At 47.1% G+C, this 72,089-nt stretch overlaps 1 long non-coding RNA gene across 1 annotated transcript; it reads right to left on the reverse strand.

The window, feature by feature from the left end:
* Positions 1-16,136: 16,136 nt before the first annotated feature.
* On the reverse strand, positions 16,137-35,386 carry LOC130852665 (uncharacterized). The gene is made up of 4 exons (XR_009053398.1): positions 35,327-35,386; positions 20,472-20,645; positions 17,692-17,858; positions 16,137-16,267 (listed from the first exon to the last, which is right to left on the reverse strand). It is a non-coding gene; the product is annotated as an uncharacterized LOC130852665 (long non-coding RNA).
* Positions 35,387-72,089: the final 36,703 nt, after the last annotated feature.

Raw genomic sequence — 72,089 nt, forward strand, 5'->3', positions numbered from 1 at the left:
ACCCACCTGGGAAGTCCAGCTCGAGAACGGAGGGTGCGTGGAGGGGCCTCTGTACTGTGTGCTCAAGGCCAGTCTCGCCCACTGACCCACTGTGGGCCCCTGGACAAGCCATTCCCCTCTCAGAGCCTCAGTGTCCCCTTGGGGGGCCCCTCCAGTGGTCCTTCCCACCGTATCCGTGAATGACACACATGCTCACGGACGTGTCAGTGATCATTCAACCCGGCATCGTGGACATCACGAAGCCCAGGGTCTGTGGGAGCTCACAGTGAGGCACCACCCACTGGACGGGCTGGGAGGACCTCTCAGATGAGGCTGACTGAGGGCTGAAGACTAGCAAGTTTTCCAGGAAGAGGAAAGCCCAGGGGAGCCCAGACAGAGTGACAAGGATGGCAAAACACGGCACATCCACTGACCACACCTGTTTTGGTAACCGCTGGATTCCAATGTTTGTTGTTGTTTGTTCTTTGGTATATCTAATCCAAGTCATGAAGACTTACTCCTATGTTGCGACCCGTGCCCTGAAGCCCCCGCCTGGGTGTCTGTGGGACTGCATGGGTTCAGCCAGCAGTGCATCAGGGGTAGAGCACCACAGGCCAAGGGATGCTCCGTCCACCCCGCCCCTGCTCCTCCCACCCCTCCCAGAATCTCCATGGGGTGTCCCCGAAGGCGGGCAGGCTCACAGGGGACTCACTCAGGGAGGGTGAGAGGATGTCCCACCCTAGTCTTTAAAAGCATCTGAGAGTCCCCCACCTGTGTTTCTCTCTGGCTATTTTATAAGTTTCTGGTGTCCCAACCCCTGGCTCTTTCACTCCTGCACTGTCTTAGTCAACTCAGGCTGCCGTAGCAAAATACCATCAACTGGGTGCTTGAACAACAGACATTATCCCTCATAGTTCTGGAGACTGAAAGTCCAAGATCAAGGTGCCAGCAGTTATGGAGTCTGGGGAGAGATCTCTTCCTGGATTGTAGACAGCTGCCTGGGTGGTGAGGAGGATGGGAAATCTCTCACATCTCTCCTTATTCCAGCACTAATCCCATCATGAGGACTCCACCCGATGACCTCATCTAATCCTAATTACCTCCCAAGGGCCTCATCTCCAAACATTGTCACACTGGGGATTCGGGTTCAACCTAGGAGCTTTGCAAGGATGGGAACATTCACCTCCGTAGGACGCACAAACCTTGTCCAGGTCCTGCCTCCGCCTGGATTCCCTTTGCTTTTTGCTCCTTTACTTCAGTTTATGTTAAAGAGCCATCTTGCCTATACCCAAAGAAAACCATAATCCCAAAAGAAACTTGTACCATAATGTTTATTGCAGCACTATTTACAATAGCCAGGACATGGAAGCAACCTAAATGCCCATCAACAAATGAATGGATAAAGAAGATGTGGCATATATACACAATGGAATATTACTCAGCTATAAAAAGGGATGAGATGGAACTATATGTAATGAGGTGGATAGAACTACAATCTGTCATACAGAGTGAAGTAAGTCAGAAAGAGAAGGACAAATATTGTATGCTAACTCACATATACGGAATCTAAAAATGGTACTGATGAACTCAGTGACAAGAACAAGGATGCAGATACAGAGAATGGACTGGAGAACTCGAGGTATGGGAGGGGGCGGGGGGTGAAAGGGAAACTGAGACGAAGCGAGAGAGTAGCACAGACATATATATACTACCAACTGTAAAATAGATGCCAGTGGGAAGTTGTTGTATAACAAAGGGAGTCCAACTCGAGGATGGAGGATGCCTTAGAGGACTGGGGCGGGGAGGGTGGGGGGGACTCGAGGAGGGGGGAGTCAAGGAAGGGAGGGAATACGGGGATATGTGTATAAAAACAGATGATTGAACTTGGTGTACCCCCCCCCCAAAAAAAAAAAAAAAAAAGAGCCATCTTGCCTATTGCCACTGGGAAAGCCGTGTGTCCTCTAAGAGTTTCTTGTTGGGAGAAATTCCAAACACCATGTTATCCAGGAATGGAGGGAACCAGTGAAAGCAGACAGAGAAATCGCAGTGAGACCTTGCTGGGTTTATGTCTCAGAGATGTTTTTCTCATCCCCATACAGTGACTGGGGGCTGAGTACATTCAGAGTCCTGTGCAGGTCCCCAGGATACAGAAATGAGCAAGGTGAATGAGACCCAGGCGTTGGCCTCAGGGAGCTCAGATGTAGTGGGGACACACCCAGGAACCAAGCACGACAGAGCAGGTGAGAGACAGTGGGATGGAGGCTTGGCTGAACATCACCCAGATCCAGGCAGCAGGCCCTGCTCCAAGAGCTCACCTGAGCCGGTCCTGGCTAGCAGAGGATGTTTACCGAAGCGAAGCAGCATTTCACTCAGCGGCCAGACCCAGCACGCAGGTATACTGCATTCGGCTTAGAGTGTTTAAAATTTTTCAGATGTCATAGAAAGCAAACTTATGGCTACCAAAGGGGAAAGGGTGGGGGCACAAATTAGGACTTAGGGATCAACAAACACACACTACTATGCATAAAATAGATCAACAACAACGACCTACTGTATAGCACAGGGAACTATATTCAATATCTTGAAATAACCTATAATGGAAAAGAATCTGAAAAAGAATACATACACACACACACACACATATAACGGAATCACTTTGCTGTATACCTGAAACTATCCCAACCTTGTAAATCAACTAGACTTAAAAAATTTTTCTTTCAGATATCACTCGCCAAAAATCAGACTTTACCTAAGATCTGACAGCACAGGACCTTCCCAGCTACGTGTCCTCAGTCAACTGGAGCTAAACAGTAGCCACCCTACCTAAGACATGTCCCCTCCAATTTGGCAGAGTCCCCACCCTACCCACTCTAGCCGGCTTATTCTTCCTGCCTGGGCTCCTATAGACGTTTGAGTTGGCAGCCCCTGGTAACGCAGCTTTCAACAACGCTGTTAACCAATTTCTGTTTGTTTTATTTGTTTCATTAACCATGTCACCATGTAAGCGTTCTGCTGGGAAACACCCCAGAGGCCCCAGGATCGACTTCCCTTTGTACAGAATGAAACACAGTGGCCAGAAGGGCATGGGGACTGGGCCTGCTTCCCATGTCCCCTCTGCATTTCATTGAACTGCACAGCAACTCATCAAAGTAGGTGCTGGTCTCCTGTCACAGTAGTCAAAGCACAGTTTGGAGCAGTGGGAAGATTTGCCCAAGGTCATCGGTCAGGAGGACTCAGCTTGGACAGGATGCAGGAGTTCTGACTCTGTGTCCGGCGCTTTTCCAACACATCACAAAGGCTGCCTCTATGTAGAAAGGGGAGCCTGCGACCTGAGGATGTCCCAGACCACGGAGGGTCCAGGGTCACCCAAATGTCCCCAGCAGAGAGTTCAGCTGATGTTCAAATGATTTTCATCTGTTCCACAAATATCTCTCTGAAACCCCAACAGTTTAAAGTATAGTATGTAAGAAAGACTTCTCTTTCATGTGCGTGCGCATACACACACACACACACACACACACACACACACACACACACACACACACACACACTGTCTTGTTAAAATACACGCAAGCATCATCACCCCCTCCTGCCTGGAGACGGCCCGGCAAACATCAGCCCCAGCTGCCAAAGGAACTTGTGTTTCATATTAAGCCAATCTCGTCTAGATTAGAGATAAGACTGGGATAATGTCTCCAAATGAGAAAGCACAATCTTTGAACAGAACGTCGCAATCAACAGTCATCAGGGGCCAGGGCCTGGGGGTCTGAGGTCATGACATGTGCGGCATCCTGCCACAGCAGGGAGAAGAGAAGATAGGGGGGAAATGATGATCTTTTGTGATGACCTCAGATTTGGAGAACACTTCTCCTCTCATTCAACCCTCGGCCCAGTACAGGGTGTGAGAGATGACAAAGGCCCAGTCCCTTCCTACAGGAAGTGCTAGTCTGTTAGGGAGAGAAAGGCACAGAAATGAGGTATGACAAAAGACTATTCCTCCCAAATGTGTCCTCCCTTTCTGTGCCTTTAAACAGCCACCATCGGCAACGCAAATTGGTGCAGCCACTGTGGAAAACACAGTGGTTCTTCAAACACTAAACATACAGCTACCATATGATCCAGAAATCCCACTCCTGGGCATTCATATGGAGAAAACCATTATGTGGAAAGATACATGTACCCAAATGTTCACAGCAGCACTCTTTACAATAGCCATGACATGGAAGCAAACTAAATGTCCATCAACAGAGGAATAGATAAAGAAGATGTAGTACATATATGTACAATGGAATATTACTCAGCCACAAAAAAAGAATGAAATAATGCCATCTGCAGTAACATAGATGGACCTAGAAATTATTAAACTAAGTGAAGTAAGTCAGACAAAGTCAGATATCATGATATCTCATATACGGAATCTAAAAAATGATACAAATGAACTTATTTACAAAATAGACATAAGAAAACAAACTTATGGTTACCAAAGGGGAAAGCGGGTTGGAAGGGATAAATCTGGAGTTTGGAATTAGCAGATACTATGTATAAAATAAACAACAAGGTCCTACTGTATAGCACAGGGAACTATATTCGATACCTTATAATAACCTGTAATGGAAAGGATCTGTATTTTGCTGTACACCAGAAACACACTACATTGTAAATCAGCTATACTTCAATTTAAAAAATAACTAAACAGCCACCACCCACCCAGGTGGCAAGTCCAGCACCGGTGTCATTCCTGAATCTTCTGTCTCTAGCACTGTCCACTTCCAAGCCAGGAGGTCCTCATTCAGCTAAACTCTGGAACAGCTGCCTCTCACCTTCTCCACCTCCTGGCCCAAACCTTCATCAGCACCATCTCTCACCTTGGCACCTGCTCGCATTCCCCACACCAGCCTCCAAGAAATCTATCAGAGTCTGAAGTCAGATCCCTTCCAGCCTCTGACCCTTCACTGACTTCCCAACACTCATGGAATAACATGGAAACCCCCCTGCACACATGATCAGACCCTACACCCCCACACACACCCAACTCATGGTGCCTCGCATTCACAAGCCTCAGTCGTCCACACCCCTCAACTGTGCTGGTGCTGAGTCTTCTCGCCCATGACCTCCACCCTTCCCGGTCCCCCAACCTGGGTACCTTTCCTGGGCTCTTGAATCTGCCTGATCCTCCATCAATGGGCTGCTCCTAGAAGAAGGCTCCCTGCCCACCCTTTGTGAAGGAAATATTTATCTTAGCATCTTTTTCATGTTGTCATGACCTTTATCACACTTTGGGGGCAGGGGGTTGGGGTGTGTGTGTGTGTCTGTGTGTGTGTGTGTGTGTGTGTGTGTATGTTCCACATTAGACTAGAAGCTCTGTGAGGGCAGGAACAAGGTCTGATTTTATAGACCAGCGGTGTTAAGAAAGGTAATAGTAACAGAATCCTGGAGCTGAGAGGAAACTAACTGAGTCCAGGACCCCATGAGCTACCTGAACCCCTATGAAGCTCCTTAGAGGCTGCTGAACATCATCTGCTTGGTTGCCTCCCATGATGGGGAACTCATGCTCTCTCAAGACAGCCAACCCCATCCTTGAATGACTTTGATTATTGAGAAGGTTGTCCTCATCTGGAGCCAAAATTTATCGTCCTGCAACTTCTGCTCCCTGGTACTCAGCCTGTCCTTTAGTGCATCCCAGAACAAGCTGCTCCTCTACCCTCTTCAATGGCATGCCAGGTGTTTGAAGACAGTGATGTAGTTCCTCTTGAGTTTTCTCAAAGGTGATATATCTGGTCCTCTGACTCTTCCTCACATAACTTCTTCTGGAATTCTTGAACAACCTTGGCTGCATTCCCCAGGACCTGTTTATGTTTTCTTACAATGTTCTAATCAACATCTTGATTGACCAAAGCCAACAGTCCAGTCATGGTCTGAGTAACATACAGTAGAATTTTCGCCTCCCTCATCCTCAATACTAATACTCCTGTTATTGCAACCAAACCATACACTGCTTTGGTGAATGTCTGCAGTCAGGTTTCCGAGAATTGACCCTAAGGTGAAGATTCATGGGCTAGGGATTTGCTACAGGAATCTCCCAGGAGAAACGAGCAAGAGAGTAAGGGAAGGAACACAGAAAGGCTGGAAAGCCCCAAGAAGGGCAGTTCCAGACTGACCCTGAAGGGGGTTCTCCACTCTGACACCAGTCTGTCATTGGCTAAAGAAACCCCAGCATGTTGTAACCTCCCCAGGCTGTTCCTATTCTCTTCCTCAGATGTCAAGGCAGCTCTGGTAGCCTGAAGGCAGTCCCCAAAGAGAGTTATAGGAGCAGCAGGTGAGAAGCCAAAGCATATAGAAGCCAAGGGAAGGGTGGGTTCAAAGGATGCAAGCAGGGCATCAACAAAATCCACCCTGAAGTCTTGCCCAGCTCAAATCTCCCAACTGTCCACCTAACCCCCTCAGTCTTTTTCTCACAAATTCTCCCTAAGCCCCACCTCTTCAATCTGTTCTTGTGCTGTTTTCATTTTAGACACAAGTACAAGACCACGTTTTGGTCCTTGCATCTTTTAACTTTCAGTGCCTGCTTTAATGAGTCAAGATAACATTGGACCTTGTTTCTATCATCTGGTACATTCATTATCTGCCCAGTTTTGTCCCATCTTCAAATCTGATTCAGATTCAACTACCTTGTATTGAATGTCTACTATTTGCACAGCACTACATTTAGCCTTTCTTTCATGTGTGTACATCTTTATTTGAGATGTTACCCTCCTGTTCTCCCTCTAAGTCTGTGAAGGAACATTGCCCGTTGTGACTTAGAACCTACTTTTGACCACAGCAGATCCAAGGTCAGGCATCCAGGAGAGGAACCCACCCAGGACCAGAATACACCGCAAAGAAAGCATGAGGAATTGTTAAAAGATTTAAAGATCCAGCACAGAGACTTCCCTAGTGGTTAAGACTCTGCACTCTCAATGCAGGGGGCGCGGGTTCGATCCCTGGTTGGGGAACTAAGATTCCACATGCTGCATGGTGCATCCAAAACTTAATAATAATAATAATAGTAATAATAATAATAAAGATCCATAATGATCTGTAAGATAAAGATGGTACTCAATCCAATAGGAAGCATAGCATAGGTACTAGAGACTGTAGGAAGTGGTGGGACCCTTCTCCAAGGCAGAATGGCCTTCTAGAAAGCCTGTGATGATGGAATTTTAACAGTGATGCAAACTAGTTGCATGGAAGATAGGCAACCTCTTTGCCATCTCTCCGACATAGTTTTTCCATCCATAAAGTGAGGATAATATTAGCTGCACCTACTTTAGAGGGTTGGCCTGAGGATTAGATGAGACAATTGCTTTGTGAAAGATTCTGCAAAGACCCTGAAATGCTCTATATGCACAGCAGGCAATGATAACAACGTAATTGACATTTCCTACTTCTACCTGAGTCACAGGCTCTCTTACTCTGATTTTACATTTCCTTTCCTGAGGCCCATTTTTTTAAATGTCCCCTTAATAATTGGTTTAGAATTCAGATAAGAGAAAGGAAACAAGTGGATAAATTTAGACCAAAAAAGAATTGTTTAACCCTGGATTACAATCATGAAATTGTCAAACAAATCCCATGTCGTAGAGTCTGACAGACCCCATGTTAATTTTTAAGGTCAGTGTCGAAAACAACAACCTTCTAATGAGGTTAAAAACATGGAATAATTCTCCAGGCAATTAAATGAATATCATCTGCTTTACCTCACCCTGAATTTGTCATTTTCAACATTTCTTCTAAAGGGTAGAATAGCTCTGTCGGATCTGATGATATTTTCCCCCAATTGGATGGTATCTCAAAAGTCACAGGACCAGAGAATCTCAGTGAGGACAGAAGATGTCATCTAGTCTGAATCTCTCATTTCAGCCTGGAGTATCTCAGATGCAAAGAGAGAAAAGGGACTGTCCGTGGCCACAGTGGCAGAACCAGGGCTAGAACCTACACATGCAGTGTAGATCTTTTACGATCTGGAAAGGCAGTGACCTGGATAAGTGCAGGGTTTAAAGCTCCTTCAAGACAATTCAGCAGCTCTCTGGGCAAGATTCAGCCCTCTAACAGCCTATGGCCTTCACTTGTGAATCAAAAGGAAATAGATGCCAAAGAACAAAGTTAAAGGGCTCACACTTCCTGATTTCAAAACTTACTACAGCGTTACAGTAATCAAGACAGCGTGGTACTGGCATAGGGATAAGCATATATATATATATATATATATAGCAATGGAACAGAAATGAGAATCCTAAAATAAAGCCTTTCATTTTTGGGCAATTGATTCTTTACAATCAAATTGAGAAAAAAAGTCTTTTCACCAAATAATGCTAGGACAACTGTATATCCACATGCAAAAGAGTGAGGTTGGACACCTACCTTACACATATACAAAAATTAACTCCAAAAAGGATCAAAAGCCTAAATATAAGGGCTATAATGTAAAACTTTCTAAAGTTTTACAATTAAAAAATAATATAAAATTTTATAAAGTTTTAAAACTTTCAGAAGGAAATGTCAGAGTAGATCTTTGTGAGCTTAGGTTAAGCAATGTTTTCTTAGATATGACAACAAAACCACAAGCAACAACAGAAATAAAAAGTGAACTTCACCCAAATTTACAACTTTTCTGTTCATAGGATATGGTGAAGAAATTGAAAAAGCAGCCCACAGAATGGGAAACATTATTTACAAATCGTATATTTGATAAAGGATTTGTATCCAGAATAAACAACTCACTCTTACAACTCTATAATAAAAACATACATAACCTAATTCAAAAATAAGCAAAGGATCTAGGGCCTCCCTGGTGGTGCAGTGGTTAAGAATCTGCCTGCCAATGCAGGGGACACATGTTCAATCCCCGGTCCTGGTCCAGGAAGATTCCACATGCCAGGGAGCAACTAAGCCCATGTGCCACAACTACTGAGCCAGTGCTTAGAGCCCACGAGTCACAACTATTGAGCCCATGTGCCACAACTACTGAAGCCCACATGCCTAGAGCCCATGCTTTGCAACAAGAGAAGCCACGGCAATGAGAAGCCCACACACAGCAACGAAGAGTAGCCCCCACTCGCCACAGCTAGAGAAAGCTTATGCACAGCAACGAAGACCCAATGCAGCCGATAAATAAATAAATTGTTTTAAAAAATGAGCAAAGGGGGCTTCCTAGGTGGCGCAGTGGTTGAGAATCCACCCGCCAATGCAGGGGACATGAGTTCCATCCCTGCTCCAGGAAGATCCCACATGCCACGGAGCAACTAAGCCCATGTTCCACAACTATTGAGCCCATGTGCTGCAACTACTGAAGCCCACGTGCCTACAGCCCGTGCTCTGCAGCAAGAGAAGCCACAGCAATGAGGAGCCTGCACACCACAACAAAGAGTAGCCCCCACTCACCGCAACTAAAAAGAAAGCCCACGCACAGCAAAAAAGACCCAACACAGTCAATAAAATAAATAAATAAATAAAAATAAGCAAAGGATCTAAACAGACATTTCTGCACAGAAAATATACAGATGGCCAGTAAGAACATGAAAAGATGCTCAATATCATTAGTTCTCAGGGAATTCAGAGCAGCACCACAATGCAACACCATGTCACTCCCACTAGGATGGCTGGAAACAAACGGATGGACAAAAACAATTGTTGATGAGGATACAGAGAACTCCCAGCATGGGTGCAAACATAAAGCTAAGAAGCCCCTTTGGAAAAGAGTTTGATGCTCCATCAGAGTATTAAACATGGAGTTACCGTAGGACCCACCAATTCTACTCCTAGGTATACACCCAAGAGAAATGAAAACACACATCCTCACAAAGCTCGTACGTGAGTGTTCATAACAGCATTATTCATTGCCTGTATTTCAAAAGTGGAGACGATTCAAATGTCCATCACCTGCTGAATGGATGAATAAAATGTGGTGTAGCCACAAAACGGGATATTATTTAACATAATAAAAGGAATGAAGTTCTGACACATCCTACAACACGGATGAACCTAAAACATGATGCTAAGTGAAAGAAGCCAGTCACATAAGGCCTCATATTGTATGATTCCATTTTTTGGAAATGGCCAAAACAGGCAAATGCATACAGACAGAAGGAGATTAATAGTTGCCTAGGGTTGGGGACAGGAGGTGAGAGCTGTTAACAGAATAAGGTTTCTTTTAGGAGCAGTAAAAGTGTTCTAAATTGAGACTACAATGATGGTTGTACAACCTTTCAAATATGCTAAAAATCATTGAACTGTACACCTCAAATGAGTGAACTTTATGTGACTTATATCTCAATAAAGTTACTTTTAAAAAGGAAACGGATAAAAATCTAAACATTCGTTTATTCTTGATTCAACTTTCATTGAATGGCTAGGTTCTAGGTTCTGGGATACAGTAACGAATGCACCCTATATTCTGTTGGATGATAGAGACAAGAAGTAGTAAGCAAACTAAAGTCTGTGGGCCAAATCTTGCCCGCTGTCTGTTTCTATAAATACAGTTTTATTGACACACAGCCATGTTCATCCATCTATGTATTGTTTGTGGAGCTTTTCCCACCACAATGGCAGGGATGAGTAGTTGCAGCAGAGACCATATAGCGCTCAAAGCTGAAAATATTTGCAGGCAGACTTCCTTTTATTGCACTTCACAGACACTGCCTTTGCTGTAAATCGAAGGTTTGTGGCAACCCTGCGCCTAGCAAGTCTATCACCGCCATTTTTCCAACAGCACTTGCTCACTTGATGTCTCTGTGTTGTGTTTCCGTAATTCTTGCCATATTTCAAATGTTTGCATCATTATTATTATATTTGTTACTGTGATCCGTGATCAGTGAACATTGCTGTTACTATCGTAACTGCAGATGTGGTGGAAATAGCAAGAGAACTAGAATTAGAAGTGGAGTCTGAAGATGTGGCTGAATTGCTGTAATCTCTTGATAAAACTTTAATGGATGAGGAGTTGCTTCTTGTAGATGAGCAGAGAGAGTGATTTCTTGAGATGGAAACTACTCCTGGTGAAGATGCTGTGAAGATTGTTGACATGACAACAAAGGATTTAGATTATTCCATAACTTAGTTGATAAAGCAGAGGCGGGGTTCGAGAGGACTGACTCCAATTTTGAAAGACGTTCTACTGTGGGTAAAATGCTATCATACAGCATCACCTGCAGCAGAGAAATCGTTCATGGAACAAAGAGTCAAACAATGCTGCAAACTTCACCATTGTCTTATTTTAAGAAATTGTCACAGCCACCCCAACCTTCAGCAACCACCACCCTGATCAGTCAGCAGCAGTCGACGTGGAAGCCAGACCCTCCATCAGCAAAAAGATTATGACTCACTGAAGGCTCAGGTGTTGGTCAGCATGTTTTAGCAATCAAGTATTTTTAATTAAGGTATATACGTTGTTTACTTAGACATAACGCTGTTGCCCACATGACAGACTACAGTATAATATAAACATGACTTTTAATGCACTGGGGAACCAAACTATACTTGTGACTTGCTTTTTTATAATATTCACTTTGTTGTGGCCGTCTGGTACCAAACCTGCAGTACCTCCGAGGTCTGCCTGAACCATCTGCCCCTTTATAGAAAGTTTGCCAACCCTTGTGGTAGCGTGTCAGGTGAAGATACGTTTTACAAGTTCACATAAAACAGGGTAAATGATAGGAAGTGGCTGGAGCTGCTATTTTAGGTAGGGGAAGAGAGAAGCCTTTCTGAGAAGGCGGCATCGGAGACCCTAATGAGGGGATGAAGCATATCATGTGACCCTCAAGGTGAAAAATGTTCCAGGAAGAGGGAACAGAAAGTGAAACCATTGGGGGGCCAGCATGGCAAGACTGTGTCCCTGGAGACAAAGGAGCTACAGGAGCCAAATGGGGTTGAGTCACAGCAAGGAGCAGCCTCCCTCAGATGGACAAGCCCATGACACCACCCAACCCAGGAGATAGCAGTGGCTGAGATAATTTCAGAAACTCTTTGGAAAGCAGACACCAGAAACCATTTCACTTTGAGATGAGAGAGACTCTGAACCAAAGAATCACCAAAGGTCATGGAGGAGAAGTCTGTTGGATAAAGCTATGCTTTAAAAAAGAAACATCTAGATCAACCCCACTAGTCAGTCAGGACCATGGAAGTTACCGAGGGCAGAGTGCTGCAGGGCGAGGCACTGCAATGGCCATGGAGAACCTAGGTTAGAAGCGTACCTTTGTCACTTAACTGGCTGTGTGAAGCAGGATGGACTTATTTATTTACGTTCTTATAATAGGGACTTGCTATCTTATCTCAGGTAAGGCACCTGGCCTTTCTGAGTCCCAACTTTCCTCCAACACGAATGATAATATTCACTTCCCAATATATACAATTGCCCATCTTGAGACCCAGCACGAATGACTCCTCTGTGCTGTTGAAGCTGAAAAGGACTGATTGTCAGGGTAGCTGACAGTTTACACTCTTGAAGGTCAACAACTCTTGAGTCCCACAAGTCTCCGAGGTCAACTGACAAATAAACACCCCACAAGAAGAGTCATGGGTGCGCTCTACTGCCTAATCTAGGATAAGAAAAACACAAATATCACCACTTCACATCTGCAAGCCTCAAAAAATAAAATAAATTAACACTCTGTAGAACACACTGAAAACTCCAACTGCATTTGTTTTCAAGGTCACTTTGGAGACAAAATCCAGAATGTTTTGGAAAAACATCTGGATCCCTGTGTCATTTCAAGGTATGGCCAGGCACTCCTTCCTATTCATCTAATACAGATTTAGGAGGATGAGAAAGCCATCCTGCAGGCATTGCACCCACCTAAATGGACCTGGTGGCATTACAGCACAGGAGATATGTGTGGTGGCACTTGCACCGGTGAGTGAGCAAAAGGCTTGCCTCTTGTTGGGCAATTGGCATTTCTGAAAAGCGCACCCTGCAGTTATTTAATAGCAGTGAAGTTCACTGCTGCTGAGATGAAGAGGCTAGAGGGAATTGCTCTGTCCACTCTGCCTTGAGGGACTCTTCGGCACCAAGGTCCCCAGAGATTAACCCAACCCCAACCCCCACCCCACCCCCAGCGAATGACATCAGGACAAAATCCAATCTGACTCTGAAGGCCTCCTTCCTGCTCCAACAGAGAACAGCTGTGTTCATTATTGGACCTTCTCCACAACCTAGATGATCCTGTCTCTTCCTTCTAACTTGCCTCCCACAAATACACGATCCACTGTGAGATTCAGAACGTACCCAGCTCATTCTTGTCCCCAAGCCCAAAACACTTTCTAAAGTGAAGAGATTCTTTGCCCAAAGGAAACCTAGAGGAGAATGTGTCCGATCAGGGGACACAAGACAAATACGAATGGAGATGCTGTGGATAAATTGGTGGGTGTGTGGTATCATCCCCCCCACCAAGTCTATGTTCCTCCCACTTCACTCCATGGTCTATTGAGGCTACTCCTCTTCAGGGATCCAGAAAGCACAATTTGAAAACCACAGTCAAACCTAATTCTTTCATTTTACATATGGGAAAACTGAGACCCAGGAAGGAAAATATCTTGCTCAAAGGCCATGGCAATATCTGGTCCAGTCCCTGGTTCCATTCGTTGAGGAGTTGGCAGATATTTTCTGTAAAGGAACAGATGATGAATATTCTCAGCTTTGAGGGCATGTGGTCTCCACTACTGTAGCGCAAAAGAATTTGCCAGCAATATATAAACTAACAGTCATGATTGTGTTCCAACCAAACTCTATAAAAACAAGTGGTAATTCCTATACCCACATTTATAGCAACCTTATTCACAATAGCCATAGGTGGAAGCAACCCAAGTGTCCCTAGTAGGAAGAATGGATAAACAAGATGTGGTCTATGCATAAAATGGAATAGTATTCAGCCTTAAAAAGAAAGGAAATTCTATCTGCTACATAATGGATGAACTTTGAGGATATCATGCTAAGTGAAATAAACTAGACACAAAAGGACAAATACCATAGGATGCCACTTATAAGAGGTACTTAGAGCAGCAAGTTTGTAAAGAGAGAAAGTAGAATGGTGGTTACAGGGGCTGGGGGAGGGGGAATGAGGATTTAAAGCTTAATCAGTACAGAGTTTCAGCTTGGAAAGGTGAAAAGTTCTGGAGGTGGATGGTGATAACGGTCGCACAATGTAAATGTAACTACACCACTGAACTGTACATCTGAAAATGGTTAAGATGGTAAATCTCATGTATTTTATCACAATAAAAAAACAATTAAAAAAAGGTACTTGAATTCTATGCTTAATATTTGAGACTCAATTCTGTAGATAGTAGGAAATCATTAATGCTTTATGTTTGTTTTGTAAATAAGAAGATAAGGTCTGAAAAGGGATCTCATCTATTAACTTTGTACTATCCCAAACATTTATCATCACAGGGTCTCTGCCTTATATGTGAAAATAAATAATTTAAGTGGAACGTGAAAAAAAAAAGAGATGAGCCAGATTTGCCCCATGAACTGCAGTGTACCAATCCCTGTGACAGTTCAGGCTGCTCGTCTCAGGACAGAAAGGTGATCAGACATCAGATAACACAACGGGTCATGGCTCTTCTAGCATGGTGGGGAGGGGAGGATAGCCACTGACCTCTAAAGTAGCTGCCATCCATTGAATCAAGGAGCCAACTGTGGGTCGAATAAAGTTAGACAGTGACTAGAACCATCCACTTTCACCCACTCTGGCCACAGCCAGACTAAAGCCAGCAGTTTCCATGGCGTGGCAGAATGGTCAGAACTCGGGCTTCTCATCAGGCTAAGTGAGATTTGCATTTTGCATCCAAGACCCACTATTCAATGGCAGTGTGCAATTGGGCAAGGATCTAGCACTCTGAGCCTCAGTTTCTCCACCTACAAAATGAATTTCTTGCACCATATGATCTCTTAAATTAGATAATAAACCTACTGTGCCAAGATATTTATGTTACAAGAAATATGTGCAAAGAAACTGCTGTATGATAAAAGCACAATAAGTGTTATCTAATTTCTTTCTGTTTGGGAGCCTTAAATTATCAATACCTAAAGAGTAAAGGACTTCCTGAAGTGAAAAGAAAAACAATTAAAAAAAAAATGGCAGGAGAATCACCAAGGAGCTGCCACAGCTGCTGAGATGGAGCTATTCCTAGCTCTATAGTGAAAGATGGTGAATATTGAATGTCATGCAGAGATACTGGTTGTTATTACCAGTGAAAGCACCTGAAATTTTATTTCTGAGAACAAAACACTCTTTTTCAGTTCAGAAAAGGTGGTCAGTCAAAGGAGAGAGAAGTTCAAGCATCTGCCTGCTTCCTTTTTGTTATGGACTAAATGTCTATTTCCCTAAATTCATAAGTTGACGTCCTAACTCCCAAAGTGCTGGTATTTGGAGGTGGGTCTTCTTTGGGGAGATAATTAGGATTAGATGAGGTGCTGAGGGTGGGGCATTCATGATAGGATTAGTGGCCTTATAGGAAGAGGAAGAAAGAGATAGCTCTCTCTCTTTCTACCATATGAGGACACATTGAGAAGGCAGCTGTCTGCAAGCCAGGAAGAGCACCCTCACCAGCACCCAACCATGCTGGCAACGTGATCTCAAACACTCTGCCTCCAGAAATGTAAGAAAATAAATTTTTGTTGTTTAAGCTACCCGGTCTATGGTATTTTATGTCAGTCTGAGCAGACTAAGGCACTTTCCCCGCCCAGAGTTTTAAAAAAAGGAAAATATTTCAATAGCCAATTCCAGGGTCCTTGAAGTTTATTCAATTCCCCTTCAGCTATAGAGACTTAGAGGTACCAAACAAGCAAACATGGAATTCGGGAGGTTTCAGCATCTCTGCCATGAGCCAGGCTGTCAGAGAGAGGGCAGCTCCTAGGACAGGAGTATCTCAGGTTGGGTTGTCCCAGGAGCAGACCCAGTAGGAGAGAGAGGAAAATGAGGCAGGGAAGCAAAGATATTTATGAAAAAGTTTGTTATTAAGTCAGTTACCACCGTGGACAACTAGCACTTAATCCTACTGGGCAACTGGCACTTAATTCCACTGGGAAACTGTGGGATTGAATGTAGAACATGTGCCTCAGAGCTATCCCAGGTGCAGTGAGAGAGCTGGGGTATTTATACCCCCATGATGTCAGTTATTGTGGAAGTGGGTGGGTACCAAATGCATCACTGCAATGAAACAATTGCCTTCTGTTCATTTTATTTTTATACTTATTTCTTTTTAATACATCACATGGGGAAGATCCTCTCTTCAAGCTGATGAGGCCAGATTCCTAAGGAAAAGACAGGACAAGCAGTGAAATAGTAAATAATCAATTAACTAATTATTAATTCATTTCAAGGATTACATTCAGAACCCAATCATTAATCTAAGACTGGGGACTTGTCATCTCCCTGACCTTCCGTGTCCAGCCTGCTCCAGAACTTGTGCATTCACTCTCCTTCCTTTCTTTCCCATTCACTCCCCTCTCTCCACCCTCATGAGCCTTAGTCATCCTAACCAATCTCCCTGCCTCTCTTCTTCTCTATCCCCACCCTGTGCACCAGAGAGACCTTTCAAAACCATGCATGCTATCAGCTGTTTCCTGGCTTCACACTCTGATGGGGATGGAGGGCGACATCCCATAGCCCTCCCAACTGACCCCAGCTCAGCTCTCCAGCTCCTCTTCCACCCCTGGTTCTAGCCCTACCAACCTGCACGTGGCCCCCATTCCCGACTCTTTCACCCTTCCACACTGCTGGCTCGCGCTATCCTCTCTGTCTAGATTTTCTCCCCTCTTCTTTCCTCCTTTCTTCAGCCTTGAGGGGCCAGCTCAGACATTGCCTCCTCCAGGAATCCCATCTGAGTTTCTACACTCTCCATGCCATGTCCAGCATTGCACTTGGGAAATCATATTGTGACAGTTCTGGAGGATTCTGGCACTCCTCTGGGTAATCACAGGAATCCAACCTTCTGAATCCCAGCCTCTGGTCCAAGGCTTGACCCACAGCACCAGCCCCATCTCTGTGTTTGCAAAATACTCTCAGTCCCTGTATTCTAGCACTGTTTTTCCCTTTTCCTTGTTGAGGGTGGGGGAAGGCCTGTCTCTTTCTGCCAAGACAAAAATTAGAGACGCATATCCTCTGGTCACCTCTTTGAGTGCTCTTGTGGTACATTGAAAGGAAATGATTCTGTCCCTAGCTAAATGTGAGACATAAACTTTGCTGACTCTCTGAGACCTCCAGAGCTGGCCTGACCAAACCAGACCCAGCTCTGAGCACGTCCAGCTGAGGGCCAGTCTTGCGGGCATGGGGGCTGGCTGTGGGGAAGTTCAGGCGGGCCACCCTGCCACACCTACACACCACAGAGGCGACCACAGGCTGCAAGGCCGGCTCTAAACATGCAGGTGTCAGGATGACGGCCACAGCGGAAGCTGTCAGGCTTGCTCGGGGGCTCTGCCCCCCAAAGCAGTAGAGCCACAAGCACATCCCAGTGTAGACTCAGCCCAAGAGCAGGCCCCCTCTCCCCGTGCCCTGGGGGGGATGGAGTTGCCAGGAACAAAGGCCCCATCCTTTCTGCTTTCCTTCCTCCTTCTCTTTCTTTTCCTTCCTTTCTTCCTCCAATAAATATAAATATTTAGTCACCAGAGCCCTGGCAGGCCCTGGGACACACACAGCAAAATATTATGATCCCATAAATAATTTCTTTTCACTCTACCTTGTTAACATGAATATAGCCATGCCCTGTTTTCGGCTCAGGGGATGTACTGGTGAGGACAGATATACTCTCTGCTCTCATGGAGCTTGGGATGTGAGTGACAGGCAGGGTCAGACTGTAGTCAAATAATCCCACAAATAAACATGGAGCTACAATCTTGGTATGTGCTGAAAAGGAGAAGAGGATGGGGTTAGGGACAGAAGGACAAAAACAACAGTAATAATAACAGCCTTGGGTATACAGCCCTTTCCCTATGCTGGGTGCTGCTCCAAGGGCTTGACCAGTATCTCTTCACAACCACTGTAAGAATTAAGCATTCATATCACCCCCATTTTAAAACAGAAGCACAGGGACTTCCCTGGTGGCACAGGGGTTAAGGATCCACCTGCCAATGCAGGACTCATGGGTTCGATCCCTGGTCCTGGAAGATCCCATATGCTGTGGGACAACTAAGCCCGTGTGCCACAACTAATGAGCCTGTGCTCTAGAGCCCATGAGCCACAACTATTGAGCCCATGTGTCACAACTACCGAAGTCTGAGCTGAGCACCTAGAGCCCATGTTCCGTAACAAAAGAAGCCACCACAATAAGAAGCCCACACACCGCAAGGAAGAGGAGCCTCTGCTCGCCACAACTAGAGAAAGCCCTTGCACAGCAACAAAGACCCAACACAGCCCAAAAGAAATGAATTAAAAAAAAAAAAAGACAAAAAGAAAGACACACTACCCCATCGGGGCACCATGGGAATCAAGTCAGTGACTACAAGCCAAGCCCTGAGAACACAGCCTGGCATGTGCCCAGAACGCCGGAATCATTAGCATTTGTTCCTGCAGTGAGTGCAGGGATCTGTGTTACTGTTATGCCAGTGTGCTCTTTCAGGAAGCCCCTAGTCCAAGGCAGCAGAGAGTCCCAGGGTAGGGTAGCTGAAGGCAGGGAAGCAGCTCTCTAAACACAGGTCAATTTCAGAGCAGTGAAGACATGCCATGTGGTAGAAAGTTCTGATGGAGACAGCAAGTGGGGAGGAGACTTCAGGGCCCTGAACAGAGGAGGGAAGAACAGGACAGAGCAGGTCTGTGTTGAAAAGAAGAGGGGCAGAGGACAAACACAGGTGTGCCTTGGTCCCCTGAGGGGACTGGAGGATGGTGAGAGGCCAGAGTCCAGCAAGAGGAAGACAGGACAGAGGCTGCTGGGAGAGAACAAGTCCGCCAGCGGCCAGTGCAGGGAGGGGCAGGGAAAGCCAGGCAGGGGAATGCTCCAGAAGGGCAGAGAGGCCAGCAGGCTGACCACTGAAAGGGCCTTTCAGGAGCGATGCAAACAGTCAGCTGGCCTCCTTGTCCAGGTGTGCTGAGCAAGGGAGGCAGGCGGCAGGGGTGAGACAGCAACTAGAGGGTGGGCAGGGTCCCCTACCGGTGGGGGGGCCTCAGGCAGCAGCATTCACTGCTGCGAGAGGTTCACTGCCAGGAGAACCCACCAGCCTGCAGGAGAACATCAGGAGAAAGGAAGGAGAGGGCAGGTTTCAGGCCACTTCCTGCATGAAAAGCAACTTATGTAAAGTAACTCCCCAGCACCACCCTCCATCTTCCTGGGCTGCAGGTGGGGACTGCTGGGGGCAGGGTCCTCCCCCTCCACACCCTGCTCCTGACTCCATCCCAGGCACCTCTAACTCCACTCCCCCCAGACTTGGCCCAGCCCCCACAATTTTAATTACCATCCACAAGCTGATGACTTTCCCATCCCTATTTCCAGCCACTAGGCCCAGAACCCAGGCTCATCCACGTAGCCCACCTTCCCTACTGGTTCCCAGTCTGCACAGCTGGGCGGATTGGTCCCAGAAACTTTCAGCTGCTTCTGTGCAGGCAGGAGCAGGCATGGCACAGGGCTCTCCAGGTTGCAGCTTCATTAAGCAGGTGATGGCCCCAGGGGAGGGATACCAGGGAGAGTGAGCTGGAAAGAGGGCAGGTGGGGTCAGAGAAGACGGACATCCGAAGAGAGATTTTCAAGTGATGAAGGTATGGGAAGGTAGTGACCTGCCCTAGAGAGGGTGTGCTGAAGTGAGGAAGGCAAAGAAACTTTGGAGGCAGAGCCATCAACCCTGTGTCCAAAATATGTCACAAATCTCAGCATTCTCCCCCCATCTTAACTACCGTGGTCCAGGCTGCCACAACATCTGACCTCCTACCTGGTCCCCTGCTTTTTCTCCTGAGCCTCCCCCTACAGTATTCTTTGCACATCAGTGTTACCTTTTAGACTATAAACTAGACCCTATCACTGCCCTGTTAAAAACCCTCCTGGGGCTCCATCCCATGTAAAACATCTTAACCTCTTACCCTGGTGACCACACACTGTATTTTCAAGCCTGCCTATCTCTTTCCACTCTCATCTCTTGAATGCTGCCTAAACACCCCGAATTCCTCCAACCCCAGGAAGCCCATCCCTATGCATGTGATTTTCCTGTGCTCCCATGCAGTCATGAAGACTGAAATCTGATAGGGCCCCATGGCATTTAAGCTAAATGGCAGTAACAGGGGACCTGAGAAAGAGCATGTCAGAGGTAGGGGCTGCAGAACTTCTTGACCTAAGGTGGGAGTGGGAAGGCCCATGTGAGTACAGGAAACAAGAGGAGAGGATGCTCTAAGATGATGCTTCAGTCAGCTTTGCTGCGTAACAAATTGGCCTCAAGCTTCGTGGCTTAAGACCACAAAAACCTAATTTTTCTCCTGTTCCTATAGGTTGGCTGAGCCATTCTTCTGCTGGTCATATGCTAATGCACCCACAGTCACCTTCTGCTGGAAGACTTGCTTGGCTGGGACTCCACAGTGGATCACTCCCACGTCTGGCAGTTGGTGCTGTGTTGGCTGGAGCTTCATTTCTTTTCATGGGGCTCAACCTCAGCACCAACAAAACTTGTCTTCCTTTCTGTTTCTTCTAGGCCTGAAGTTGGTTCCAGCAGAGGCCTGAAGGAAACATATCATTATGGGGGAATTTCAGGAACTTGGGGATGGCTCTTCAATGCAACCCCTCTGACCATTTTGTCCCTTTTGCCTACATCTATGCCCCCTGGAACACAGATGTGACACCACAGCTAAGCCATAACTGAGTTTTGGCCCCAGAGGGCAGGAGAGCTGAGACCTTCCTCTCCTGAAACACGATCGGTGATGAGAGGGAGAAGGCTCCTGAGGGCACAATACCTGGCAGCCCTCAGGCATCCTGGCCCTGAGCTTGGGTCTATTCATGGTAGTTTAGGTGTCCATGAGACCAGCCTGCAGTAAGCTGTGTAGAGTAGGATGGAAGCAGAGAAGGGGTATGGGGTGAAATGCAGAACAGTGCAAAGGACTTAGATTTGACCTCGGTCATGGGACCTCTCTGATCCTCAGGCTTCTCATCTATAAAATGAGAGAACAAAGGAGGTGGGCATGTTTGTACACCTTAAAGTAAGTGTTAGGCATCCTTCATGCTGGGCCTGAGAAGAGAGGATTATCCACAATACTTTGCTGATTGGGAAATCTTAGGTCTACTGATATAGACACCAGAGTCAGACCCGTGTAACTCTGCGACATGAAAACTGAAGCCTGAGCCACGTGAGTGAGAAAAATACAACTCTGAGAAACAAGAGGCTGTGGCATCCCATCCTGAGCACTCTGGTGTTTATGTTTGCAAAGAAAGAGGTGGAAATCTCTCCTTCTGTACCTACTCAGAAAAGCCAGCACGGAAATCTCCCAACAGCACCGGGCTCTGGAATTTCATTGAGGCATTCAACGGAACACTTCAGTTGCAAAGTAACAATTTCTATTGTTCCGAGTTGCCACGATTCCTCTTTTATGGATGTCATAAAGTAGGTATTTATGAGATGAGGCTATTAAGATCAATAGCATAAATGGAACGCCTAATTCTATCTTTTTCAGAACGGCACAAAGCATTCTCCTGGCACCATCCCAAAGAATAAAGGGACCAGGGCGCTGTCACTTAGGCCTAATCCCAAAGCAAAGAGCTCACCCTATTAATGGTGACTCACTTTTTACATGCTTCTTCGAGTCAAAAATTCTCTTGGCCCTAAGTAGCCTTTATTGAAAAAGAAAAAAAAAAAAAATGAAGAGTACAGATTGGAATCATTGTGTAACTGGATTTACCACATTTATAACCAGGTTAGCAGCGCTGGTTTTCATTTCAACAGGAGCAGAAAAAAATAACAGAGAGAGGAAAAAGGGCTCTGCTTTTAAAGTCGTTTAGAGACATGTAACTGGTTTACCTAGTGTCCCCTTCAAGGGAAAAATGGTCCAGCACAGGGGGAAAGGTTTGATCCTACCATAAACACTAGGGACTAAAAGAAGCCATGACACACCCTGGCTAAGGCCCTCTCCTTTTCCCCGGGGAAGGAACAGCCCATGCGTTGTTGGTCTGTTTTCACACCAGGAGGAATGCTTCCAGGGGTAATTATCAAATGTCTATATATAGACAGACTCAGCCCATTCTGAGATAATAGCGTGGATTCATATTTACCAAGCATGTTTTCCAAGGAAGAAAGCAATCCTGCAACCCGCACTTGGCACATTTGTTCAGATTAAAACAACTGGGTAAATAGGGAGCAGAGTGACCATGCTTCCTGTAGAGGCTTCTGGAACCCAATCTGGTTAAGGCCCAACGATCCCATAGAGTGGTGGCACCAGTCAGGTGGAGCTGGGAAGAACCAGAAACACAGTCCCCAGCCACCACCAGCATGTGCATTCCACAGCCTTGACAGGGCCAGGGGGGCGGAGGGTGCCTAATGGTCCTTGTCTTGGTAGCTCTCACAGCCTGTAAGACCATCGGTGGTCAGGCTTATCTTCCCAACCTTCTCTCCTGCACTCGTTCTCTTACAAGTGGATCAAAGTCATCAGCCCAGGGTTTCCTTTTCATCCCTGAGATTTCCACCCTTTGCCCTTTCCCCCTCATACGCATGCCAGGATCTTATCCCTGGATTCACCCCACCAATTAAGGGGGTATCAGCACAGAATACAACTCCAAGCTCCTGCACAGGCCCTCCCCAGAGCATCAGGGTCATGGTGGGGAGAGGATATCTCCCTGTGAGCCTTAGGAGGTGGGCAAGGCCACTCAGATCCCAGTTCCTGCCTGCAAACAAGATGAGCACAGATGCAGGCAGATGTGGATGGTGAGGACAGACAGTAGGAAATCACAGGGCATGCAGGGATTTCAGGACAAGAATAGGACATATCCAGCTACCCAACCCTGCTGGTTTCGAGGTATTTCCACATCCACGACCTAGCAGCTTCCTCTACCATCCAGGGAGGCAGAGGACACCGATTCCCATCCTTCCTTGGAACTGTGGAAACCAAGGCTCAGTGACTTGTCAAACCGAGAAGGTAGAAGAGGACAAAATTTACCCAATTCTTTTAATTTTTGGTCCAGTGCTCTTTTTACTACACCCCAGGGAGCCCATGGTGTGCTTAGCAGGACGGGTTTGGGAATCCACCTGCCAGGGTTCAAATCCAAGCTCCACAGTATACGAGTCATGAGACCTGGGGCAAGCATCTCATTCGTCTCTCTATGCCTTGCTTTGCTCACCTGGGAAACAGAGATGGCGATGGCAAAACCCAGATGGCCACAATGATCAGAAGGATTGCCTGAAGGCTCAGTGAGATAACACGTATATTGAACACCCAGTAACTGATAGCTTACAGTGTTACACTTTGTTCTTCAGGTCAAAAACTTTATAGATGAGAAAATGAGGCTCAGCAGGATTTGGTGATTCGGCCAAGATCACACAGCAAGAGGCAGGGCCAGGGCAGTGGTCACAGATGGTGAGATGGGCAAAGATCTTTGAGAGCGACTGCTCCCATCACATAAGTGATGCAGAAACTGATATCCTAGGCACTGCACAGGCAGCCCATGGGTGGTGGTCCAGGGTGAGCCCCTGGTCTCTCAATTGCTAGCACTTTGCTCTTTTTCCCCCTCATCAATCAGCCCTAATTGTGTGGAGAGCGGAGGTCCTTCTGAGTCACCAGTTGCCGTGGACCAGGCAGAGGACCCCAAGGCAGTGAAGTGCAAGCATCAGCCTCCCTGACAGTCCATCTGGTTGGCCAGGGCATGGTACATGCTCATTTCCATCAAAGGGGCTTCCTGGCAGCACACCTTTACAATCGTCCTTTCTGGGGACGTATTAATTTATGATGGGTGAGACCCCCTGCATCCTGACAGTAGCAGATCCATCTTGTGCACAAGGCAGAAATGCCATTAGATCACATGTCCTGGAAGTGAGGCTCCCTCAGGTGTCCGTAACACATGCTTTACATAGACATCAGTGATGCCAGCCCAGCAAAGCCATTTCAAGCACAAAGGGCCTAAGTGACTGTAGTGGTGGGTCAGTTCCTAATGACATGGCCTGCTCCCATGGTGGGTGCTCTGAACTCCTGTAGGAGCAGAGGCTAGATCAGAGGACACAGACTTCCAGAGCTGGGAGACACACAGGCAATCACAAGTTTGTACCTGTTTATATTACAGATGGAGACACAGAGTCCAGAAGTGAAGTAACTCACCACAATCTCAGGGCAAACTAGTGCAGAGTTCAATTGTTTACCCAACTTTTATAAAGCACATCCTCAGCCAGGTCCCTTTCCTAGACACTGAGGATGCATGAGTGAATAATAAGACTCAAGCCCTGCCCCAAGGAACTCACCATCCAGTGGAGCAAGGAAGGGTCCCCAGGGGACAGGTATCACTGACAATCAAATACAGAAGGAGGCGGAAGAAGTGAGGGAAGCAGACAATTTGTACCCTATTGACAATGTATCAGTAAGGATAAGATAGGTTGTGCCATGTAACAAACAGCCCCATGGCCATGCACTCTCACTGCATTCCTTCCTTATTAGCAGGGAGCCTCAGCTTCACTGCGTGGCTCAGGCTGACCCAGGTGCCCCACCTTATGGCTACATCTGCTGGGTCACATGACCTTTCCAGTCACTGTGGCTGTGGAAGTGTTCTTGCGGGGGGGGGGGGGGGGGGGGGCAGTGTCCAGTGGAGCATGTAGAACATACTTCACCTGCACTAATTACCCTCACGAACTCACTAACCACCCACCAACCAGATGCTATTCTGAGTTTAGCCCCACCTAAGTACACAGATGACAGGACACAGTAATCCTCCAATGACCCCAGAAGGAAAGGCAAAAGGATGTAGGTGAGCCCTAGAGCCCCACAGACGTGGGTCCACTTCACCCAGTAAATGCTTGGAAATATGTTTCCCTCTCCTCAAAAAAAGTTGTTCCTTCATCTTTTTAAAAACATGGCTTTGTTAGACTTTAGTTTTCCCACTCCTAATAGAGACATGAGCACAAGAAATCTTTTTCCCCCTCTTAACTCTTCTGTAAGTGACAACCAGCATTCAGCCTCAGAGTGGGACTAGAATAGGGGTGAGTGGAGACTGGGGTCTAAAGGGCACAACTGCTTCCTCTCAGCGTTATCAAAGCCACAATGGAGTGAATGCAGGCCCAATGGTGCCAAACCTTCATTTTTGTTTTCTGTTTTCAAAGAGGACCCCAAAATCAGTTTTTCAGTAAAATCTCCTAATGTTTAAATAGCAGTAACTCAACTTTCTTTTATAAATAGTGCTGACTACATAGGCATACCTTGGAGATATCGCCGGTTCAGTTCCAAACCTCCACAATAAAGGAAATATTGCAATGAAGTGAGTCACACAAATTGTTGGGTTCCCCAGTGCATATAAAAGTTATGCTTACTCTGTACTGTAGTTTATTAAGTGTGCAATAACGTTATGTCTAAAAAATAAGTGTACATACTTTAAAAATACTTTATTGCTAAAAAATGCTAACCATCATCTGAGCCTTCAGTGAGTCATAATTTTATGATTATGAAGGGTTTGAAATATTGGGAAAATTACCAAAATGTGGCACAGAGACAAGAAGTGAGCAAGCGCTGTTGGGAAAATGGTGCCAATGATTTGTTTGATGCAGGGTTGCCACAAACTTTCAATTTGTAAAAGTGCAATCTCCATGAAGCACAATAAAGCGAAGTGTGATAAAAGGATACCTGCCGGTACTGTAGACAAAAGAAAAAAGCTAGGCCACCAATCAGAGACCTCTGATCCCATCAACACCTGCCCTTCTTCTCAGAGAAGAGAGCCAAGCTCCAGGAGAAGCAGGAGTGTGCCTGAGTCTGGCAGCAACTCAGGGGACAGGGATGCATTTGATGGAAGGGTCCTGCCTCTGTCCTGAGTACCTGTGCATGTGACATTCCTTGAGACCCTCCCATAAAAACCAGCCAACGCAGCTCGGATATCCCAGACCTCTTTCTGCACCCAGTCTCTGCTCAGCTTTGGGGGTTCAGGGCTCAGCCAGCCTTGGCTCATGAGCTGATGGTGCCTCCAACAGAGCACAGCTTTTCCACAGCCCTGCATCCCCTGGAGGGCTGGCCAGGGTCGTATTCCCAAGCATCCTTGCCTTCCCATCCACGGCAGACCCAGGCCCACTGGTCCCTCAGCTAACACGTGACCCCAGCTCTGAGAGCCCCTTTTAGGTGTGAAATAAACAGCCCCCCACACTTGAATTCTCCCTTCATGGGACCCCAATCTATTTCCTGGGAGCACCTCATGCTGCCTTGGGATTGAGAATAGCAACCCCTTAACAGCACAGGTGCTTCGGAGCTAGTCTCCCATTGTATCCTCGTAAAGCCCTGACAGGTGGGATTATCACCCAAGAGCCTTCGTTTGCCAGGAAGGCCCCATGACTGGCTAGCAGCAGAGCTGGGAGTTCAGTTCCACTCACTGACCCTGAACTCCAATATTCATTCTGTTGTCCAAACCTCCAAAACAAAGTTGTGAACAGAGAACGAGGGTTTGTGTCAGCTGGAAAAGTAAAAGTGTGCGGTAACCCCTACATCCATCCTTGCGAAAGAAAACTCCCATGTTTAACACGTGCCAGGCACTTTATATATTTTACATATAAAACAGTTTATGGAAGAGGAAACAGAGGCTACAGGTAAGAGCAGCCCTGATTGAGTGTGGAAGCCGAGATCTGCCTGGACATCACGCACTTGAACTTCCAGACCCAGGTTGACACTTCAAGTTTACCAACATCTCAAGTCCAGCCAGGGAGGAAAGAAAGAATCACTACCATTGACAGCCGTTGTGCCTTATTCTGCATCAGGTACAAGGCCAAGCATTGATTTTTTTTTTAATGGTTTCATTTACATACTATAAAATCCACTCAGCTAACATGTACAATCCAACAATATTTAGTAAATTTTCAGAGTTGTGCCACTGTCACCATCATCCAATTTTAGAACATTTGCATCACCCCGAAAAGATCCCTCAGGCCCATTTGCAATCCCTGCTCCCTCCCCCCAGTGCCTGGCAACAATTAATCTACTTTCTCTCTGGGTTTGTCGCTTCTGGATGTTTCATGAAAATAGAACCTACCGTATGTCGTCTTTTGTGGTTGGCTTCTTCCATTTAGCATCATGTTTTTGAAATCTAGGCTTTTGTAGCATGTATCAGTACTTCATTCCTTTTTATTGCCAAATAAGATTCCATTGGTGGACATAACATGTCTTGTTTATTAGTTTATTCTGTTGTTTAATCAGCTGATGGACATTTAAGTTGTTTTCATGTTGGAGCTATTATAAATAATGTTGCTATGAATATTCGTGTTTGAGCCTTTTTGTGTAGACATATGTTTTATTTCTCCTGGATAGATATCTAGCAGTGCAATTGCTGGTTTGTATAGTAAATTTATGGTTTTTTAAAAGACCGCCAAAGGATTTTCCAAAACAGCTGCACCATTTTATATCTATACCAGCATCAGATGATGGTTCAAGTTTCTTTGCACCTTAATGAATACTTGATATTGTCCATCTTTTTTACTATAGCCACACGATTTGTTTTTATGAATTAACTTGTGAAATCTTGATAGATACCCCAGAGATGGGGGCTGGCATTATTATTCCTCGACCGTTGGAAAGAAAAAGTTGCTCAGGAAAAGTGAAGCAACTTGTCCAAGGTCATAAGGCTGGGGAAGGGGGAGCAGTGTTAGGGTTTGACTGAGGTCTGCCTCTCACCAGGGCTGATCTGCCCAATCACTCGCCTATCCTGCCTCCTATGACACAAGATGCTACCCTGGCTGTTCTATACTATACATCCACCAACTAGCACCTACTGTGAACCAGCACAGATGGGGCACCCCTGAGCTCACATTGCTTCCATAACCTCGTGCTTTCACTCGCTTAAGCCTCGTGACTCAATTTTTAATGGGAGAACTGAGATTCAGGAGAAGTAACCATCTATCTTTCCAGAGGTCAGCAAACACTTTCTGGAAAGGGTCAGATAGTAAATATTTTAGGCTTTGTAGGCCAGAGAGTCCCTGTCCCAAATACTCAACTCTGCCATCGTAGTGTGGAAACACCAAAGATGATAGTTTCTGCCCTACAGAATAATCCAGGTGATAATCCCACCTGTCAGGACTTTGAGAAGCTTGACTGCGAGACTAACTCTGAAGCACTTGTGTGCCAGGCAAACTTTATGCACTAAAACCAGCAGCTGGCCAGGTGTGGCCTGCAGGTTGTAGATGGCCAACTTCTGGTCTCATCCATTGTCACACAGCTGGTAAGCGACCACATACAAATCAGAGGCCGGTCAGGCTGATGTTGTGGAGTGTGTGCTCTCTTCTGCCTCCTCGCTGCCTGGTGCACGTCTATCTCCCATGCTGACTTCAGGATAAGCTTTCTACTGGGGCTTGTGGCTCCTTGACTCGCTCCCCTCCATCACTGCTCCTGATTGACTGGGGCCATTAAGCCCTACATTTAGCACATTCAACCACCAGCCAACTCCTCGTGCCCCAGGCTCACACATTTCAACAGGAACACAAGCCCTGGCAGCAAATACCAGGCTCCAGTCCCAGCTCAACCCTAACTAGTGGTGGACCTTCTCACCTCACTGTTCTCATCTGTGAAGTGGGGAGGGAGTGCTCCTGCATGCTAGATGGGTTTTGAGAACTAAATGAGTCAATACAGGAACATCACTTTCCAATAGGGCCTAGCACAAAGTAGGCTCTCAATAAGTGATAGCTATTGCTAGGTAGCCCCTAGCCACAAGGAAACAGAATCAGTTTCATATCTGCACATGATTTAATATCTCACTGGAGCCCTTCCCTGGTGGTGCAGTGGTTAAGAATCTGCCTGCCAATGCAGGGGACATGGGTTCCATCCCTGCTCCAGGAAGATCCCACATGCTGGGGAGCAACTAAGCCCGTGCACCACAACTCCTGGGCCTGTGCTCTAGAGCCTGAGAGCCACAACTATTGAGCCCCTGTGCTGCAACTACTGAAGCCCATGCACCTAGAGCCCATGCTCTGTAGCAAGAGAGGCCACCGCAATGAGAAGCCTGCGCACCACAACGAAGTGTAGCCCCCACCCACCACAACTAGAGAAAGCTCATGCGCAACAACAAAGACCCAATGCAGACAATAAGTAAACAAATAAATAAATACATTTAAAGGAAAATGTCTCACTGGAAAGAGCAAAGAATGCACGGCAGTTAAAAGTTCCTATATAATTATTGCTGGCTGCCCAGGGTGGTGTCACATAGTTTTGCAGAAAGTAGAACAGCCCCAAGGACACAATTGTGATGTGGTAGTAGTAATAATAGTGACAGCAATAATAATAATAATAGTTCACATTTATTAGGCACTTAGTAAACAGCACGCGAAGTGCCTTGCAAACAGGCTGTCATGCCAGCCAGCATCTGGACAGTGCTTTTGAGCTGACAAAGCCTTTTCTCGAGTCGTAGCTCATACGTGCCTGCCATCAACCTGGGAGGGTGGCCTTCACATCTCCTCTAGTTTACAGATGTGGAAACCGAGGTGTCTTGCCCATGTTCCCTCTAGAAAGTAGCCAAGCTGGACTCTCAGCTGGAATGTCGAGTTCCAGAGCCGGGTCCCTTCCCCTTACTGCCACCTCACACTCCACCCTGCCCAGGCCAGAGCTCCATCCCAGTGTTTTCTTTAAGCCTCTCCCCTCGGCTGCAGAGGCAACATCTACTAGTGTCATTCCCATTAACCCTTGAGGCATTTATCTCTCCCAGGAATAGGTCAAGGATTAGCCCAAAAGCATGCTCCCTTGGCATAGGTCCTCTGGTGTCTGGTCCACAGGAAGGACAGAGGATCCCAGGGCTGCTAGAGGACCCTCCCCAAGTCTCCAGTGTCCATCCAGCCTGTGGCGATCAGCTCCGTTGTTCTCCACAACGGGGGAGAAGCTGAGCAGCCCCACCAGACAACCTCCCTGCAGTGCTAGAATGTTCTCACCAAGTTGCACTCTGGGGAAACCCCTCTAAGGATAGGAGAAAATTCCTGCCTTTCCAAGCAGCTCCTGATTGGGTTGGGGAAGCCTGTCCTCATACCGTCCCCTCGACTTGCCGGAACCAGTCTGTTTTCCTCTGCCTCAGGATAGCCTCAGAGCAGTAGTGACCATCTCCACCCTTTCCGTGTCCAGGCATCTCTGCAGCACCAGATCCCCCAGCTGTCTGTATCAGGTGTGTTTCCAGCATCCTTCCGGTACTGTCTCGGTCTTCCCCACACATGGCCATTGGTCTTTGGTTTTGAAGGACACAGAAATCCTTGGCCACTTGCCATCTCTGAGGGCTGACTTCCTCACTTCTAAAATAGGATTAATAATACTTACACTGTGGCTGTGACACTCAGAGGCCATACAGGCAAAGTGGTGTTTAGACTGTGATGTGTAGCTTTTCTAGGAGTGGTAGGTAAGGTTGGTTTGACCACAAAGCCAGGAGCCCTTAGACCACGCACTGTGGCCAGCAGCCATGTCTTCCTCATCCTGCATCTCAGAGACACATCTCACACATTGGATGATATGGATTTTGATTCAATGAAATTACAATGTTTGATTTAAAAGTGCAGCAAGCAATCTTTGTGGCGAATACCATGACCCTCAGACGCGTGTTCAATCCCCAGGTCCACCCTGGTCCCAGCTGTCAGGGCTGGGTGGAAGTGGGTCTGTTCCCACGGGACAGACAGTGCAGGAGATAGGCAAGGAGGGCGGTGCCTGATGCTCTCAGAGCCTCTAGTGCCTCCACCCAAGCCAAGCGTCACCAGACACAAGGCTCCTTTAGCCCCTGCCTCTCCCTCTATCTGAAGGTCACACTCTATCTCTTCCATCTTCGTGTCCCAGAGCAGCTATTATCACTTTTCTCTGAAGCTCTCCCTGGTTGTCCCAGGGAGCAGGAATATTGTCATTTCCTAAGATCCGTCCACAGGGTTTTCCTACCCCCCTCCAGCAGCGTTTGCTGAACTGCATGTGTGTCAGTTCACATGCCCTGCTCTCCACTGGATTGTTATAATAATGATTAACAGCCACCATTAGGTGAGCATTTAATGCACACCAGACACTGTGCTGGGTGATTTATACGCATCCTCTCCTGTCCTCCCTAAATCTTTGGAAGTCGGTCCTTTGGTCTGATCTGCAAAGAAGCAAACACTGGTTGGCAAGTAGGTGTAGAGGGGAGAAAAGCTGGGTCCCCTGGGGACAGAGGGACTCCAGGAAGGCTTCTCAGAGGAGGTGTCCCTGCTCCTTGTCCTAATGGCCTGTAACTTTCTCAAAGTTACACATTAAGTTAGGGCAGAGCTGGGCTTATCTCTGAAGCCCTCAGCTCCACCCATGACCTCAGTGCCCCCTCCATCCCTGGCCCCTCGCTTGTCACCCAATACCCTGCACAAGCTCAGCTGCCTTTGGGAATGAATGAGGAAGTAAGTGAATATATGAATGAATGAAACTCTCTAAACCTGAATTCATCCCAGCCTGGTGGAGCATGGGCGTGTACTTCTAACTCAGAGAACCGCAGCCCTCTCAGGAGACCCAAGACTATCAGCTTTTGTTTCGCAATAATAGGGCTTCTCAGATATTCATTTATTAGCAGGCCAGATGGCAGCCACAACCAGCTGTCCCTGGTCCGCGGCACCAGAGAAGGTGCCCTGCACCGCCCCAGGGAAATGGTCTTACCTTCAATTTCATCATCTCCCCTTCCATTGAGGGCATCCTTGATCTCATGACCTCAGCAAACAGAGAAACTTGGGCCAACACCAGCCTTTGGACCTTCTCTACCTCCTTCCCACCCTCCCTCCTTGCATCCATTCCCTCCATCCCTTCCTTCCATCATTCCTTCCTTTGTTTCTTCCCCTTTCCTTCTTGCTTCCTCTTTCCCTTCCTTGGACCCTTTCCTCCTCATTCATTCATTCACTCTCACTTACCCACCAGGCAGTAGCTGCCTTGCTGTGGGCTGGGTCCGGGGGTCCACAGTCAGAACTAGGAATCTGCTTCCACCCTCAGGGTACCCAGAGCCAGGCGGGAGCTACCATGTCACATGGGCCGAGACAGGCTGCAGGAGCTGAAAGCAGATGTGTGCACAGGGCATAGAGTAGGCATGGAGGGGAGAAAATCTGGATTCCCCTGGGGACAGAGGGACTCCAAGAAGGCTTCTTGGAGGAGGTGTCCCTGCTTCTAGTCCTAATGGCCTGCATTCTAAAGGGTAAACCAGATGAGCAAGACAGAAACTTGTTCTCACAGCTTCCTGCTCAGAGATCCTCACATTCTTCCCTATGCCCAAATCTCTGTTGGTGCCCCCAGAGTTCAGCCTGGCCTCTTTGACTCAGAAAGTCAAGGTCAGCATGGACCTAGCCTCCTGCCGTGCTCCCAGTGACCTGCCAAGCATCGGGTCCTGTTGCATCTCGCTTGTTGAAGTCTGTCACTTGGGCCCCTGCTCTTCTTCTTAAGTCCAGACTCCCATGGTGCTCTGCCCAGCACCATCACAGCCCCCCACTCCTGCCTCCCTGCTTCCCATCCCCCCCATCACACAATCCTCCACGACACAAAGTGGCTGCCTGAATCATCTTCCCAATACACCAGGGCTCCCAGCATCCCTCACCCACCGGGCTTGGTTGACTCTCTCCCTTGGCAGAGTGGAGCCACATCCAGCTGTGAGCGCTGTCACACTCACTCTACATCCACTCTGAGAATCCAGCCCTGTCTCCCCCACATGGAGCCTCCCCTGAATGATCCCAGGCGGCACCACTTCTGCACCTTTCCTGACACCGTTCTCTCTCCCCAAAGGGCACAAACACCTGTGGTTTTAATAAGCCTGTTGCGCTGACAACACAGCAGCTGTGGCAGTAACAACTGCAGCGGAGACACAGCCAAGTGCCAGGCACTTTACATGGGTCCACCCATCCCACCCCCAAAACCACCCATCTGGGAAGCCATCATTCAACCTTTGCTACAGGGAAGGAAACTGAGGCTCAGAGAGGTGAAGTGGCTCTCTCAGAGTCGCTGGTTACTAAAAGAAAGATTCAGGACACCAGTCCAGGGCTCTGTCTCCAAACTCTGAGCTTGGCACCATCCAAATACCCCTTCTCAGCCCCTTGGCCATCTGCCTCCTTCCAATTCTTGAAGAATTAGTCACCTTCTCCTGGAAGACTTCCCTGATCTCCTAGGCTGGAATGGACGCTTCTGCTTTGCACACACAGAGGAATTGACATTCCTAATAGTCAACCCTGACCAAGACATCGCCTCACCCCTGCACTCCCCCCCAAGACTGTGCACCCCCTGGACCCCCCCACATGCAGCAGGTCATAGCTGCAGGAAATCCAGAGGACTGAGTACAAGGATAGAAGTGCTGAGGGGCTGCCTGTGATGAGCAGAAGGCAAGGTGTGATGCAAGGGACTCATGAGAGTTTCACGGAAGAGCCCTTTGAGCAGAGCTTCCAAAGTCTGGAAGGACTTAAACAGGACTTAAAATAAGGGTCTAGGGTCTGAGCGTGGGCCAGGGGCATAGGGGTACCCCTCCATGTAGGTCCAGGGGAACTTGGGGTGGTTTACAGGGCTGGGGGCAGGGCAGGTCAGTTCTTGGGAGCAAGCTCCACTGATCTCTGCTGGGGTCATGTGCTCCATCTGCCGCTCCAAGGAAGGTGTCCTTCATATCTCTGGAAGGTTGAAGTCCCAGTATAAGCAAATCAGTGTGTGGTGGGTGGAGGGTTGTCCCAGAAGGAAGAGAACCCTGATACAGCTTTTTGACATAAGAGAAGCCATTTTTGGCCTAAGCCATTTTGTGATCTAAGCCTGGCCACAATGCTTGCCCTTGGACAGGTCTCAGTCACTGATGATCTTAAAGCCACAAAGGAATGGAGGAAACGCAATCAAGAAACAATAATTCAGCAATAAAACAGGAGTCCTGATTCCTCCTTAAGGGATGGGCATAATACTCTGATACACGTCTTTGAGTTGTACTGCAGGTGCTAAGGGCCCCCACCCAGGCAGAGGGTGGTAACTACATGCTCAGACGGCAGACTGGTGGAAAATTAAGGAATGATGATGTTGACCTCTTCTGACTCTCGTGACTTCAGTCAACTAAAGCTTGGACTCTGTCAACTTTTGCCCCTCTTCTATGTTGGATTCCCCTCTGCTGAACCCCCTTCATGAAGGTGCATACGCCTCCCAAGCCCCTTCATGAAATATGCATGTACTCTTAATTTAAAACTGCCCCAATTGTGCTGTGCTGTTTGGGGAGACACTGCTTTGGGAAAGATCCTCGATGTTCTCTCTACTTGCTTCAAGTAATAAATCCTCCCTTTTGGTCTTTGAGAAAAAAAAAATAATGAGGGCCCTCAGCAGGCAGATCTGCATGAATAGTGGGAAGACGCACTGCGTGTCCCCAGGGGACTTGGGAGGGGCCATATGACAGGAGTCTGAGTCAGGCAGAGGGGTTTGCAAAAGGACCTTGCCCATCAAACAACGTCCCTTCTTCTCAGCCTGTCTTGGTTTCCTCAATGCTAAACCCAGATGTCAGAGACCAAAAGCCCAATATTTGACCAGCACAGTGCTTTAAAAAAAATTTTTTTTAATCCATTGCCAACACTTAGTCATTGAGAATTTTTTCTCAAAAAATTAAAATATTTGGCCACATTGGATTCCCTGCCTGGTCATAGTCGGCTGGCACTCTGGACTGCTCAGCCCCTGTCCCCATGGGGCCTGGTTTCTTCACTTTGCCACAGTCCCTGGCATTCCCCAAGGTCACCACGCATCATTGCATTGGCAATGCCATCCTTGCATTGGAGGCACCCGCCTGGCCCTGAGGCCTTTGGATTAACTCAGTCCCAAACTCCACGTCTGATGGGAAGCCTCTATTGGCCTCGATTGGACTTCCTGCTGGCCTTGACCTTGAATATGGTACATGTTTATACATTCTTATCTTGTTTCTCCCCAAACACAACTGAAAGAGAAGGAAAGACGACAGGGCACAACTTTGAAAGAGTGACATAACCCGAGGACAGATGTGACATAAACTGATTAGAATCAAATGGGTCCAAGATGGTGGATAAGTCAACTTCCAGGCACCATGACAGTCCCAAGGTGGACCATAAGCATCAAAAAGCGGGTGGTGGCCCAATTCCTGGAAGTCCTCACCCCTTCCCAAAATAGCTGGAATACTTCTCCCCCTCATTAGCCTATGAAATTACCCACCCCTATGAAAACTGACAACCCCACACCCTGGTGCCTTTCTCGCCTTCTGAGATGGCCCACATTCTGTCTGTGGAGTGTGTTTCTCTCTAAATAAATTCACTTCTTACCTGTCAATGTGTCTCTCACTGAATTCTTTCTGCACTGAGACATCAAGAATCTGAGCTTCATTACGTCCTGAAACCATGTGTGTGATCTCAGTTGGAAGACCTTGGGATTTGGCTGGGTTGATCCCAGTCTGAGTTTTGGCCAGGTTTGAGTCTCTTGGCTGCGTGAATTCAAGTCCCAATTTGAGGTGCACGGTTTCACAACCATACTCACCTTCCCTTGGAGCCAGACGGATCCACAGTTGAACGCTAACAGGCGTGGGATCAAAGTTACACCCCAACTCTGACATGAGTTTGCTGTGGGCAGAGCTTATAACGCTCTTATCAGATCCACCCAGCAGGGCCACAGTCCTCAAGGATGTTTTGTATTTCAACCCTCGGCCTCTTTTCCCTTCCCCCACTGCACCCCGCCCCCCAACCTACTTCACTTCTCTGTCTCTGTCTCTCTCTCTCTTTCTCTCTCCCACGCTTTCTCTCTCTCTCTCATATGATTCCCAAACTCAAAAAGATTTGATTGCATTGAAACTTGGCACCGGAGTCCTAAGCCTTAAGGCAAACATTTGTCCTAGAATTTGCTGGAAATCACTTGGCTTCTCTTAGCTGGACGATGGCAAAAACCAAACAGCGGCTCCATTCCCTGCACCCTGCCACCACCCCCACCCCCACCCTGTAGTCTGGCTAACTGGAGGCTCCTGGAATTTCCCAGGGCTACACATAGGGGCCTCTCCAGGCACGAAACTCAGCAAACTCCTGGAAAGCTCCAGACTCAGTGAGTCATTGGCCAGGGCTACAGCCAGGCCAACCTGGGACAAGGGTGCCCACTCCTGTTATTCATCGCCTTGGCTGAGCCAGTGCTTGTCTGCAAAGCTTCCTTGAGTTTTGGGTGGATTTTGCCTACCATCGTTAGAAAGTTTCCATGACCAGTATGCACTGGCCAAGCTCGGTTCTAGAGGACCCTGACTTGTGGCTGAGAAACTAATTACAGAGAGAAGTCATCTATTCACTTGCTCAGTCATCAATCCATTCATTTACTTCTTCATTTAAGCTGCAATTATTTCACTCATTTTTTTCCTTCACTCGGTCATTCACTTAGACTCGTACTAGTTTACATAGAAATCTAGATACAGACAGATGTAGATGTAGATTCCCTTATTTACTCATTTATTGAGTCACCCACCATCCACTCATCTGCTCATCTATTTTTCCATTCATTTACTCCTTAATTTCTCCATTTGGTTATACATTGACTCGCATTATTAATATATTTGATAATATATACTTGCACCTACTCATCCATTTATACATTCACTCAATCACTCCACTTATTGACTCACATATATACTCACTCATAAGCAGCTCCCCTCCTGTTGTACAAGGCCTTGCAGGGTAAGTTAAAACGAAGAGTCTTAATACCAGGGGGAAGGATGGGGGAAGGGATACTGAGATAGGAAGTTTGGGATCGACATGTACATACTGCTATATTTAAAATGGACAACCAACAAGGACCTACTGTGTAGCACAGGGAACTCTGCTCAATGTTATGGGACAGCCTGGAAGGGAGGGGAGTTGGGGGAGAATGGATACATGTATACGTATGGATAAGTTGCTTTGCTTTGCACGGGAAACCTATCACAACATTGTTAATCAGCTATACTCCAACATAAAATAAAAAGTTAAAAAAAAAAAAAGAGACAAAAAAACCCCCTAGGAGTCAGTAAAATAAGAAAACAAACATAGTAGTCTTAGTAAGACATGGACCCCGCCCTCTCATATCCCTTTCTCAAACAGGAAATGATCCATGAACCCCAGTGAGCAAAGCACCAGGGAGCAAGGGACCCCAGCATGAGAGAGAAAGGAGAGGTGCCGTTCTCTGGGATACCGGGGTCGGAAGTCAATCTGTGCAGGGCAATCAGATCTCTCTCACCTGAGGGCAGTGTCCTAAGGGGGTTGGGGGAGACCTCTCAAGGCAGAGCTGAGTGGGGGAGACAGTCACGCAAAGTACGAAGTGAGCGCCTGGGCCGAGGAGGGGAGTCTCCACCTCAGCGGGCAGCTGCCCAGTTCACAAATAGAGATGCAGGAGGCTGGTGTCCTGACCAGGTCGTGGGATGTGGAGCCACAAGATCCCTGACTCAGTTCTACAACTGCCTCTCAGGAGCAGCGGGACCTTGGGTGGTGAACCTAACCTGGGTGAGCCTCCCATCCACGTGAGGACAGGACCCCCTTTCAGGGTTATTCAGAGGCCTCCGTGGGGTCTGTGAAAGACAGAATTGGAGATGGCGTTGTATATGTCCTGGCCCCACGGGTCAGGAAGGCCCCACGAGGGACAGGACCCAGGACTGGGCTGGCCTGGTTCCCTGCTGTCCATCCAGAGCAAAGAACAGGGCTGGAGCATCATGGATGAGCAGTAAGAAACAACTGAATGCATGAACGAGCTGGAAAGGGCTTGGAAATTATCTAGTCCAGCCACTTTCAAACTCTGCCACTTTGAAGGCAATTCTGGGGCCACCAGAGAAGGTTTGAGGCCACATCCCACTTGACCCTCTATTTTTAACTGTTTACGTACTGGGCTTTTCCTTTTTTTATATAAATTTATTTATTTATTTATTTTATTGGCTGTTTTGGGTCTTTTTTGCTGTGCACGGGCTTTATTTTTAGTTGCGGTGAGTGGGGGCTACTCTTCGTTGTGGTATACGGGTTCCTCATTGCCGTGGCTTCTCTTGTTGCAGAGCATGGGCTCTAGGTGCATGGGCTTCAGTAGTTGCAGCACATGGGCTCAGTAGTTGTGTCTCACAGGCTCTAAAGTGCAGGCTCAATAGTTGTGGCGCATGTGCTTAGTTGCTCCGCGGCAAGTGGGATCTTCCTGGAGCAGGGATGGAACCCATGTCCCCTGCATTGGCAGGCGGATTCTCAACCATTGTGCCACCTAGGAAGCCCTTGGGCTTTTCTTTTGACAATGTCATTTGACAAGTGGGTTTCCCTTTCCTCCCCCCCCAGAAAGAAATCTTGAAAAAGGATGATTGAACTCTCTTAAAGATTAAAAAACTAAAGCCCTGAGAGAGGAAGCAAGTGCCCAAGATCACCCAGCAAGTTAATGATGGGGCTGGAGAAGACCCCAGACCTCCAGACACCCCATCCAGGGAGCCTGCTCACCATCACTTCACTGTGTTCTCTCCCAATACTGACCTTCCAGGCTTCTAGCGGCCACCTGCCACCATGCACCACCACAACTCCCTCCCCGGGACTCAGATTCCAGGTGGAAGTGGCAAGAATGGTGAAAAGAAGGTAACCAGGCCAAGCCACAGAGGCCGGGTGGTGGGGGCTCCCCAGGTATGCAATGTCTCCCCAGGTGGAGAATCCAGCTGGAAATTCCGCGGGAGAGCAGCGAACGCCGAACGGACAGGGTGTTGGGTTTTGAAACCCGATCCTTTTTTTTTAAATCTGTAATTATGTGGCACACACCTAATTAAAATGGACTATAATTGTTGAAATATTTTATTGAAGTCATTTTTTTTTTCAAACGACAGGTTTAACAGATGATAAAACTTGTCTTGTGGTTAACTTAGGCTGCCAAGAACCCCGGGCAGAGTACGGGGTGGGGCTGGTGGAGTGCGGACAGTCAGCCTCATCTCAATGCCAGCATTCTTTGCTAAGCACTCCTTCTGGAGGCTTCTCTCGGGCCCCATGCCAAGCGCTCAGGACGGAGACAAATAGCCTGGGTGGTTGTTTTGTGCACAAAGATGACTGAGGTTTGCTTAACTCAGTGGAGAAATCCTTTGACATGGGGCTCCCAGGGAGTGAGAGCAGCTAAGAGCAGGGCGAACTGTTGATTCCAGAGCACAAGGAAAGGAGTGTGATCTTCACCCCGCTCGCAAGCAGCACCCTCCTCCAAAACCCCAAATGACCACAAGGAAACAGGCCTGGGCAACGCAGGGGCAGCTGTGTCCGCACTTTTTTTAGGGAATATGTCTCTGACAGCATCTCTAATAACGTCTCTGACAGCAGCTTCAGTTTACTGTCTCCTAGGCGCTCAGTGTTTTCTATGTTTTGTTTCTAATCTTTACTGCCCACTTTATAGATGAGGAAACTGAGTCACAGACGCAGTAAGTCGTTTAAGGTGTCCCAGCATGTAAGCTGGCCAAGACCTTCACCCCAGCTCTGCCTAACTCAGAAGCCAGTGTTTCTCCACTACTGTTCTGACTCAGACCCTGACTCAAAGCAAGCATCTTCATTACTAAAAGGACTGAATCAGTCTGGGGGAGGAAAGAGCAAGGAAACACTCTGCAGGATTTGAGGGTTCCTTTCTGTTTGGTGAGTCTGCCTCGCCTGCCTCGCCCTGCTGGCAGCGTGGGGACTGAGTGTGCTCTGAGATGGACCCGAGTGAGGGCCGGGCTGGGAAACAGGGAGAAATTCATTCTATTTCCTGGCCAAGAACCGGGACGGTCATTCTGATCTCAGTGAGCGAGTGAGCACAGCCAAGTGGGGCCCCCGTTGTGAGCCCGATGCTGTTCTTGTCTGGAGCTGATCTGCTTTATCTCGTGTTATTGTCACCCCCAGGTTGCAGGTGACAAAGGGGGACCAAGAGGCGAGTCGGAGGGTCTGACGTGACACAGTGCAAACAAAGCTCCAAAGTCACGGAGAAAAGTAGACTCTTGGAGCTTCTCCATTTTGTGGTGTGTTTTTGTTGTCGCTTTTACCATATTCCTTCTTTTTTTTTAAGTAATTGGCTGTGTTGGATCTTCAATGTTGTGCGCGGGCTTTTTCTAGTTGCGGCAAGCGGGAGCTACTCTTCACTGCTGTGTGCAGGCTTCTCAGTGCGGTGGCTTCTCTTGCTGCAGAGCACAGGCTCTAGGCACATGGGCTCAGTAGTTGTGGCTCGCGGGCTCTAGAGCGCAGGCTCAGTATTTGTGGCGCATGGACTTCGTTGCTCCATGGTATGTGGGATCTTCCTGGACCAGGGATCGAACCCGTGTCCCCTGCATTGGCAGGCAGATTCTTAACCACTGTGCCACCAGGGAAGTCCCTACCATATTCCTTCTTATTCCTTTTATTACCTTTGTTTGTCTGCCTCTCCTCAAGTTCATGCTTCATCTTCACACATCTTATTTTTGTTGAGCACCTACTATGTAGGAGACCCTAAGCCAGATGTGTGGTCTTTCACCCAAGAATGGAAGCCGTGAAAGGAGTAAGAGTCACAGATTCAAAGGCGAACTCAGCCCCAGGCAACTATGGGATCTGAGACCATCTCTGCTCCCTGAGTTTTGTTTCTACCTCTTCAGGCAGAGCTAAAAGCCCGGACCTCAGGGTTGCATCCTGGAAGCAGGGACCAGGTCTGTGTGGGGCCTGGCTCAGGGCCTGGGAGCCCTCCCCCACCAGCCACCCACTGCCCCTTTCCTCCCTGGGTGGGTCTACAGGACTCACGCTGACAGCTGTCCGGGAAGGGGGGTTATTTGTACAAAGCAGCCTGACTGTGTCTAAATCCCTCCCTGGGGCACTGACTCCAAATTAAAATGTGGCAGGTTTGATGCCTGCCACCCCACCCACCCCACCCCTGCAGGACTCCTCTCCCTCCCCTCTCCTCCCCCTCCCCTCCCCGCCCCTCCCCTCCACCTTGTCCTGTCCAGGTGTTATCACCCTGAGGAGAACCTCCACCTCACTCTCCTCCATCTCCAGCTCCCACCCTTCCCGCTCCCCCTCCTTCCCCTGGCTCCCATCCCACCTGTTGGATCTGTCCTTTTGGCTTGGGGAGGAGTGGGCAGTGCCCTCTGGCCCTCAAGCCCAGGAGGGCAGCAAGGGGACAATCACATAGGGAACTAATTAATTCACCAAGGGAGCTCTCCCACGCCGGTCGTCTGCTATCTTGTCTCATCAACCCTGAGAGATAGATGTCCCATGATGCTCATTTAAGAGATGAATAAATTGCAGGTCAAGGAGGTCACTGCTCAAGGTGACACAAGGTCCAGCTAGGGGTGGGTGGAATTCACACTTGGAGCCTCTTATCTTCTTTGCAGTGAGAACGGCTGCCATTTGAAATGTGTTTCCCGGCCTCTGGACACGCTGCGTACAGGAGTGTTGCACTCAAAGGACCTGCAAAGGAAGTGCCATCGGCCCACCTTACTCATGGCGGCCTGAGGTTGGGAGGTGGGATAACGGACCTGAGCCCCTGGCAAGGCACTGGGCTGTGAGATGAGGCTGGACAGCTTTACAACCGCCTCTATGTCCCCACCTTTGGAGACCAGGTGAGGAGAAAGCCAGGTAGCCTTTGCTTTGTCCTGATGGGCTGTCCCGTGCACTGTAAGGTGTTTAGCAGCATCCCGGCCTCCACTCACGAGAGGCTGGTAGCAAAACCCCTACCTCTCAAACATCAGGGAAGGGGGCAGGGCACACTTTGAAAGAGTGACATAGCCCAAGGATACGACATAAACTGATTAGAACCAAATGGGTCCAAGATGGCAGACAAGTCGACTTCCACTAGACCTTGAGCCTCACTGTAACCCATCACCAAGCTCAATGACACACCCACAGGCACTGTGACAGTTCCAAGGCCAACCATAAGGATCAAAAAAGTGGGCAGCAGCCCAATTCCTGGAAGTTCCCGCCCCTTCCCAGAATAGCTGGAATAGTCCTCCCCCTCATTAGCCTATGAAATTACCCACCCCTATAAAAACTGACAGCCCCACACCCTGATGCCTTTCTCGCCTTCTGAGATGGCCCAGACTCTATCAGAGGAGTGTGTTTCTCTCTAAGTAAATCCACTTTTTACCTACCACTTTGTTTCTCACTGAATTCTTTCTGCAATGAGACATCAAGAACCTGAGCTTCATTAAGTCCCAAGACCAGGTGTGTGATCTCAGTTGGAAGACCTGGGGTTTTGGCCGGGTTCGAGTCCCGGTCTGAGTTTTGGCCAGGTTTGATTCCTGGCAACGTGGGTTCAAGTCCCAGTCTGAGGTGCATGGTTTCACCTGCCCTGTGGGGGACAAAAATCACCATGCCCAGTTAAGAACTTCTGCCTTGCAATTCTCCATTTTCCTTAAAGGAAGGCTGTACACTTTTTGTCTCAAGGGCATTTAGAAATTCAGAATAGATGATGTCCCAAAAGTAAGTAACACAGAGCATGGCAAAACAAACACAGGCCAGATGTGATGGTATTATTATTATTGTTTTTGCTGTTGTTGTCAGTGCCTTGCCTGTTGTAGGTGGGAATAAATCACCACGAGCTGGTGATGGAGCAGTGGAGGGCGGGCAATGAGACCTCACAGCTGAGTCCTGTGGCTGACTCACAGGACACTTTGAACACATCTGTTTGTCCTTTGGGAACTCAGTGTTCCCATCTCTATAATGGGAAGTCTGAAGGATGTGACCCCCAATACCATTTTAAATCTATTATCTCCAGATTCTGTCTCTGGTTCTGGGACCAGTGTTATCACCCAACACCAAAGTGCACAGGCTCTGGGCTCTGCCCATCTGGATTCAGACCACAGTGAGCACGTACCAGCTGGGTGAACTTAAGCAAGTCCCTGAATCTTGCCATGTGTCTGTCTCTTCATCTGTAGAACTCTGGGACCAGATCTGCCTCTTACAGTTGTCAAGAGCATGAACTGAAATGATCTATGTACTAGAACAGTGCAGGCACTGGTAAGAACCCCATAAGAATTAATCATCATCATCAAAAACACTCATTTCTGATCTCAGGTCCACTGAATCAGATCTTCCGAGGTGAAATTCTGTGAGCATATTTTTTCAAAACTTTCCCAAATGATTCTGTAGTAGTTTGTCCTTGGCCTGGCATTTAGGAAGTTATGTGAAATTCTCCAAGGTTAGAAATATTCCTTTAATATTTCAGGTGTTGCTGTAGGGGGTGGGAGGAGGACAGGGGGCAAGTGGTATAAAGTTGCAAAAGGTACTCTGGCCTCAGGGAGCCACCATCTAACCAGGCAAGGCCAACTTATGTCAAATACATATCCCAAGTGGGCCTCGGTGGCCAGGACCACAAAGAAGTTTGGAACATGTGCTCAGACACAACAGAGGAGAGAAGGTGATCTTCGGGGTTGCCAAGGAAGGTTGTGCAGGTTGTTGACTGCAATAAAGTGCCCAAGAAAAGTGATTTTTTTCTAATTCACACAAAAACACAGTGGGGCAAGTGGAAAGCATGGAGGTCACTGATCATCCAGGATGCCCTGAAAGCTCTGATTCATCCATCAGTGCCAGCCCAGATGCCCCCTTCTCTGGGGAGATTCTCCAAGACCCCACAAAAGGAATGGACCACTGTGCCATGCTCGAATAGAGGCAATTCAAACCTGCCTTTCCCAGGTTTGAATTGCATGTCTGGGTCAATGCCTCCCCCGAGAGATTATGAGCCCTTTGAGAACATGAACTGGGTCTTTATATTTTTTAAGTTTTATTTTTTTAATTTGGTGTCTCTAACATCGAATATGAGGTCTGGTATGGAGTAGGTCTTGAGTAGATGCTTGTTAGATGAATGTATGATTAGATAAATAAACAAAATTCCAACTAAGTAAAAGGGTGTTAGTGACCATCAATGGAAAGGAACTACGTCACCCATCAAGAGAGTGGGGTACCAGCTAAAACAACTTCTTAGAGGAGGAGGAGGAAATGAGCCTTGAAGGATGGACGTGATTTTTCCTCCGGGTGGAGATGCGATGCAGAGGACTTGAAGGGAGCCTTCGCCAGCAATCTCATGCACAGAAAATGAGATCAAAAAAGTGGAAGACATGAGGCGTCATTAATGAAGTGTTCCAGCAAAACATGGTTTGACGGTTCCTGTGGCAACAGGCTCTTCATTTGGTATGGAATCACAAAGTAAATATTTTCTTAGAATCACCAGAAAAATAAGAAGACACATGTTGCTGGACCTGGGGGAAGTTTCTGCACCTTGGGGGACCCTAGTCATTTTGTCCACAGCTTCTCCTCAGAGTTGAACAAACTCTTGGGTTCCATGTGCCTGAGAGACAGAGGAGCCCTGAGTGCCAAAGGGACCCTGAAATGCACCGTCAGGTGTGTGACACTGATGATGTCCCTCCCCAACCTGACAGACCTGGGCTCTGACCACACCTGGCTGTACGACCCTGCACAAGTCGGATTTGCCTCTGGGCCTCAGTTTCCTCATCTGTGTAATGGGAATACCCATGTCCACCTCTCAGAACTGATGGTCAAATTAAATGCAATACAGCACTGACTTTGTGGGCACTTAATCCACGTTGATTCTCTTTTCACAGATGTTCCATTAACGTCCACTCAGCTGAATTCGGGAATCTGTCTCCAAACCTCAGAGATGACCCTGTCTTTAAAACTGATGGAATTTCCTTTGAACCAGTAATTCCATCAAGAAGCTCTGTCTTTTGATGATCCCAAAGGCAAAGATTTACACCCTACAATTTCTATTGCAGTGTTGTTCTATCAGGAAAATATAAGCTGTGTGTGTCAGCTGTGGTGGGATACTGAAGTACACAGAGAAACCCCCCAAAATGTGGAATATTCTGCAGAATGGAAACATGTGAGCAGGAGGCAAAGGGTTTTTACTAATACAGGAAAATGAGGCTGTGGATTTAACTGCGAAGCTTCAAACACAATTCATAATCATTTTCACCTTTGGGTTATTTTCTTTTCTACAAAGATTTTTGTATTGTTTTGTTTTGTTTTTGTTTTGTTGACAGCATCAAAATGGAACACCTTGGGACAAATTCCTCCATCAACCCCAAAGCAGACTCAGTTTCCAAGTGCCCTGTGACCACACTGCCAAGATCACGCTCCTGGCAGGAGCTCCAAGGATGACACATGTTGCCCCTGATTTCAGCAGCCTGTGATGGTGCACAAGACCCAGGGCAAGTTGGATGCCCCCGGCACCCTGAGCAAATTCACACCCAGCCTCATGCTAGGGGCTACAGGGAAGGGGAGCCCACAGGTTTGCAGGAACTCCCACTGCAATGAAAGAAGAAGGTGTGATATGTAGAAGCCACCAGATCTCACAAGGACCCCATCTCTGCGTCCTGCACCTCCCCTGCCTATTTCTTAGTCTCATCCCATATTCTCATGCTAAAGGCAGCTAAAGGGTTAAAAGCAAGGATGCTGCAGCCAGGCCTCCTAAAGAGTGAAGCCTCGCTCTGCCAGGGCCAGCTGTGTGAGCCTGGGCAAGGGACACAACCTCTCTGTGCCTTGGTTTCCCCATCAGGAAAGGTCACGTGGTGACAGTACCCTCCTCACAGGTAGTATGAGGTTCCTGGTTCGGTAAAGCTCTTAGGTCAGGGCATGACCCCCAGCACGTGCTCTATGAGGGCTTTTTATTAATATAAGTTCAGACTCAGCTGAGATACAGACTATCAAACTTCAAATCACATAGTCTTTCCACTCGACCCCACTGCCAGATGTCCACAAGTAACTTGGAAACGAGACCCTCGGAAGGGCTGAAAAGGAGAGTCAAACGGGACACTAGAGACGCCTGGTCCCTGGTGGGGGAGCAGGTGGGAGAGGAACAGGAGTGCTAGAATTTGACGGCTGTGGGTTCAAATTCTGCCTCTACCACCCGCTGATGGTCTACCCCTGCCCAACTCCTCTGCAGCTCTGCACCTTGGTCTCTCTGCCTGAAAGATGGGGCTAGCTCCCACCCACTCCTGGAGAAGTTCCCGTCAGCAGCAAGCAAGCATCTGGTAAAGCTCAAGGACTGTGTTATTAACCTGACAGTGAGCCGCCAGGAAGGTGGAAGGGAAGATTACATAAGACAACATGCATGTGGTACCTGCATTGCCCGGTGGGTGCAAGCTGAGTCTCTCATCCGTGAAGGACTCCTGGAGGAACATGTTAAGACAGCTCCCTGGGGGACAGGGGGGTTAGAGGGCACTGGGAGAAGACAGGGCTTTGGACAGGTAGAGATGGGGGGCAGGGTCCTTCCAAGCAGAAGGGGCAGTTTGGGCAATGACCTCAGAGCATCCTCAAATGAGCACCCTCAGAGCATCCTGGACAGGTCTGGGATATAGCAGGTGGTGGGAGAAGAGAAGAGAGGGAGGGAGGAGGAGGAAAGGAAAGAGGGAGGGAGGGAGGGAGGAAAGAAAGGAGGAAAGGAGGGAGGGAGGAAGGGAGGATGGAGTATGGGAAACGCTCGAGTCCAGCTCTTTTCCCAAAGCCCCATCTGTGGCCAGCCAGTGCAATGTTGACACCACTTGCCCCCCCAGCGCCTGACCCCACACAGAAGGCCCTTGTTCCGCAGCCGCCCTGCACGATCTCTGGGGAGCGTGATTACAAACCTCGACACTCCCATTTCACCCTTTCAAAGGGCACTCTTCCCACTCAGGCTTCTGCGTCCCTCCCCTTGGAGACATAATGCACCCTGCTTGCCACTGAGAGATTTAGTGTCCCCCCCGCCACAACCCTTGAAAAGAAAAATGTAGCTTGAGATTTTAATTCCTATTCATGTCATTTTACAATAGCTTCATTCATTCCTACTGGCTGTATGACTTTTTTTCTTTCTAATTTATGGAGTACATGTGTGATGTATGAATTAGAGAAAGGAAATGTTATTAGAAAGGTCCCAGGGAGTGAGCTGTTTCATGTCTGAGGACTGAAAAGTAAGGGAAAGGGAAAGAAGAGTGACGCGCAGGGCAAAGAGGGCTGTGTTCTAGCCAGAACTGGCCTCTGAAGTACTGTGTGACTTTGGACGAGGAGCTTAGCCTCTCTGGGCCATGTGACACTCTGTCTAAGGGATGGCTTCCCCGCTCTCATCAAATAGCATCTTCGTTACAGCAGTCCTGTCAGTTAGTTACGGTCGTTGCCAGGATTAGTATGGAGAAGCCCCTTTTAGGGGACCTGAGCCCAGACCCCAGCCCATCTCATGGGGCTCCAGCTGGGAACAGAGCAAGAATGAGCCCTCCACTCCCACCACCCCATTGTCCAGCTTCAGCTGCCAGGGTCTCTCACGGGCAGAAGCAGAAGCAAAGAAATCCAGTAAGCCCGGGAAGGCCAACGTCTTGGCCTCATAAAGCCCTTTCCTAAACAGCTGGCCACAGCTGCCCAGAGCTAAGTCTTGTGGTAAATTGGCCCAGAGCCCTGAAAACTGAGGGGCTAGGGCATGGGGGCCCTAGGGAAATATAAACAAAAGATGCTCCTGGGAGGCTGCAAAGAGCCAATCATTCCACCCCCCACCCAATGGCTGTGAGGCCTCACCCCTCATGCCTCAGTGTCCCCAGCTGTAAAGTACATGAAGCCTCCTCCTCCGGAGTCGAACAGTGATGGCTGTCAAGCAGCCCAGTCAAGGTCTGGCTTGGAATGGGTCCCCCTCAAAAGTCCCACCCAGAAAGCCCTTCCCAGCCTCTCCTGCTGCGTCACCCGTCCCCCCACAATCCTCACCCCCATCCCCCACCCCTGGCCCCCACTTGGCCCCAGGAACATGCACACCTGTCTCTGCCTCCTCTTTCCTGTCCTCCTGAGCCAAAGTACCAAGTTCCGGTGCCTCCCCACGGGCTGTGTCTGACCAAGAGCCAGGCTGTTGGCAGGCAGCTCAGTCAATGTCCCCTGAGATGGCCGCTCAGGGAGGGGGATGCTCTTCCTGGTTTGCTGCAGATAGGTTTTATTTTTACATCATTTACCGAAATTCTCTCAACAGGTTGCAGCAGGACAAGAATGATATGCTGGCCTCCATGGGCTTGTAAGCAAGTCCTGGATGCAGAGGCAACTAAGAGCTCTCGAGCATCCTTCCTGCCAACAGCGGAAAACCAACAGTTTCTGACGACTCAGGGTTGTCTGATTTAAACTGTCACCTTTGGACCCACTCTGATCAGAGGTTTTCCCCTCTCCTTCTCTGCAGGAAAGGTGTGAGGAGTTAAGAGGAAGAGGAGCAGATCATTCTGGCTTCAAGAAGGATGGGTCCAGCACACAACCATCCTCAGCGCTGACTGGCCTTGGTGAGCTTCCGGCTTTGTTTTTGTCGCCGGGTATCTGAGGGCGACGGCTGCCTCGGTCCTGGGTGACCCATTCCATTCACAAGGCTGTCCTGTCCTAGGTTCAGGCTCTGCTGGGCCCCAAAGCCCTCTGTCAGCAGCCCCCCACCCCTCAGGATCGCAGGTCCTACCAGAAGCTTCCTAGACAGATGGCACTGTGCAAGCATGTGGGGTAGGGAGGCAAAGAGACCCCTCGCTCAGCCGCCCTTGCTGCAATCAGTGGGCCTCACTCTCTCCCCTCACACTCCCCCTGGGCTGCTCTAGCTGTTCCCACCCAAAGCTGATAAGGGAGGGCCAGGGGGATCCTCTGGGTGGGCATCTGCCCAGCTAAAAAGCAGGTTTTATAGTAGTAAATGAGAAGGAAGAAAAGCGTGTCTGCCTTGGTGGCATCTTAAAGGCGAGATTCTCTATTTGATCCATTATCTAGAAGGCAAATGAGACTCTAAAAGATGGAACAATTTACACAGGCTCACACAGTCAGAAAGTGGGGGAGCCAGGGATCCCCTCAAATCCTGTGCTTCCTGAGATGTCACCAGCCATTGCACCCCCATCCTAGTGTCCCCAACACACCCCAAACCTTCCCTGTGCATTGGGTGGTCCCCCTCCTCTCCTGACACAGGCTCCTGCGAACCCGCTATTACATCAGAATTAGGAGAAAGTGACCCCAAATGGAACCGCAAATACCCTATGGGCAGAAAATGAGACGTAAAGTCCTATCGGTCCTTTTGACAGTTAGAGTAAAATTTTATGAGAGCAATATACTCTCGCTCTGATTACCATGCAGTATAATTTTATTCTGGTTTTTCTGGGCCCACTGAACCCCCTGCTCTTTTAAGTGTTCCAATGCTCTGCTTGCCAAGATAAATGATTATAATTGACAGGGCATCGTCAATCTATAGCAAAGCTGATTTCATTAAGCATGCCAAGGGCCAGCTCTGGGGGCAGGTAGCTGAGCGGAGAGGGGTTTTGATCTCACTCTCTCCCTCTGGTACCGTCCACACTGGCACCAAAGGCTGGAGGGCAAGAGAACAAAGGGAACGTTATGTCTCTGAATTCAAATCTTTCCCTTTGAAATGAGGCGTCCGGAATGGCCAATAAAACTGTGGAAATGGATTTCTGGCTGCATTTGATGTTAAGCCTTTAGTGTCAAGTGCCAGGTCTATCAGTTCTGTGTTCATGCCCCCATCCTTTCTTTCTTCCCTTTGCTCCCCTTGCATCCCCCCTTCTCTGGATGGCCTTGTGGGGAATTTGTCCTTTCATAAATAATTTCTTAACATTGCCGGATAGGCAGCTGCATCCCATTGCTGCTTTGACGTGAAAAGAGCAAGTTAAGTCTTAAAAGAATGGCAACTTGCTCTGTGTCAGGGATAGAAGTGGTCTCATATAGATCAATTAAGACCCAGAATTCTCCATCTTCAGTTTTAAATTTTCTGTTTATTAAGGCATCTCTGTGTACAGAGTTGCCGTCCTTTTACACTGAGCCATCATAATGCCCAGTATCATCCTTTTCCATCTAGAGAAGACAGTTGGAGAGAAAGTCCAAGGTTTAGAGCCTCCTCCCTAGTCATCTGTAACTGGATATCCATGACATGGAGCTGAGCTTTCATCTTGAGTGGTTAGCCTGTCCTTGATTGAGAGGGAAGGATGCAGCCCATCCGTGGCGCCATCTCCGCCATCATCCTGAGCTGTTCTCAGGCCAGGGGAGGTGATGCAAAACAGAGCTTTGAGTACCCAGACCATAGTCAGTGTCTGGGATCCCAGTGAGCCAGTGTGTAGCCCCACCCACCTCACTTACATCCCTCAGTGGGATCAAAGTAATCAACCTCGTTTACATAGTGGTTTGTGGTTCCTGGTAAGAGGAAGGACCTGGTAAAAGTGAAGAGAACAGCAAATGGGATGTGGAATTCAAAAAACCCATTTCCAATCCTGACCCTGCCTCTGACCGGGTAATCTTGGGTTACTTACTTCTCCTGTGGCTCAGACATCTGGCTGTAAAAATGAGGGCAGCAATTTTTCCCCTGTCCTGAGTTCTAAATGAGACTGGATATAAAAGCATTGTTTAAACTCCAAACCATCATACAAATGAGAGCTAGCATCCTTGCAAGAATACCATATCCATTAGCATCATTTAATCTTCACGATAGGTTGGAAAGGACCAGACCACCTTGCAGCATCCATAGAGCCTGCCTGTGGTAGTGTTCCATCCCAGTAACAGAGCCAGCCAGGTATGCTGGAAACCTTACCTGAAGAACTCTAGGTAAAATGTACATGACACCTTCTTAAATCCTTTAAACACCTGGTAAGATAATAGAAAGTTAGGTCAAAATCTAAGTGGAAGTTAGAGAAAGAAGACCTGTAAAGTCACTGTTGCCCTGAGGACGTCTGGTATACCTAGAAAATTGGATCTTGGCTTTTCAGGGCCTTGGAGGATTTCAGGTGACGTAAAACAAAAACCAGAGCCTATTCAAGGTGCGGAATCCAAAAGAAGACCTTCCTTATGAAAAGTCTGAGTCTCGAAGGGTACAAGGTTGAACTAGATGGAAACACACACACACACACACACGCACACACACACAGAATGTAGCCCTGGTACTGAGCAGAGAAGCCTTTAGATGGTCAGTTGGGGACCTTTAAAACAGCCCCAGCTTCCCTCTCTAGCTTCATCTTCCTTTACTGTCTGCTTAATCATCACCCCTGAGCTGTGGTGACAAACTTCCCCATCTCCGCAGGCTTTTTCCTACACTTCCCCTGCTGTAACTCCTGTTGGCTGAACGTTCTCTGGCTAGAATTTTTACCAGATACACTTCTCCACGTGCATGTCCCTTCTTAGCCATACACCCGAGCTTCATTCACATCAGTTGCTCCCCATATCAATTAAGTCCCTCTAATAATACTCCTGAAAAAAAAAATCAACCTTCGCCTGCTTAGGTGTTGAAATTTCTTCCCCAAATAATAATAATAGTAAAAATAATAATAATAATAATAATAATAATAATAATAAAAGTGTGACGATAATTGTGAGCACATCTTCTAGAAACAGCTTCTCCTAACTTTTCTGGACCCGAACCATGTCTGGGAGAAGAGAGTAGTCGTGGAGAGGGGGTAACCTATGGGGACAGCAACCTCTGGCCTAGCTTCTTTCTTTGCTGGCCTTGGTATGGTGACCCATTTCACAGGTGTGCCCAGCATCAGCCCCTCTATGGCCCTTCTCCTTTCATAGAGAACCTCAGATACCAAAAAGAAGAAGGATGACCTGATCCAACCCCTGGGTATTGCCTTGGCCTCACCCACACCCAGAAGAGCAGGACCAGGTCTGAGGCCATACAGCACACCAGCAGATGACCTGAGAGATCCCAGTCTTCCAGCTCGCAGCCAGGCCCCCCTGCCACATCACACCATAGCCCCAGCCTTTGTGCTGTTCCCAGGCAGTAGCTTCTTTGCTGCTGTGGCAACCCTAGAAGGTGTGCAGGATGGCCTTTACTCTGTCCATTTACAGAGGAGGACAAAAGAATGGCAGGGAAGTCACCCAGCTGAGGCAGGAGAGAATTGATGAGAGAAGAAAAGCAGGTATGAGAAGGTGAACTCAGAGTTTAACAATGGCCTCCCTCAGGTAAATTTAGAGAAATGCAAATTACAGTAAATTGGCCCTTAAATTGGCTTTTGCCAGTGGAGCTCTGCTTCCCAGACTCAAGTCCACTCAATGTCTGGACTAAATAGGTCACAGCTTCAATAAAGGGGATTGAGTCAGGTTCATGGGAAAGGACCATCACTTCCCTGTCACCAGGTTGACGGGGCATCAATGGGGAAGCATAAAGGGTGGAGGAGAGGAGGGTAGAAGTACTTTACGCTCAGCCCAGACTAAAAACTGGTCCTGATAATTTGAAAACATCATTTAGGATTGTAGGGGTCTGTAATTTCAAAGCTGTCAATGGATCTGCTTTTTGTTTTTAAGATGCAAGGATTTGAATTCACTCTCAGAGAAAGAGATGCTCTTGTTTTGTGAAAAGCAGCACACAATAAGTTCCTTCAGATCTAAAACAGAGGCCCACAGCTGATACAACAATATCTGTGAACCACACTATTCTACATTCAATTCAACATGTATTTATTGAGCACCTACTGTGTACCAGACACTGTTCTAGGCTTGGGACTGCAGTAATGAATAAAACAGACAAAAATTCTTCCCCTCATGGAGAAGACAGATGATAAATACCACCAAATAGGTTTTATAATATATTTCAGGTATTAAATGCTGTGGAGAAAAACAAGAAGGAGGTCAGGGAGTCCTAGGAAGGAAGTCAATTCGAGTATAGTGGTCAGAGAAGGTCTATTGAGAATCTGCCATTTGAACAAAGGCTCAATTAAGATGAGGCAGAAACCCTTCAGGTAAAGAGTAATTCAGGCATGGAGAACTGCAAGTGCAATGGCCCTGAGGCAAGTGAGGGAAAGAGGGAACTCGGAGATGAGGTTAAGAGGTAGGATCTTGGGAAGATGAGGATGAAGAATGGATGTCACATATGTCACACTTGATGCTAGTCAAGTCTGAATGATGAGGACATTGGGGAAAATGCCCAAGGCAAGTTGGGGTTGGTAGGATTGCCCTCAGCAAGTAAAGAGTGAGGCCATTCTTGAGAAGGGTGCTATCTTCCTGGAAAGAGTGGACATGTCCACTCTCCTCCACTTTGGGAAAAGTTCAGTAGTAAGAAGAGGAAAGAATGGCAGGAGATCCAGGCTTAGGCTGGAGAGGAGCTGGGCCTTGAGGAGGTGGACATAGGGCATTGGCTGATTCATTGGTGTGGCAGAGGAGGACCCACCCAGTGGGGGATCTGAGCTGACTCCAGGACAGGGCAGCAAGAGGGAAGGGCCTTGTAAGGAACCTGAGGATGGTGTCAGCCTGCAGATGCCCATCGAAGCGCACCTGTACATTATTCCCTGTGTTATTTGTCCCTCCCATTATCTCTGAATTTCAGGAAATTCAGAAATGTCAGCCTCTGCTTGCCTAGGGGGAGTCTGTTCCAGAGCTGGGCCAGAGGGAGGCTTGCACAGAGAGATGCAGAGCAGAGGTCTGGGCCACACTGGCTACAATGTCCAGAGGCCACTGGCACAGACATGGGGAGTATGGAAGCCCTTTTCACAAACTTTAGGGAGACCCTGCTAAAATACAAGAGTACTTTTGCCAGGCTGGAGAAAGATATATTCCAAAAAAAGAAGAAAAAAACATAAACCTGCAAGGGTTAAGAAAAGAGCATCAGCACAGAGTCAACAAAATTCTACAAGATGGAGGAAGAGAGAGGAAAAGTGAAAAAAAAGAATCAAGAAGAACCCACACTCCATCAGAAAGAGAGAAACAAATACCGTATATTAACACATGTATGCTGACTACAGAAAAATGGTACAAATCAATCGGTTTGCAAGGCGGAAATAGACACAGATGTAGAGAACAAACATATGGACACCAAGTGGGGAAAGTGGGGAGGGTTGGGGGTGAATGAATTGAGAGATTGGGATACCAAATTGTACGCTCTAAATATATGCAGTTTATTGTATGTTAACTGTATCTCAATAAAAAAAAAAAAAAAAGAACTCACACTCCAGAACACTCATGGAGGGGCCCTTGGCAGAGCAGAGGGAAGATGGACTTAGAAGCTTCAGACAGGCTCAGGATCAGAAACATCATATAAGAAAAAGCAGGTGTGAGAAGAGGGGTTGAAAACAGAAGATGAATTGAAGTCTTTATTTGCCCATCCACATAGAGAAAAAAACAGCCAATATCTACTCCCATTTACTTTAATAGATAAATTTTCTCTAAAGCAATTAAATGGGAAGAACTAGGAGTGCTGGTATAAGCACCAGTGCCTGAGAGTAAAGACATCTAGATCTGGGGACTGGGCACCCCACCCCATTAACATTCAGCCCTCTGACCTGTTATCCCAGACAGAAGCTTCACTGTCAATGAGTTTTGTCCAAATACACTGCGTTCCTAATTGGTTTTCTAGTATCTCATTTGTTTACTTATATGATTAACCAAGGATCATCAGATATTTTAGGGAAATTAAACATAAAAGAGAGACCAAATTTTTTTTACAAAATGAAAAACTGATTTTTTGAGAAAACAAAGATAATTCAGAGAAAATAAACTTGTCTTCTCAGAGGTATGCAAGAACATATTGCATCCATAAGGAAAGAACAAGGTGCTATGTAAAAGGAACAATCATATAGCAAAAAAGAATTCTGGGAAATTAAATATATGATGTCAAAAAAGGAAGAAAATTCATTAAAAGTGTTGGAAGTTTACATTGAGGAAATCTTCTAGAATGCAGAACAAAAAAGCTATGAAATGGAAATATGAGAGCAAAGTAGAGGAGAGGCATAGAAGAGCAATTTAAGAGATTTAGCATTAAACCAATAAAAGTTCTAGAAAGACAAGGCTATTAAAGCAAAGGTGAGAAAAATTTTTCCAAAAAATAATAATAATACAAGAAATTTCCCAGAGATAAAGGACAAAATCTTCAGAATAATCAAGTCCCTTGAGTGGTCAGTACAATGAATATTCTAAAAGATCAGTAACTACATCATTATGAAATTTTAGGAGCTCTGAAGCTAAAGAGAAAATCTCCAAATTATCCAGGGGTAATCTTTAAAGAAAAGGGAATAAAACCAATATTATATTTTTCATTAGCACCACTATATCTAAGAACACAGTGGAGAAATTCCTCTAAAGTTCTAAGAGAAGAGAAGTGTCAACTGAGAATTTCATATCCTGCTAAACTATCACTAAAGGGTAAGAATAGAACAAAGTATAAGAGGAGAATAATGCCATTATTGGACATATAAATATCTATAGAGAAGATTATCGAAGTTATGTTCATGCAATAGAAGGGAGTTTAAAAAAAACAAGAAAGATGAATGGGACATAGTATTCAACCCAGGAAAGTGCCTGGTCAGCAGCTCTATGGAATCTAAAGTAACTGGACTGGATAAGAGCAGAAGAATGGCAGGGAAGGGGGTCATCTGTGCAAATGAGGTGGATACCAGGAATTTGAATTGATTCTTGAGAACTTGTAATACCTCAAGGAGATAATAAATACAAAGCAAAGCAGGAAAATAAAGGAACCAAAGGTGATAAACACAAACCAAGAAATACAGTAAAGGAACCCATTAGAAACTTTAAAAAAGAAAATGAACAGTAATCATAGCAATAAGCCTAGTACTCTTGGCTGGGAGGTGAATGATATTTACAGTCACAGTAAAGTAAACATGATTTACTTCTTGATGTCCCACTTCTGAAATCAACCTACAGAGAAAGCTTGGTAGGTGTAATTATCCATCTTATCATTATAAAAGTGAAAGTACAGAGGAGGGGGAAATGGGAGAGGAGGTGATAAGAAGGGTTGGAACATCATACAGTCATCTCATAAGCTGTGAGTCAAATGTTACTGTACATCACTAAAGGAATGTGTATGTGTGATTTAAACTAATAAAGAAACTAAAAGATTGTGTGTGTGTGTGTGTGTGTGTGTGTGTATGTGTGTGTGTGTTTGTAAAATGAGTTAGGGGACAGAGATGTGAGGGATGGTCCAAATGAACAAACGCAGTTGTCATGGGAGGGTGGCCCTGATGTACTATATCCAAACCTGATCGATCAAAAATAACATTATTAACATATTTAACACATATACATATACACACCAGGACAAACGAAAACAAACAAGCAGAAATAGTTAACAGAATTAAAAGTGATTTACTCAGGAGAAAAGGATTAGAATGACAAAGGACTATTACTTTTCATTAGAAATATATCTCTACTGTGTGATTTTTTTAAATAGGTATTTGAAAAATATTTTCAGATATTTTTTAACTAACTTCAACTTCATGTTTTAATGTGAGATTGGGATGTACCAATTACATGGATGATTCCTGAGACATTCTTAGTTTGTTGTTGCTGCTGATGGGTCTATCAGTTTCATCTAGCAATGATTTTAAAGTAAAATCTATACTCCTCTTTTTTACTTCATTCACAAATCAAACCCAGAAAGCAAGTTTTAAGTGAATGAAACCACTAAGGATTCATTCGTCTATCCCTTATTGGTTTATTGAGTGCCTATAAGAACAATGCTATTTTCAATTCTGCAAAGCCTGCCAAACACCATTTCTATCCTTAAGGTAACATGGGATTTTTCCTCAAAAGAAGGCCACAAAGGAAAGATGCAGAGTCCAGGTGGCTTTCCGCATACCCTCACCCACACCTGGGTTGTAACCCACTATTTATGGAAAGGACTGTAGTCAGGATGTTGGGAATTTCAGACCCATATGTTTCATTTTCTCTACTTGTATCACCTAGACAAGTCACTTCTCTGACTGGGACCTCTTTCAAATATAAAAACACAGGGTTTGGAATGGCTGGGGTCTGAAACATTAGACTTTGTTGCCCTGAGCTAACTGGTCAACCTCAGCAGCAGGGTAGTAGGGAGAGGGAGGGCTATCTGACTCGAGGCAGAAGAGGCAAATTGGTGTTATTAAAGAGGACTGTTTAGGCACCAAAGTGCAGCCTGCACGATGCACCCGAGGAATCAGGTGGCAGCCTGTGAAGCAATCCCATTTGGTGGAAAGATCGAAGGCCTGGGGGTCTAGAGACCTAGGGTTTCATTCCAGCTCTGCCAAAACATTGCTATATGATCTTGAACAAGTCACTACAGCTCTATGGCCCTAAGTGTCCTCACCTGGAAGCTTAAAGAGTTCAAGTAGACAATCCCCAAAGTCCCTTCCAGCTCTGACATGCTCATTCCATGATTGCATGACCATCAAATTAAATTAAAGTCAGACATTTCGCATCACCCTGTGTGTTGGCCAAGACAAGTAACACGCCCATGTGTACATGAAAAACCTCCGACAGTGGGTCCCTCAGGTTCATGTTGTTGTCGGGAATTTTTTTATCCTTTCCTGAGCTTATCAGCCCATGATCAAGGACTCCTTCTCCAATGCAGGTGCTTATCTGCCCGCTGAGGCCAAGGGCACATCTTAGTAACTTGCAGCCTGTGAGGCAATGAGGGCGTTTCCACCACTGTTAAGCCACCACCTCTGGCTACAATAAGGCGTTGCCTGATAAACAGACTTGCTACATACTCGTCTGCCTGGGAAGGAGAGAAATTGCCTGCCAGCCCTCTCCTGCCAAGGTCTGCACCCAGCCATGTGCAGGTAGGGTCTGATGATGGGGCTATCCAAAATGCTGCCCAATTTGGGGAAAAGATGGATGAGAGTGTGGCTTTGGTGTGGTGGGCTTCCTAGGCACCTGGACCCAGGGCCTGAAGGGTCCTTGGAGGAATGCTAGCTGGAAGAGTGGGGGTCTCCCGGAAAACCAAGGCTGGACTTGGTATCGATGTGTCAGGGAGAAATGGTGTCCAGATCTGGCTATTTCTAAAACCCAAGATGACTCATTCTTTCAAGGAAAATTTCCTAAGATCTGATATTCACTGGGCATGGAGGAAACAGATGAATGAATACAAAGGTTCTTCCCATCAAAGAGTTCCCAGTCTGGTTGTGAGAGGAAATAGGTAAATAAAGCAAATAATTGCAGTACATTTAACACCTACTATGCCTACACACCATCCTCAGTACCAGAGAAATTTAAGTGAAATGTGTCTGATCTCTCAAAGCTTAAATCACCAGTTTCCTTCTGACCATCTTCCTAGGGTAAGGGCCATAGCTTGAGTGCTTCCTGGGGACTGGGCTCCGTGCTGGGTACTCTGCATGTTTCATCTGGAGTCATCCTAATGGCCCAAAGAGGTAGCAACCACAACTCCTTCTATTTCACGTAAAGGGAAACCGAGGTCAGAGAGGCTGGAAGACTGCCTGCCACCTCTCAGACAAGCAGGTGCCTGGGGTGACGTTGGACCCAAGTCTGTGAGTCTCCAAAGCCTGACTTCCTTTTACTATAGTGGTCTGTCAGAGCTCAGCCTTTTCCAAATCCAGAAAGGTCATCTTTCCCCCGTTTGCTCTCAGCCTGCTCCTTCTCTTTTATTCCCTTGTTCAGAGAAGGACATCACTTTTTCATGCAGTATAGGGTAGGTTGTGCTGCAGTAACAAATGACTCTAAATATCTATGACTTTTAGCAAGGACTTATTCCCCACTTATGCTCCATGGTAACATAGGTTGGTGGGTGGTTCTCCCCGTCATCCTCACTCAGGTCTCCAAGTTAGTGGAGTTTGCATCTGAAGGTGTGTTTCTCTGATCATCAGTGCAGAAGAAGGGTAGAGCTGGAGGGCATCCCATCAGCTATTAAATACTCTAGCCCAGAAGTGACATATGACAATTTCACTCCAACTCATTGGCCAGAACCAGTCACGTGGCCACACTTAACCACAGGAAACGAGACTGGGTATTGATTAGCAGTAGGGATGTCTGCCAATATCATTGTTCCCCCAGGTGCCCGTAGGTGAAACCCTAGCCTTCTGGGATTGCTGAATTTTCTTCTCCCTTAGCCACAAAATAGGGAAACAGACCCAATTCTGGAACCCCACAGAACTTGCAGAACTTGTGGGACCTTGTTACTTAACTTCTGTGGATCTGCGTCATCTTATCTGTAAATTGGGGGCAATACTGTAATGCCTTTATCACAGAGCTGCGAAAATATACAAGCTAATGCATGTAAGACATGCTTGATAACCATTAGGTTTCCCTTCTCACCCACCCCTACCATCATGGTCCCATATAAAACTTCCATCCTCTACTCTCAAGCCCCCATGATTGACATCTCTCACCAGCACTACCGCAACATTCACTGGTCCCCCTGCCTGGAACTGCATTCCACCCTCCACCCTGTGGGTGCCTGGTGATCTTCCTGAGTCCAAAATCTCACTTTATTTTTTCCCTGCTCTTGACTTTTTTACGGTTCCTTGGAGCATTCATGACATAGTCACACTCCAATCTATCTTTCTAGCCTCTTAGTCTCCCCACATACTCCCCATCCACCATACACATTGGACCATTTCCCATCCCCTAGTCTTCCCCCATTTTTTATACCTGCACATCTTTGACCACAGACTCCTTCTGCTTGGAGTGGCTTTTTCCCTACCTCATCTGGAAAAATCCTGTTCATACTTCAAAACTCATCTCACAGGTCACCACCATCCAGATGAAGGCTTTCACAGATACCCCAACAGAGTTAATTTTCTTTCACCTGCTATTAGCCTGAAATTGCATCATCAGCGTTCCACTGAGTTAAGCCGAAGTTTCTTCACTCAGTTCTCTCTCATAATGGCACAGACAGCAGACCAATCCCTGTCCTTGACTTCAGGGCTTTTCTCAAGCCTGCTTTGTAATCTTAGAAAAGTCATCCCTCATTTGCAGCTACCCCCTCTTGGAGGGATTTGCCATTTTGGGAGCTGCTATAGAAATATCTTGACCTCTTCATGATAACCATCTGCCCCGGGCTTTTCCCATCTGAGGATCCACCTGTTCCCAAGGTAACAGACACTGGGAATGACCTCACTCTTCAGGAGGGACCCTTCCTTCTCCACTCCTTGGGTGAATTTCCCATTGCAGACCCACTGCAATGGGAAAGTCACCCAATATCCTGAGATGTTACAGAAAGCACAGCATTCCCATGACAAGTTACACACATAAAGAGAGAAACATAAGAGGGGACCAAAGGGAGGTATTCCACCCCAAACAAGCCCTATGATGGACACAAGAGCTTTCATCCTTATACTGTTAGGTGTGGGGACAGCCAAGGCTATGGTAGGACTTCACATTTATCCACACAATTCTTTGACAAGTTGTCTTCAACAGATAAGACATGTGAGGCACAGAATGGTAACATGACTCATACAGGGTCCTCCTGTAATTTCAAGTCTTGGGCAGAAACAAGCTACAAGAGTCCTTCTGGTTTCTAGTTCATTGCTCAGAAATTCATGGAAAGGCAAGCCATGTAGCTTAATCACAACTAAGAAGTGACAAGAGAGTGCAAAAGAGTCTGCTCAGCCACAAGGAAAGTGACCAATATGCACCACCATGAACAGATCCCCCAAAACACATCACAAGGGGAAATAAAAATAGATTCCTGATGGTCCTGTACCATATGATATTATTTATGTAAATATGTAAAGGCTCAATCACAAAACAATACTACATATTGTGTTTGTGTGTAATTTTTCTGGCTTGGAGGGAAGGACATCAAACTTATAATAATGGCTACTCTTGTGGAAAGGGAAATGGACCAGGATGGGAATAGTGGTCACGGGGAGACAGCTGGAGATTTATCTAAACATTTCTAACAGTTTTTAAAGTGTCTGCTGGCAGAGTCGTTCAACTATACACATAGAAAAGTAACTGAAACAAATATGAAAAAAAAGGCAAATGGTTAACTTGGGGTTGTAGGAATATAAAGCCATGTAATATTAAAAAAAAAAAAAAACTCTGAAAGAATTCTGGGTTCAGATCCCATCTCTGCTGCTAACAAGCTATGAGACTGTCAGCAGTCCCCTTACCCGCTGTGTGCCTCCATTTCCTCACTGCCACCCACAGGGATTGGGCAAAACAGTCACTCAGGTGGCTCCCAGGTCTTAGCTCTCTGAGTTCCTCACACAGGTGGGCCAGATCCCTGTCTCATCAGTTGCCTTTTCCCAGCCAGATGGAAACAAAAGCATGTTTTGGTTTAGTTTTTTGTGATGTTTCATATGGAAAAGGCATCAATTGTGCACAGGCTAAAGGCAAGAAAGAAGGGAAGGAAAGAGACAGGAGAAGAAAGAATCAATCCAGATCCATGGTGAGAGGAAGCCATGGGTCCTGCCAACACAAGACTGGACTCTGCCTCTCTTTTACATGTGTGTGCGTGTGTGCATGCTCGTGCACACACACCTATCACATGGCAGGGCTGTAGAAGTGACAACCGCCAGCCTGTCTCTACAGAATGACCCCCGGTGAGTTCTGCAATGTCTCTACCCAGGGACCAATTCAGCCCATCAGCAAATACCTCCCTCTAGAGCCATACATCCCAGGACCTCCAGCTCCCCTCCCCCAGGTCATACACAGAAAGGGTCACATGTCCCATCCACTGGAGTCCACACGGTGTAAGCCACTCCAATCTACCAATTTCCATGCCACCTCTCAGTGTGGTTGGACTAAAAGCCCTCACTTGCATGAAATAGGCTGAGACAGCTGTAGTCTAATTGGATCCCAGTGGCCACCAGCCAGTGAGGAAGGAGTGAGGCTGGACTCTTACTCCTGGCGATAATGAAAAGCAGAAGTCTGCCCTGCGTGGCTGGCGTCGGGCTGAGCACACCACATGCTTTTTCTCACTCGTCCCCCATCAGCCCAACATCACAGGCAAGAGAAACCACAGCTCGGAGTGGTCTGCCCAAAGTACACCCTGCCAGGCCAGCAACCCAGCCCAAGTTCAAAGCGCTTTGCCCTGGACAACGTCCCCACATGTCTGCAGTGCAGCAAGTTTGGAAGTCACGTGGGGATGGGCTCCGAGCCCTCTTTGTTGCATTCACATCACTTCCATTCAGAACGTTCTCAACACTCCGAGGCAATGAGCAGTGACAATTCAGCCACTGAGATGTTTGGAGGAGGAACAAAGGCCACTTTGAGGCATCAGGAGAGCTTTGCAATTTCTTTTCTTCTTTGTCTGTAAATTGGAACAAGAATGCCCACCTGGTGGTGCTCCAGGGAGCATCAGGTGAGAGAGCAAGTGAGAAGATGCTCAGTAAATTCCTCCCCCTTCGGGTCAGCCAGGTAACAGTCACAGTGGCCCTGACCCATCCTCTCCTGGTGGCTAAGACAGACCGCGTGTCCCAGTGAGAAGCAAACTTGACGACCTGCCCCCGGCTGCCTCGGGTCTAGCTGTGCCTGCGGAGTTGCAGGATGTGGTCAGCTCGACTGCGAGGCACGTAGAAAAGAGCTTCCCAGAGGCCTTTGCAGCAAAGCCGCAAGTTGGGGAGATAATTTGTTGCCTTTGCTGTCTTTTCATAAGGCAGACTCTTAAGGTTACCAAAAGAAAAAAAAGTCATTTTCTTCCAAAATGCAATTCCTCCTCATGAAAGGGTAGGCATGGAAATTATTAGGCCTAAGAGACAATCTCCTTTGCCAACTATGAAATCTCACCAGGACATTGGACGGTCTGCACAGAGAGAGGAATCTGAACTCCTTTATGACAGCACTAGGCGGTCCTTTCAGTATTAGTAAAACATACCTCATCCGGTCAAGGAGCAAAACCCAAACAGCTTAGAAGAGCTGCTCGGACATCAAACCCATCTTACAAAATACCACTTTGATGAGTTCCATGTAAACAAATCCAAAACATGTGATTTAAAGGTCCTCAACGCAGAGGAGGCTTGGAAATGGGCAGAGGACTGTCCTTTAAAAAACCACACTTGGGGCCGTACCAAAGACAAATATTTGAAGGATTTTTAACTATGGTCTGGAGGCCCAGCCATTAAATCTGCAGCTCAGAGTGGACTCTGGGTGCCTACAGGAAAAGCTAATGAAACCCCCAGATGAAGCCCACCCATCTACTCAGGTGTCTGGATAGGGAAGGGGCAACAGCACCACCTCTCACACCTCATTTCCTCTTCCTTGCCATTCCCAAAGCAGTGTGGCTTTGGAGCAAAGGATCTGTAAGTGACAGGGAGGGCAGGCTGCATGCTCTCTTCCCTGAGCCTCTGCCATGCGTCACCAAGGTCATACCTCCTCTCATCTCCTGTTCTTCTTGCAAGACCAGGACTCATTTCATAGCTGGGTGCCAGGCAGGAGAGGCTGGAGCCCAGGACTGGTGAAAAGTAGGCAAGGTAGGTGGTGGGAATGGGCCCAGAGAAGGAGGAGACAGGAGACAGGTACAGAGTCACTGCATCACCCTCAGGAGGCTCGGGACTGTGAGCGGGGCTTCGGTTGCGGAGCAGAGACCTCGTATCGGGAGACTAAGCAGAGAGATGTGGAAGGGACGTGAGCCCAGATGTATACGCAGTCCAGTTGCCTGGGGAACAGACTTCAAGACTCTGAGAGTTGTATTCAGGAGTGCTCTTGGGAACAATATGTCAGGGGAGGTTGAAAAGGAATTAAGGAAAGCAATATCGGACAGAAGGAAAAGTTAAACTGTGATTCAGTTGCAAGGGGAACAGCAGCTGATCCCACAAGAAGCTCTGGATCTAAGATGGACCTTCAGAGATGGTCCAAATGGCGGCACAGAGGCTGGGCTTTTGTACTCTGGCATTAACCGGACATCCACCAGGATGAGGGTGTGTAACTTTGGCCAAGGAAGCTTCTTTAGGCTCAGGACAATGTCCAGAGTGGAATGATATAGCCAACACTCCAAGCATCTGAGAAGTTGAGTGCCCCTACCCTGAAGTGGGATCTCGGCCGCTCACCATAGCATCCACTACAGTCCACCCCCTGTGCCACCTGGACCCACCAGCTTCATACACTAAGTTCACTCCATCTGGGAACAGCTGTTCCAGGACCCTGGTTGGTCTCTTTTTCCTGGGAAAAAATAATAAGAATAAGGTCATGGGACAAACTACACCCACTGCTGCTGCCCTGGTAATGTGGCCACAACTAACACTCCTTACTTCATCCTCTGCTACATGTCCTGTATGCTGTTATTGTTGGATGGCAACTCCCCAGCTCCAGGTGACTGACCTGAGATGAACCATCTCATTCACCAGCAATAGAATCTAATTTAAGGAAGCAAAGGAAGTAGGACTGGACAGAGGGAGATGCTGAACTCTGATGAGTCCCGTTCTGTCCCAATTAGGAATCTGACCCTTACATAGCATATCTGTAGGCTTTGAGGATTCAACTTCTTCTAGAACACTCTGCTGCTCTTATAATTAAAACCTGGGCATAGCAAAGGAAACCATAAACAAAACAAAAAGACAACCCTCAGAATGGGAGAAAATATTTGCAAATGAAGCAACCAACAAGGTAATCTCCAAAATATACAAACAGCTCATGCAGCTCAATATCCAAAAAACCAATGATTTAATCAAAAAATGAGCAGAAGACCTAGACATTTCACCAAAGAAGACAATCAGATGACCAACAAACACATGAAAAGATGCTCAACATCACTAATTATTAGAGAAATGCAAATCAAAACTACAATGAGCTATCACCTCATACTAGTCTGAATGGCCATCATCAAAAAATCTACAAACAATAAATGTTGGAGAGGGTGTCGAGAGAAGGGAACCCTCCTACACTGTTGGTGGGAATGTAACTTGGTACAGCCAATATGGAGAACAGTAGGGAGGTTCCTTAAAAAGCTAAAAATAGAACTACCATATGACCCAGCAATTCCACTACTGGGCATCTACCCTGAGAAAATCATAATTCAAAAAGACACATGCACCCCAATGTTCTTTACAGCACTATTTACAATAGCCAGGACATGGAAGCAACCTAAATGTCCATCAACAGATGAATGGATAAAAAAGATGTGGTACATACATACACTGGAATATGACTCAGCCATAAAAAGGAATGAAATAGTGCCATTTACAGAGAGGTGGACCTAGAGATTGTCATACAGAGTGAAGTAAGTCAGAAAGAGAAAAACAAATATTCTATAATATCACTTATATGTGGAGTCTAGAAAAATGGCATAGGTGAACTTATTACTAAAGCAGAAATAGAGTCACAGATGTAGAGAACAAACTTATGGTTACCAAGCAGGGAAGAGGGGGTGGGATGAGTTGGTAGATTGGGAATGACATATATACACTATTATATATAAAATAGATAACTAATAAGGACCTATTGTATAGCACAGGGAAAACTCTACTCAGTGCTCTGTGGTGACCTAAGTGGGAAGGAAATCTAAAAAAGAGTGGATATATGTATACATATACCTATTTCAATTTGCTGTACGGCAGAAACTAACACAACATTGTAAAGCAACTATACTCCAATAAAAATTAAAAAAAAAAAAAAAAAAAAAAGACCTGGGCCTGATCCTCAACTTGTCTACCCTCCAGGAGGATGAGTCTCTTTACAGATTGCCCTCTGGGCTTCACACCTAGCCTTTAACTGATGCTTAGTCACCCGGCTACAGCCGTGCCTTGTCTCTCTGTAATTCAGTGCTTGCCCCCAGCGAAAAGCGTCCAACACCATAATGCTTCTAATGACTGTCCCCTCCCTCCTCACCTGGGAAATTACACCTGCCAGTGCCTCCTTTTCTCCAGTATCCCATCCCATTCCACCACCAGCAAAAGGTTTGACAATTGCCACGTTGCAGCATGCCAGCAGCTATCCACATAGTACCTACTACAAGTGATGGGGTCTTCACTGCCCGTCAGCCAGCAGGAGATCCAGCTCCAAAATTCTATTCTAGAGTCCATGTCCTAGGACCACTTCATTAACACCAGTTAGCGGGTTCCCAGGTAACAGATCCTGGAATAAGATGTACATGCAGGTGGTTTATTGAGGAGAGCTCTCGGGCTCATCACTTGTAAGGGAGCAAGAGGAGAAGCACTGAGCAGAGGGAGGGGTTGAACTGTGATGCAGTCACAGTAACGGCCTCTGCCAATCCCATGGGTTACCCCACACTGAACCTGGGATAACCCATCAGAGATGTCCTGAATTGAGATGAGGGTCCCAGGCCTTTAAATCCCCAGTCACAATCAATATATGGGACCTATAAGAGGAGAGAGTCACTTCGGGCTGGGCAGCTTCCGTTAGCCAAGAGCAGTTCCCAGAAATGGATACAGCTTTGAGCCAGCCCTGGCCAAGAACCCCAATAGCCGGGAAATTAGTTTTTTGGTGCTAAAAGGGTCTACATGTCATCAATCACAGTATCCACTACAGCAGGGGTCCCCAAGCCCCGGGCCTTGGCCTAGTACCGGTCCCTGGCCTGTTAGGGACGGGCTGCACAGCAGGAGGTGAGCGGCGGGCCAGTGAGCGAAGGAAGCTTCATCTGCTTCTCCCCATTGCTCCCCATCACTCCCTAGTGCTCACTTTACCACCTGTACCATGCACCCCTCGGTCCACGGAAAAATTGTCTTCCATGAAACTGGTCCCTGGTGCCACAAATTTTGGGGACCACTGCACTGCAGTGTCTGTCTTCCACAAGAGGCAAGAGAAAATTCATCATGTAGCCACACAATCAAGTATGAAATTACAAACCCTGTGAGGTGCTACAAAGGGTTTGTGCATCAAGGTACCTGGCACTCCAAATGCCCATCAGAGCCTCTGAGCTCATCTGGAGGGAGGGCTTCCCCAGGGAACAGGATTTGAGCTGATGGACTCCACAGGAATGAGTAGGCAAGGGCTCAGTGAACACAGGAGGGGACAAAGCCGTCCAGCAGAGGATGGCCAGGTGTGAGCAAAAGGCAGGGTGCGGGAGGGAGCAAGGTACTGATGAGGAATCACAAGAAAGTTCAGGTCGCTGGGCTGAGAGCAAGAGGGACCCTAGCCTGAGATGAACCAGGTCCTGCAAGACCTGGGAAGCCATGGCAGGGACTTTGGTCCTTATCTAAAGAGCTACAGGGGATTCACTGAAGGCTTGGAGAGGAGTGTCAGCCTGAGAACACAGCACACAAGTCACTCAGATGGGATCTCCTGCTTGAGTACCAGCCCCTGCTGACCTCAACACTTAGAAAAATGGATCTAAGTGTGGTCAGTGCTGCCTGCTCTGGACATGATATGACCTGGCATGAAATGGCTCAGGACATGGTTAGGGGAGGGGTCAGTGGGGAAAACTGGTCAGGAAAACACCCCTTAGTAAGACACCCCAGACAGGTGCTAGAGGATCATGTGAAAGTGGTCACCACAGAGGTCAGACTTGAGTCCTGGCTATGGTGGTGGCAGTGCCATGGAGGGTGGCTACTTTGGGGCCGAACGGGTCCAGGGTGGCTTTCAGGCAGAAGTGGCTGCGGAGAAACACACTAGTGGAGAGAGGGCGCTGCATGGAGTGCCCGGTCTCAGGAAGTGGATTCGGTAGAGGAAGGAGAAGAAGGCTGGTGAGACCAGGTCCCAGCACACTGTGCACCAGGCTGAGGAACCTGCCCGTCACCAGGGAGAGGTGAGAGCTGGAAGCCTCAGGAGGCCCCACGTAGGATCAAAGATGGTAACTCTGCAGGCAGTGTAGGGGAGGCATGTGGTCCACAGAATAACGACCCCAAAAGATGCCCATGTCCTGATCCTCGGAGCCTGTGAATCTGTCACTTTGGACGGCAAAAGGGACTTTGCTGGTGTGATTAAGTTAAGAATACTGAGATGGGGAGGTGATCCTGGGTGATTTGGGTGCAATATCATCACAGATATCCTCATGAGACAGGCAGGAAGGAGAGAATCAGGGATTTGAAGATGTGATGCTGCTGGCTTTGGAGATGGGGACACGCCACAAACAAAGAATTGGCAGCTTCCAGCAAGTGGAAAAGTCAAAGAGATGGATTCTCCCCCAGAGCCTCCAAAAGGAACGCAGCCCTGGGACACCCTGATTTGGTCCAGTGGGACCCATTTCAGGCCTGTGACTGCTAGCGAGAGATGAGGGGTTGGTGGACACTGAGATGTGGGCAGTGGGAAATTAGAGGGAGCCAGAGGTGTGAGACGCGGCCATGGGAGTGGGGTCACCACAGCTGTGGGGGGTGGGAGTGGGAACCAGTGTGACCCTCGGGTCTCTAGTGGGCAACACTCATGCAGAGGAGAAAGAAAAGAGAGGAAGAAAAAGGAACGGGGGGAGAGGATGATGTCTGAGTTCAGTGAGAATTCCTTTGGAACACGATCCAACTGAGTCCTCCCCTAGATTGTTTTTGGGATGCTCTGAAGGTCAGGTGAGGGACGGAGGGGAGGAGAGAGCCACATGCTATGATTCAGCCTCATGAAGGTACCAGCAATGAAAAGGCTGGGAGGCAAAGAGACTGGGTTTAAGCCTGTGACACCAACCCTCTGACCAGAGTCCCCTCAGATGGGACACTCCTGCTTAAGCATCTGCAAAGTCAGGGAACTGTGTCCCTCAAATGAGGCGGGGGGTGGGGTGGGGGAGGGTTGGCTCAGCTGCTTTCAAAGCTCTTCATTAGTCTGTGCCAAAGTCAGCTTCATATTGATGTGTGTCTTGTTTTGCTCTCTGATGCCTGCACTCTCTTTTCTCAGGCAGCCCTCCCCACCCCCGCCATCGTGTAATGCTCCTGGTAAAACATGCCCACTCCCCTTCAGTCACTCATTCAATCCTTCCCCTCCTGTATAGGTGACAAGACTTCCCTGACCTCCCACTGATGTCTTTGCTATAACCATCCACCAATTTTCTTTTTTCTTTTTTTTTTTTTTCCATGACCACTCCCCACTCTGAAGTGATCTAACACTCGAGGCATACGGGAACAAAGCAGAAAAGCACAGAGCTCCAATCTCCCTCGTTCAAACTCTGACCCGCTTGTAATGCAGCCTGACATCCCATTAGCTCTTTACAAACTGTCATATCATCCTGTGGACCTATATTGAATAAGATTCCCAAGGCACTTCCCTCACATGTTTCTACAAAGCTGAGTCACCCCATCCTGACCTTGCACTTTGGTTATTTGAACTGATGCGTGAAATGTTGCGTTTCTACAGGTTCTGTGGCTTAAAGGGTTTTGTGGTCATGGTTCTGTCTTCCCCGCTGGGTCCAGGCTCCTCCAGGGCAGCAGCCCTGACCTGTGCACGTCAGAAATGCTAGGACTTGCTGTAAAAAGTTACAGCCAGTGGGAAAGGGGAGAGAAGGAAGGGAGAAGAAGGAATGATGGGAAGGGGAGCAAAAGCAAAAAAGGTAGGAGGGTTGTGGAAAGAGCAGAGGTGGGGACCGAGGGAACATGCCACACCTGGGGGGATTCAGGTAGGCCTGAGACATGATGGGAGGTAACCTAGGTGACAGGTGTGGCTGAGAGTGGCAGGCGGGCTCAGGACCGCAGGAGCCCAGGATGGGTCAGGGGAGGCCGACACTTGGAGGTTCTGGACAGCAGAGCCAAGGCAGGGGAGGAGGACAGAGACCAGATGATATAGACCAGGCAGGGCAGGGGAGCTGGGCAGCGTGTGGCTTAGGGCAGTAAATTCTGGTCTGTTCAGTCTCATGGGAAGACACCCTGGCTGCCCTCTGATGCGGTGGACATTGTGTCTCTAGGCTTCAAAGGTCCAGCCCCGTCAGAAAGTGAGGTCAATGCTGTAGCCAGGATTGTCATGGGGCCTGGAGTGAGGCTGGGGTGGGTCTTCCTATGAGACCCATTCGAGAAGCTGTAGGTGGCCCAGGAGCTGGGGAAACTGAGGCAGCATGTGACAAAGAGGGGAAGAAGGAGAGGAATTAAATGAGATTATCTAGGAAAAGCCCTAAACCCAGTGCTCGGCACTTAGTAAATATTCGTTTTATGCTGACAATGATGGTGGTGGTGGTGGTAGTTAAAATGAGGGAAATCAGGAAGAAAAAGAGTGAGTTAAGGAAAAGGGAGCAGAAAGGAAATAATCTGGCAACTGCTGAGGGTCTAGCATATGCTCTCGGCACCTACTAGCTGCCTTCACCTTTAACATTTCCATGAACCCTGCTCAGCAATTTTACGAGATAGGTGGACTTACCCTATTTTACTGATGAGGAAACTAAGACTCAAAGGGTGAAGACAGCTGCCCAACTGAAAATCGGCAAGGCAGAATTCAAGGTCTGTATGGTTCGAAAGCTCCTGCTTTCTAGTGAGGAGGAGATACAGAAGGTGGTGATGACCAACTCCAGGGAACCACCTGGTTAGACACAGAAAACCCAAATACGGGTTCTGACCCAGGGAGCTCCAAGGGCACAGTGGGGAGGCAGGAGGTGGTCTGAATAATGACCCCATCACATACAAACCAGGCCTTGATACAGGATACACAGCATCCTAGAAGCACAGAGGAGGCGGGGAGGGAAGACTTCCTGGAGGAGGCGACATTTGAACCGAGCTGTCTGATGAGCACCCATTTTCCCAGAAGCTGGAGGCACATTTGGTTCAAGGCAGTATTTGGAAATGGGCAACTCTCTGAGGGTCTGTCTTATCCTCTGTCCTGCCCCTAATTCACCCACCTTCCAAAAGCAAAGTCCAAACCAACAGTAGTTGCTCCAAATGTACCACTGACATCTTCCTCAGTCTTTGTTCTTCCTTCTCTCCAAGAAATTTTCAGATTCCATCATCCCTACCACAGGACATCCAGTCTCTGGCTAGGAAAAGAGCTCTTTTGGCCAAGCCAGCTACTGACATTAGGTCTCTGCAGGAGGAGAAAGAAGATTCCTAGGTTTCGGTCAAAGATATAAATGAATCTGCAAAGTACAAGAGAAATAGGATAAATAGTATCTCACCCAAATCAGTTACATAATATTTAAAAGGCAGCTCTCAAATAGGATGAGCATTTATCTATTATGAACATTTTCCATTTTTAGTGGTAATTGAAGTTTTTCATCCACAGCTCATGCTAAAAGCACCAACACATTGTGATCATCCCCGCCCGTTCGAATGCAATTAGAGAATTTAATCAAACTCCACTGCAAGTGCAGTGCCAGGCAGGCTATTTTTGAATTTTTCAATCTAGCATCATTTGGGGACTTTTTAATTGTTAGTTGGGTTTATTTATTGAACTTGGGCTTAAAAGAAAAATAAACAGCAAGGAGGCAAGAAGTGGCTGGAAAGGCAAGAAGAATCCAATCCGTGCAATTTAATAAAGTCTGTCCTTGTTACCGCCAGCGGTGGTGAAATTCCAATGAATTCAAATTTCAACCAGGTCTCTAAATATCACATTATTTACATCTTTCATCTATTATGATATTTCAAATAAGATTGTTATAAAATTGCCCCAACTTGGGCAACCGTAGATCATAAAATAGGAACATTATTGCATTAAAAGAGAGGAGCTGTATCTCATTTAAAACACATAAGCACATAATTTCATAGATGTATATCTGTAGCTGGATATCTATCTATGAACAATGAAATTGCCCCAAAATTAAAAGCCTTCTGGCTATATATTTGTAAACACAATCAGATCACAATCCAATAAAGGGGCCCTTTTGAATTAATGTGCATCACATGGCCTTCCTATCATTACATTTATAACTTTGCTTTTGAACAAATCACTGCCTCCTCTTTGTCTCCATAAAAATGCAGGGGTTTGTGTGTATTTTCTTGTTTCCTTCAGCTAATAGTATATAGAACCATGCTTTTTTTTTTAAGGAAAGAAAATTGGATCATAATTGTGGAAAATACTAAAAGAAAGAAAGTCACCCTTTTATACCTGCATAGATGGAGAGTCCCCATCTAATTTCTCATCAATTCTGACATAAAACACTTTGCATTTTAAAAAGAAACTGTCACCTCGCTCATTTTTATGGTTCTGATAATGAGAATGGGACTTATATTGTTAACCAGGAAAGTGCAGTGATTTTATATGCACATTAAAAGGGAAAGACTGTTTCTTTAATTTAGATCATTTAAAACAAAACTTTCCAAGTGGCAGCCTTTTCGTTGTAATTCATTCATCTATTGCAGTTCAGTGTTCATAGGAAAGACTTTCCTGAGATACAGGGTTCAAAGTAAGCGAGTAAGGCATCCTCTTCCACAAACAAAGTCACATCCTGAGGGAACTGAAATGTTGTGTGACTTTACTGCAGGGTATCCCAGAGAATACAGTGGAAGGAGTCCACACTGGGAGTCAGGAGAGCTAGTCACCACCACTGCTCTGCCTCATGTGAGGTTTCCAAATACATCAGAGACAATTCAATAAAGCAAAAATCAGACTCGTTTCTTATCTATCTTTAAAGTCTGTGATGTATAGATTCAGGAATGGCTGGATCCAGGAGCTTCCACAACGCAATGGGAATCTAGTCTAGCCCCACCTCTTGGCTCTC

The sequence above is a fragment of the Hippopotamus amphibius genome, chromosome 4, assembly GCF_030028045.1.
Source record: "Hippopotamus amphibius kiboko isolate mHipAmp2 chromosome 4, mHipAmp2.hap2, whole genome shotgun sequence".
Taxonomy (NCBI): Eukaryota; Metazoa; Chordata; class Mammalia; order Artiodactyla; family Hippopotamidae; genus Hippopotamus; species Hippopotamus amphibius.